Below are 72,089 nucleotides of genomic sequence, written 5' to 3'. Positions count from 1 at the left end.
ACCGATTTTGGCAGATGTTAACTGAAAAATAAATTCTTAGTGGTGAAAATTGTTTTTACAACACCATTAAGCAGTGAGTGATTGAAAACTGGTTTGCTAGCGATCACTTGTTATTATCAAAATTTATTCAAAAAAAAAAAGAAAAAAGAAAAAAAGAAAAGCAATAATTGGTGTTCTTGGCTTTTCTACTAATCATTCTTTTCAGGAACACTCATTGGTTTTAGTGGTTCTTTTCACCTCCTATCGCTCACTTCTACAACTCTGCTCCTCTTCAACGTGATCCTCACTGTTGGCATTACATTGTATTTATCGTTAGTAACAACACTTATTTGACTATGAATGATTATCGAGCTCATCACTCAATCTACAGTGTATATCGAGCATTCAATGGTTACCTTGTAGGTTCATCACTTAAGCAGTTCACACCGAGCATTCCTGAAGCTACTGAGTGAATGTGCAGTCCAGCAGTATCTACCGAGTCTACAGTGTTCACCGAGCTTCATAGTGTCGACTGAGTCATCAATTTGTATGATGGAAGCCAATGTTTATCGAGCGATGGAAGTGTAGTGTTTATCAAGTGAAATCAAGGTAACATAGGATTCAATTTTTATCGAGTAATGGAAGTGTAGTGTTTACCGAGTGAAATCAAGGTAAATGAAGGATTCAATTTTTACCGAGTGACACTATATCTACTGAGTCTCCAATGGTTACCGAGTTCCAAGCTACGTTGTGTGGTTAGTATGAACCGAGCTTCTACTTCTATTGAGTGCATGACAATGTCGAGTAATGCAGTGGATGCCAAGTATTAGAAGGTCACCAAGTCAGCTTGAAGAACCCAAGTTTTCTACTGTTTGGCTGACTCAGTAATATTTTGTTCACTTGTGTTTTAGCCGACCTTGCAATTATAATTATTGGAATGATATATATGTAATGTATTATATCATTTACAATGTATGCATGAGAGTATCAAGATAGACATGTAATGTTTTGAGAAGTGTAAATGCGAATCAGCAGCAGAGAAGAATACTTAGTAAGGTCAACAAGGAACAGTAAAGATTCATCAATCACAAAAGGTGATATGTACTTCAAAGATCTAATCAGAAATCAAGTTGTAAGTCAAATCTACTGTTTCATCCTAACAGTTGAACCAGTTTCTAAATCCTTTAACAAGGTAGACTTAACAATCTTTTGTAAATCTCTTAACTGAGTGCATATTTCATTGTATGTTTATAAATCCTCTAACAAGGTGGACCTAACAGTCCTTTGTGCTCCTAACAGAGAAAATCACCAGAAGTGGTCAATGTAAGCCTTAACAGGCCAACTTTATACTGCAGTATTGAAGTTTTGTGGGTATCATCCCCACCCTAGTTTGACTTTCTATTTGGAAGGTTTCTGGGTTACCAAATCACTGTGTACATGTGTTATGGATGTTTGATCTCTCATATATGCAATAGATTAGATGAATGAATGGTGAATAGTATATATGATTAAAGTGCTAAATTGTTTTAAAGTTTTGAAGTTACTGATTCACCCCTCCCCTCTTAGTAACCTGTCATATCTTGAATATTTCCAACACCTCACATCTTTGATCACCCCTAGTATGTGTTGCATGATCTGTTGAGGTGTTTTAGTGGATTTTAGTACCTACTATATGATCTCTAGTGCTTCATTTGATGATTACTTCCAGTGGTCTTCTTTTTGCTGCTTTCAATCAGATGGTGGTCTTCTGTGGTGTTGCAATACAGTTTTGGGTGCCTTTCTTCATTCATTTTTGGTTGATTCATCACTTTTGGTGGCTACAATTGCTGAGTTACTCCATCTTCCCACCTTGTGCTCTCTACCCATGCATGTTGGTAAAACAATCAATTTTGTTTTTTTCCTTATTTTATCTCTTAACTTTATTTGTATTGCTTATTATATTGATCACTATGCAACACATCTACATACCCTCTTCTTGTTTCCCGTGGACGATCAACCTTTAAGTTGGAGGGAGGAATGTCAACCTATTATCTTCCATCTGTCGCCCTTACTAAACCCATTATATTATCCATTATATCCATCCTATAATAACCTTTTTTCAATCTCTCATCTCTCCTATTTCACCCATTTAAACTCCTCTTGTGCAAATTGAAATAAATTCTCCTATATGAAACCTTTTGAACCATGATGCTATAAAAAATAAAAAGAAACGAAAAAGAAAAGAGAAAAGAAAAATAATTTATGAGATATCTCTATTGAAGAAGAAAAATAACAAAGCTTGTTATGTAAAGCAAAGAAAGGGATTTGTGTTCATCTATGAGTTAACATGGTTCAGAGTGGAGACAAAGTCTAAATCCATAAATCCAAGTGCTTTTAATTCAAACTAAAGACCTCATGATCATAATGATTGAATGAGGACATGCAATAAGCTAAGTTGGGGGGAATGATGAGAGCCAATTATAACCTATTTAATGCTCTATTTTAATCTATCTTATGCACTTTCCTACATACTTCTCTATTCCATTTGTATCCTATTTCATTCCATTTTACCATTATAATGTTGCATATAGTTTAATATAATTAAGTAGTATTTAATATTGTTTTGGGATTAAAATAAGGAAAATTCATTATTGATTATGTTTTACTAATATTTACTACTGCAGCATGTTGATTTGTTGTTGTAGATCTTCTTGTCACTCGCCTGTCACTTATCAGTTAGGACTACAACTTCCTGTCGCCTTCTTCACCTTCTATGCAGGACTCTTATTGGTATTTATTTGGAGTATTTTCTATTCCAACAATATTGAATAGGAATATTTTGAAGAAAATATAATGATATTATTATATTTATTAGAATTTTGCAAGAAATCACAATTCAAACATTTTCTATAGTCAATATTGCATGGCAGTTTTTGAGAAAATGAAGAAGAATCTGAAAAATCCAAGATATGGGTTTTGTCTAGAATAGAGCCAATTCAGTTCTGGCATAGCAAAATCTTCAAAAAGTGAACGATAAAGGAGTTATGAGTGGTTTTCTAAAGGCCAAAATTTTAGATTTACCATTTTGGCCAGATTTTCATATTGTTTATTTGTTATATTATTAGAAAATTAGTTTTGCAAATAATTAGTATACTGTTAAGAAATTAGTTTATTATGTTATAGAAAGAGTGGTCATATATTTTACACTCTTTATTAAAAATAAAACAATAAGTTTTAGCCATAAAGACTGAACTTCCATGATAAAAATGGAATTGTTTGTTTTATATGTAAAAGGCTATATAAGCCATCACATATTCAAGAGAGGAGGAGAAGAATGTATGAATCATAATATCAGAAATATATTATTATGCTGAGCTGATTTAAGAGTTCTTTGAGCATTTTCTTCAATCAGTTTGTTGGGAAGAAGGGCGTCCACTCTCTAGCAGTTGATAAACTGTAAATAATTTATTCTAGTGTGTTTGGCATTTGTTTATTATGTTTTATATTGTTATGTTTGATAGTTTAATAATTTTTATTAGTTAATATTATATTTCTATATTCAACGAGTGTTAATAATCTATTTTTATTTCAATGTTACATATCTAGTTGATATGGCTTTTAGATTTGATTTCTATTATAATTTGTCTTAATTTCTATACTGTAGTCCCTGTCGCATTCCTGTATTGTAGTTTCTGTAGAATTTTAATCACAGAATTAGAAGAGAAATAATTGTGAATTAAGAAATTATGTTATCAGATTAACCATCCATATCTTATGCACATTTATGGTTTTTAGATCAATTTGGTTTGTATTTGAGAGTTTTGTTTTTAGATTATTAGATCTATTGAAACTGTTATTGTCAGAAAATTATAGTTCCTGTAACTAGGAAGTGATAGTTCCTGTCACTAGAATTACTTTAGTTTGTTGTAGATTTATTCTTGTGTGTTCTAGATGCATTCATAATCCCTCATATCATAGGCAACATCCCTTGATGGCATATTGCTCGGAAACCTTTCACAAGCTTACGCTCTCGTATTGACATGAATAGGCCAAGCTGAATTTCATCATAAATTGTTAATTATTTCTTAATAATTTTCCCCAGTGTTGGCCTATCAAGGACCAACTTGAACCCAACCTCCACAGAGGTGAGGTCGAGTGACGACGACCACCAAAATTGCCATTGAGAGAGCAATGATGAGGCTATGATCTGGGAGTATGTGAGCGGTGTGATGAACTGCTATGGTGTCTCTAGCAATTGTGAGGAGTACCATACAAGGGGCATTTCCCTAGTAAGCTAAAAGCTCCTATAGATGAGAAACCTCTAGTGCGACCTTATCTGTCTGTACTTGAATCTACATCATGACATTATTACAAATACATGTTTTAGAGTACATAGCAACATGTATATCAAGAAAGCTATGAGAGAATAAAACAACATTGCGATCTTTCCAAATAGTAGATAAAATCTCCATTCTGAAAGCATGTCATATTTGAGAGTACTTAAAAGGAAGCCTGGGAAAATCTCCCAGCACAACCATATGCAGTATAAAGGCCTCTAGGTGGAAAGGTTTAAAAAATTTATGGATCCAGAGCTAATAATCCTGGGCTCACCTACAAAATCAAAAAATATTTAGGAAACTTTCTAGATGGCCACAGAATGACATCTAGGGTTTGGGACTCCCAAATGTCAGAGTCAAGGGCCCAATAACAACCCCTAGAAAAGGAGACACCAAGAAAAGTGAGCTATATTTGGCTCCATGATGGTTTTCCAAACTATGGAAAATCTAAGACTCGAAGTCTTGTGAGAGGACTACAACGGCCAACGCTAGTTGACAATATCAATGGTGCAGAAGCACTTAGGCAAACATCTAGGCACACCTTGGATACAAACAAAAGAAAAGGATCTATGGTATCCTTGAAAGTGGATTGGAATGTGTTGAAGCCTACAAAGGCTAAATTTAATGAAAAATTTAATGTTAACTTGAAAAGTCCTAAAGATCCTCATAAAGGATTTAGGCATAAAAACAATGTAACGGTGGCCAATAGTTCCAACAAGGGATATAGATTGGTTAGAGGGATCAAATACATACTAGGGGGGTACTACAAAAAATCATAAGTAGTGAAAAGCAATAAAGTATGAATTAAAACATTTTAATAAGGTTTTAAATTCAAATTTAAAGTCTTAATAGCTATATTTTGAATTAGGAGGGAAAACTAATATTTGAGTGTTTTAACCTTTGTTATGGATTACAAACAATAGAATATGGTTAGGGAAGTTTTATTTCATCCTATATAACCTGATAAAGTCATAGGATCATTAGATTGAAGGCATTGTATGGATTCCATCATCATTGCACGGATTTAGCAGTTGGAATGTATTAAAAACTCCATTTTTGAGTTTTTTGCATTAGATCTTTTGTTCGGATTGGGTTTTTATTTTTTTTCTAATTTTTTGAACCTATTGGGATGATATCTAAACCATTTCTAGTGCATTAACACAAATAGGTTTTCATTTTACCAAAAGTGTTGATTTCAGGCAACTTTTACAACAATTTGTACAAGTTTTGGGCACTTTGGAAGCATTTGGTCATTCCATGGATGTAAGAATCTGATTCCCATGGAATGAACCTATATACTAATTTAAATAATCATTCTAAAAATTATTGGGTGGGATTTTTCACGAATGAAGGCCTTCTAATGGGTTTTTGGTGGTTGTAGGTGCATGAAATGCATGCATGGAGTGTAGCAGTTGGAGATCTATCCATTGGAGAGGGGTATTTTATGATATATATCATCTAAAAATACTTTTTACATGGTTAATAAACCTTCATTTGGTTGATATTGGCTTAGGAGGTCAGACATTGAGAAAGCCCTAGATTTGACGGTTTGTAAGAGGCCAACTTGGGGGTTTCTTATTTGCAGAGGTTGGGGAGTCAAATTGATTTAATTTTCCTTTGATTGGAATAATTTTGGAGGATTTTTCAAATCCTAAAGCTTTGAATGTATGGGAAGCATATACTTGCTTTGTAAAATCACCTTATTTTATGCCTAAAAAGGGTGCCAAGTTTGGTGATCTAGTTGTTGGTACAAAACAACCTATATTGAGTTTTCCATATGTTGAAGAAGGCTGAAATGGGTATCTAAAAACCTTATTTTTTTTGAGGAGTTTTTTTGGAAAAGTTTGGAGAAAACTTCAGATCTTTCTCGTTGCAGTCCTAGTTGGGGGCAATTAGACCTACTAAGCAATTTTGAGGGATTTGAGTGCTAGGATTGGGTTGGGGGTCAAAAAGCACTTGGAACCTCTTGAATAAATCTTATATAAGTCAAATAGATCCACCATAGCCATTGGGAGGGTGTAGGAGTTCTAGAGTGGAGAGTTGTTGTTTGTGGGTTTGGGGAACATAGCTTTTTCCTTGCACATTTTCACTTTGTGAACTTGGTTGGGCCACATCACACTTGTACATTGCATAAAGAAACCATTAGAAGGTGGGGAACTAGCCACCAATATCCCAGGTTGGGTTTGTAACTAGTCATAGGGGTGGCAGGATACCACTTCTAGTCTTTCCACCATGGGCAAGATGAATGAATACCAAACTTGTGGGACAAGTGGGGAGGAACCACAGAAACTAGAAGATCATCTATCTATTGATCTAGATGGATAAGCTTAAACTACACTTGCAGGTCCTTCCATAAGTGAAGGTTCATAGTAGTCTTGGAAAACAAATCTTTGGATGGCTTGATTTCTCTTCTAAATAAATGAAAGGTGTTAACTCCTTACATTTTAGCCAGTGGAACACCTTGAAAAACAAACAAGGGAGACCACCACAAATTTTTTTGGTTCATGGAAAACCCATCTCTGAACCCATTGCTTGCCCAATGAAGCCACAAATTGATGGGTTCTTAGTCTTTTCAAATGCTTTTAGCAACAAAGGTGCCCTAAAACTGCATTGGCTCAGTGGTAACTATTGATCTCAGATTGGTTTTGACAAATGAGTGGCTATACACTTAAGTAATTATAATTCATTTACTTAGTTCATGTTGAACAATTAATATATGTCAAGCATAGCATATAAGATAGAGCACACAGAGTAAATATCGAGTGTTGAGCCACTCAATTGTCGAGTCACTCAAATGCCAAGTATATAGTATGTGCTGAGTGATTCAAGTATCGAGCAAGTAGTGCATGCCAAGTCATTCAGATGTCAAATGACAATATTGAAGTTATAGTTAGTGTCAAGCACTAGGGACTTCAAATGCTGAGTAATACATTTTTGACATAGTTGTTTGTATTGGCACAAATTACTATCTAAACCATTTTTGAGCCAACTTAAGGATTATTTTGTGATCTTAGTTGATAAGGATGGATCATTATTGTGAATCCCTATACATTACATGCATCCAATTAGAAAAAGGGAAGGTTTAAGCGGCAATGTGGTTGAGTTACTATCATTGATTCATACCTAACCCTAAGTGACCTAGGTCATCTTAAGGAATACAAACCCTAAACCTTTTAACGAATGCTAAGGAGAATTGAAGAGAGTATGTATGCACAAATAGAGCATTCATGGTGATTAAGGTGTTATGAATTGAGTCACATTGCAGAATTGGTTAAAGGAGAATAGAGGAAAGGAATCATAGGACAACAAAGATACATCTGATCAAAAAGGATCAAGTACACATCGATATAGAGGTGTTCTGACATCAAGCAACCGAGTGTTAACTGAAGGATCATTGTTGAGACATTTTAACAGGTGAATTAGTTCAATATTTTAATAGAGTATTCTTAATAGGCTATTGTATGTCCTTTAATAGGGTGCTTACTTCATTGTAAGTTAAAATCCTTTTACGAGGCACACTTTTAGCAGGGTGTTTAAATCTTTTAATAGGGTAAGATCTAACAATCTTGTAAGCCTTTAACATGGTAGACCTTTCATAAGGTAGATCATGTTTCATGGTCAAACATTGTAACCTTCATTAGATACACTTTATTACCACAATAGTAAAGATTTGTGGGTGTCATCCCCGCCCCAGTTTTACCTTCTCCTTGGACGGTTTCTGGGTAACCAAATATCTTGTGTCATACATGTGTTGGATACTTTACTTTCATGCTATGGATGTATATTCTTAATTTGGTAGTTCAATTTATATGCATAGATTGTGAGATGGATGTGTGGTGAATAGTTTTAGAGGTTGAAAGCTTTAAGTGTTGATTCCCTCCACCCCCACCCCCTCTCAGAGTTTACTTCCCTATTTTATTTCCAACAATTGGTATTAGAGTTGAGTTCTCTGGAAAGTAGAGCTTTAGAACTTTGAGGAAAGATCTTGGAGATGGAAGTCTACATATTGGGAAAGACTATTGAGAACTAGAAGATTGAAATACAACTTGCCCTACATCAGTTGAATGAAGCAAGAAATGATTGACGATATCACTGAAGAGAAGGAAGGAAATTGCTATTGAAGAGAATGACAAACAATACCAAGAGATTGACACTATTGAATTGTTTGCTAATGGAAACACAAATAAATTTAATGCAATAGTTGCATATATGATGGAAAATAATGGAACCCTAAATAAAGAGGTCAAAAATCTCAAAAGAGAATAAGAAGTCCAATCAGTATTACTATGTGAGGTGATTGAGCAGAAAAAAGAAAGCTGAAGAGGACAAAGTCATGGTTGAAGATGACAAAAGGATTTTAACCAATAGATTGGAAGAGAAAACATCAGAGGTAACCAGGATTTCTAACATGAAATTAGAAACTTTGGGTCAAATGATGATTGCAAATCATGAATTGAATATAAAGGACATTGAGATCACAACATTGAAGTTTCATAATGAACAACTGAGAAATGATTTGAAAAGAGAAAATGAGTTTGCTAATAGTTTCAACAAACCTAGTGAAGCCATCAAATATTTTGAACAATTGATGAGATCCCCTTGATCCAAAAGTGACACTTCTGGATTGGGTTACACTAGTAATGAAGAAGGAGAATCATCCAAAAGTGTGAAGAAAGAAGTAAAAAAGGTAAAAACTTCAAACCTACTTGTCATAATTGTGGTAAGATAGGTCATATTGCTGATGTTTGTAGGAGCAAGACTACAAATTAGAATCCTAAGTAGAAGTTCATGGATCATTGCTATAAATGAAACAAACAAGGACATCATGCACATGAATGTAGAACCAAGACCATAAGCACACAAAGATTTGAAGGATACTACTATAACTGTTAGAAGTATGGACATAGAGCATATGAGTGCAGATCCAAGCCTAAATGGTCATCAAACAAGAAAATAAAGGTAAAGCAAAATGACAACTCTTATAATTGGGATTATAATACAAGGTATAGTTTCACTACTGTCAAGAGTATGGACATGTTGCTGAAAATTGCATAAGAACACATTTAAGAAGTGATTACAATAGATGGTCGAGTTAAACCACATGTTTTAGTTGTTTGAAGATTGGTCACATAAGTAGGAATTTTCCAAAAAGATCAAAGGCACTAAGTAGTGAATTCAACAAAGGCAAAGGAAAGGCAAATGTTGAGGATGTCAGAGATGAAATGAACAAGACATGGAAGAGAAAGGAAGATTGCAACACATCAAGTGTAGATGGGATCACTTCACCCAATGGGTTAGGTGATCACACCTCCTCAAATTAAGCAATTAAGAGGTATGTGAGACTGATATTTAAAAAGATATACTATACATCAGTTCCAAGGATTTAGTTATGAAAAGATTGCACATGCATGAATAAATATGTAAAGTGTTGTTAAGAATCAAGAATAAATCTTTAAATTTTTTTAGTTTTCATGTTATTGTCGAGCATGAAAAGTTTCACTATGGCTGTTGAGTGAAATTTTAGTTGATGCTGAGCTATCAAAGTTGTTAATATTGGCCAAGCTCATAGTGGTTGCCAAGCATATGGAAAATTACATGGATGTCAAGTGATCTAGAAATTCTATTGAAGTCAACCTTACAACTGTGTAAGCACTTAGCAAAAAATGCAGTATTTTAAGGGCTATTTGATCTATTTCTGCTCATTTGACATCATTCAAATTTGAAGGAGAGGACAAAGAGCTAAAGGAAAACTTGATAAATTTTCCTAATCATTTGCAAATGGATTTAACAATTGTTCGACACCATCTCAACAGGATTGAAAAGGTATTTGTCGTGTGCTGAGCTACGTAGTTTAAGTTTTTTTTGCAAAACCTAGTTTTATGAAATGATGTCTAGTTCTTCAGTAGACAAGGTTATAGAGGGAAACAAAGTTTTGAATGTGCAATTGATAAGAAATGAGATTAAACAATTGAATTTTAGAGCCATTCCAGACATAGCTTATAAACAAGATCCATCTGGTGCGTTGCAATGATACCACTGTGAGTTTTGATGATTCAAGATGTTAGATATTGTTATACATGTAAGGTTAGAAGCATAGGAGAGATGGAGATTAGGGAGACATATGGGAAATTATGTGAAAATAGAGTGTTGAAGGAGGAATACAAAATTGTTGAGAAGAAAGGGTTAACCCGTGCCTTAGATTTCCCCAATGTCTTCAAGACAAAATGGATAAAGATAGTTTTAAACAGAATACATGGCAATTTTGTATGGTTAGAGAATGGACTGGTGAAAATCAACAAGAAGATTGTGCATAGAGTTATAGGGTATCCAACCCTAGATCGACCCAAGACAATGAGAAGTGAAGAAAAAGAGGTAATTGAAAGGAAAATAGGGGTTGTATGGAATAAACAAGGGATGATAATAGATACAATTACAGATCCCTTAATTCCTTTTGTAGTAAGGATTATAGCACTGTAGCGCCCTGCCAAGGGATCCAAAAGAATTAACCTAAAGTTTTACTAAGTTTTCCAAACATTTTATTTTGAAAGGATAACATACACATCAATCATAAAGTAGAGGAAGCAATAACATACAATCATACATAAGAAAACATAACAGATTACATTCCTTAAGGATCCTAAGATGTTGAATCACATTACAACTAGAAGTCTATTCCACTTAAATAATATACATTTATTTTGAATGTTACTTGGCAATAAAATTTAGAATGCACAATCATCCATTGTACATGCACAATCATCCATTGCACATGTCAAAGGGTATGAAAGGCTAAAAGAATATACATTTATAAAATAGGTTACATCATCCCTTTCGGATCCATGAAACAAAGTACAATACAATAAGTGAAATCATCCATCATAAACACAAAGATAGAATGAAAGGAAATGCAGCTAAGGAACTCCAACCATGGCATCAACAGACAGATCTCAATGGTAAGAGTAAAAAACACTACCCCCCAACCTCGTGGTAACCCAAAAAGGTCCACTTCCACCACACTGAGGAGATAACTCAAGTCCCAAACAAGATATCAATCCCAAAATCAAAAGTAATATCTATGTCTAGGAAACCCTAAAAGTAATATAACTCAAAGGTTCCAAGATATATCGACATCTAGACCCAGAGGCAAACAACAACATGTAGGGAATCTACTATGTAAGTGGGCAAGTGTCATGGCATGAATCAATGCTAGAGTTACCCTAGCAGTCTAACTTGACCCTGACCCCCCAGTGACTCTATGCGGCACTAGTATCCTTTTGTACTGACAAGGCATACTAACGATGCATGGTCACAACCAATCATTCTCTCTACTCCCATCCTAGTTTGTATTAGTACTTGAGGCATGAGCAAGAACATACAAAGACTGTTATTAGATCCATTTTACTCTCATTTAGTGTAGCGTTTTCACTTATTAAATAATTTACAATGGGTTACCCTGGCAGCCACTTTGGGCCCTGACCTCCATTACAAGCCAGTTTCCAACATTACATATAGAAAAGCTACCCTAAGCTCATAAAATCACAAATCAAAGAATCATAGTATTTCACCTCAGTCCTATACAAGTGACTAGAAAGCATAAAAATATAGTTCATAATAACCCATCAGTTTTTTACAAGCAATTGGAAAGCATCCCAAAAATATTGATCAAAGACTCAAAAATGTTAAGTCAAATATGTCATAACATCCATCTTGTTATCCCACAAGGACACTGAAAGCAATAACAAACAATATAACCAAACTCATCATAGAGCATACCAAACACATTGTCATGGTTGAGTTTAAAAGATCAAGATCAATTCATCATAATATCACAAACACAAAACTCCCAAGCCTTTGGTAGACGTCCTAGAACTGGTCAACACTCCAATCAACCCAAACCCAAAACATATATAACATACATATAACAGTGCAGTGTCACAGTTTGGTTTGATTTTGAAAACACATAGTTGAGTTAATAGTAAGGTTTTAGCTTTTGTTTCTAATGTAAGTTTTCAAACTTATGAATTTTACATTTTATCCTTAACTATATAACCCAGTTCTTGAATTTGAACAAAAAGCACAATTATCCCTATTTGATTATAAGTCAATTATTCCAAAATAATTTAAGGGTAATTATTTATTAAATTATTAACATAATAATTATTGATTTTTGAATGATTACAGTTTTATTAAAATCAATATTATTAACGATAATAATAAAATAAATCTAAAACTTCATTAAATAATTTCCATTATTAATTAAACTAAATTTGATTTAATTAATTAATAATTATATAAAAATAACTATATTAACATTCATTAATTATTAATAAAATTAATAATAAATAATAATTAAAATTTAATATGATTAATATTAAATTAATTTTTAAAATAATAATAATATTAAGGCGTACTTTCTGAAGGCTCATCGGCCTTTAAGAATATATGACCGCCTTGGGGCTGTCGTCCAACCTCCCTGCTACCGTAGAGGCCTATGACCACTGTTGTCGTAGTACCTTGCGAGCAGTGATTATGCCGCTGGCAAGGGGTAAAGGGGGGGCGGGGGTGGGGTAAAACCCACCTCCCTTCTTTTTTTCTTCTTATATATATATATATATTTTTTTTTTAAAAAAATTTTTTAAAATTTTTTTTAAAACTTATTTTTTAATATAAATAAAATTAATTCTTCCTTCCAAAATAAGTTTTAGTTATATATATATATATATATATATATATATATATATATATATATATATATATATATATATATATATATATATATATATATATATATATATATATATATATATATATATATAATTAAAGGTTTTGTCAATACTCTGATAGGAAAAATACAACAAACTAATCAAATTTTCAATTTCCAATTTCCATTCTATTCAAACCCTTCCCAATTTAATTTTCAATTTTTAAAACTACTGAAAAAGGGTTCTAATGATATTTTAATCTTTACGTATACAGAAGAAAACCCACATGCATACAAGTAATTCCAAAATACAATATTGAAAGATTTGTCACAATGAAATTTAGATAAACAATTCACAATCATGAAGAAGACAAAAATATTAAATAACTTAATTTAACTAGGTGAACAAAACACAAGAATCTACCTAGTTCTGATGCTAAATTTCACAAACACCCAAAGATTATGAGAGAAATCTCTTCTCTCAAAATCCTTCTCTCTAAAAATTCCTTATCCAAAATTCTCAGTCCCTAGAAAATGGACCCTCAAATGCTGATAAGGAGTTCTCTCCTAAATTTGGGGCATTGATTGTGCGATCACCCGAGGGAGCTCCTTGATCACAACTTTTTAACTCTTTATTATCTTTTTTGAAACTTCATGCATACTTTATGCAATTTTCAATATCTTTAATAATTTAATTTATTTTCTCTTTTTAATTAATTTATTATATTTTGATCTCATGCATAAGCTTTATGCAATTTAATTAAAATAAACTTTATTAAATAATTACTTACTCTCCCTTATTAATTTTTGAAACATTTTCAATATAATATTTATTAACTTAAATAATAATAATATTTAGCTTTTATTTTAAAATGATCTTCTAAATATATTATTATTAAATCAATTAAATATTATTATGCTCTCAAAATATATTATAATTTTCTCTTTAAATTTAATTATTTTTGTTAATTAATATGTCATTAAATTTGGACAATATCTAATGTTCTGCTCTGCAAATATGACGAGTTCGAACATGAATTTTGCAAGAAACCTAGGGCAAAAGTGGATAGCCAATCACAGCGAAATCCATAACAAACTTGGGAAAATGGATGATAGATTTAAGATTCAGACGACCACTAGGTTTTCAGTCTTGGAAGAACAGACTGGAGGCAATCAACGTCATTGCTGGATAGAAGGGATTCAAGTTAACAATACAGATGCCTCTTCTAAATCCTCAAAAAAATTTGAATCCTGTACTCTTCTCCCAGTATTCACTGTCGAACAACTAGATGAACAAATCTATATTTTCAATCTAATTAAATATGCGCAACCCAAGCTTATTAAATATCTATCTCATCCAAGGAGCAAATCCCAGGTGGTCTCAACCCTAGTAGCTAAGACTCCCTTCAAGCATGTTTCCCCTTCTTCCTACACACCCCCTCATCGTAGACAAATCAATATCAAACAGTTATCTAACCCTATACCATCTGTAGGATTTCCCCCAAAAAAACCCCAAGATCCTCCTATTAAGATTTCCATTAAAGCAACAGATGACACCTGGTATGATTGTCTAAAGAAGGGGATTTTTGCTTTCTGGAATGGCCCTCTAGAAGAAATCCCGCTGTTAATAGATTGGCTAAAAGACAACTGCCAAGATTAGGTAAGTATTTTTCACCATTCAGATAATACTTTGTTCTTAAAATGTGAGGAAGAATTTGCTAAGAAAGAACTCATTTCAGTTTCTGAATGCTTTTTTAGAGGATACTGTGTTAAATTTTTAGATTGGTTCCATAATTTTCGTTTAGATATGGTAGATTGCATGATCCTCACATGGTTTTCCCTGATTGCTCTCCCTCTGGAGTTGTGTGATATAGACATTCTTTATTCTTTAGGTTTCGCAATTGGTGAAGTCATAGTTATTGATGCTTCCTTTTTCTATTGTAATAACGTTAAAATCCTCATTAAGGTTAATATTAAACATCCTTCAAAACTGCAAAAGAAAGTTGAAACAGGTAAAGGTACTTATGACATTAAATTCCAATTGTATAAAGGGGAAATCATTGACATTTTGAGATCTGATGAGTTACATAAAATCAGACCCAAGATCCTTCCCCTCACCTTAGATTTTAGAAGTGTATTCCCCAAAGTGAGCTCCGTAATAAACAACAAGAACTAGGAACAAGAGAAGGAGAACTCCTATTTAGAGAATTAGATTGATCAGTTTACCCAAAATAGGCCAAGGTCTTCTTTAAAAAGCATCATAACAGGCAAAGTAGTAGACTCCTCAGAAGCCCTAAATTCAAATTTCACGACAAACACTAAAGAGGGGAAGGATGGGAGAACCACTAAGAGATTAAAAAAACATAAGAAGAAAACAACAAATGTAATCAGAAATGATAATACAAAAAGAGGATATGAATCTGCCAAATTTCAGCGACCAAACTACAAGGAGAATAATGTTGAAATCAGAGAAGAACCTGTTTTGGTGCATACCAAAGACAAAGAGCAAGGAAAGTGCCCAGTTTCAGCTCAAACAGATTTGGAATATCAACATAAAAGTACCAGTAAGGAAGATTGGGGCGGCCCGGATCATCTCAATAAAGAAATGGATAAAATTGAAAACCACTTTGAGAAGGGAGTACAGCAAGACATTGACATATACGATTATGAAGGTCTAGTACTAACTACACCTACAACAAGAAACAAAAAAGAAGAAGAAGGTTTTTTTAAAAAAATGCTTTTCTACAAAATAGGAGAGCTATACAGAAGCAAAGAGGCCTTTGGAATTATTTCGGACAGTGATAGCAATTACAATTTCAATCTAAACATAATAGAGAAAGAAAACTCTCTTCTTTTCTCTACAGCAAAGATGGGAAAGAACAACACCTCCATTATAGTAGAGAATTAGGACCAGAAGTGGTTGTTTTCACAAAGAGAGGATGAACCAAAAACAATGATACTAAACATCAAAAGAAATATAGGAGCATCCATAATTTGGTAAACCCTGAATAACTTCCCATCTTCCCCCTTCTCTTTAGAGAAGGACCAACCGAACACATGGGACAAAGAGAGGGCAAGAATAGAATCAAATAGTTCTGAGAATTATGATCCTCACAAGGAAGAAGTTTCTACTCCATATAAAACAGGCTACTCAGAGGATAAGGAAGCAAGTCTCCTAAAGGAAAGAGAAAATTAGTTGTTGGTTACCTCAGGAAGAAAAAACAACAATAAAAAGATACAAAAGGTAACTAATATCTCTCTATCAACTCGGCCCCTGGCTTCAGTCAACATGATGAATCCTTCCGGAACACTTAATAAATTCTAGTAGACACCCTGTGATAGCATCAGCTCACCATTTACTCCTAACAGCTTGGAGCAACACACACAAAAGGGAGAATTCCAAATAGAAGATCTACCATTACTGGAGTTCGAAGAATTCTTGAATGAGGAATGTACATCGAATTCCTCATACAACGAAGATATGTCAAAGGAAGATTCAATAATGATCAATCAGCTTACTGATGAGCTGGTCCAAATCTTCAGTCCAGAAAATCTTGATAAATCTTCAGTAACACAGAAGGAGGAACTCATTCGGAGAGTCCTCAAACTGAGAGGTGAAAACTATTCTGGTGAAAATCTCAGAAGAGATATATTGAACGCACAAAGGAGAGAATTGACCTCAACATTTTCCAAACAATCTGAAATAGATAATCAAAATGCTGAAGAAAAAAACTCAAAGCAACAGGAACAATTGCAAGTAAGTAAGATTGATACAGTACAAGCAACAGAGATGCACAGTGGATAACTTGGGATTCACATGACACAAATTGGGCACAAGTCTCCTTGTTGTGGTAAAACAAAAGGAAAAAGAGGGAGAAAGTCCTCCACAATGGGAAGGGGAAGTGCCTTCTCGCTCAGGTATGAAAATCACTACATGGAATTCTAGGGGCCTCAATGCCCCTAACAAAAAGAGGTTACTTAAGCATAACCTCAAGTCCTTTAATTCTGACATTATTCTCATTCAGGAATCTAAATTAAATTCAATAGAAATAGATAGATTTAGCAAAATTTTTGGGGTATGGAACTCTGCATTTATAGAATCGGTAGGGGCCTTAGGAGGATTGAGCTTCCTCTGGGATCCTAGGAAGGTCAATATTAATATTCATATCCGCAATAGAAATTGGATTAGTGGAAAAGTACAAAGTTTAAAATCTAATCTAAATTTTACAATTATTAATGTGTATGGTCCCATCAATAATTCAAATAAACTACTAGTTTGGAATGAGATTGGACAATTCTTGGATAGCCTAGATAACGAAGTTTGCATATTAGGGGGTGACTTTAATACGATACTAGACCTTAAGGAAAAGACAAGAGGCTCACAAGTGCTTTCACCAGCATCTAGAGACTTTAAAGAATGGTGCATTATGCACAATCTAATCGACGTTCCTACCAGTAATGGAACATATACATGGAACAACAGGAGAAAGGACTTTGCCTATATCGTAGAGAAGCTTGATAGGTTTCTAATCAAAGGTGAATTAGACATTACTAATTTGAATTATCAGTCTTCAATTCTCCCCATTGCTGGATCAAATCACTTCCTGGTTAGATTTGAATTTTCTAAGATTCTCAAGCCTTCTAGAAACCCCTTCAAATGCGAAAAGATGTGGTTTCAAGACCCAAACTTCCTCCATAACGTCAAATTATGGTGGGACCAAGACAGCTGCATAGGATAAAAAATGTTTGTCTTTACCCAGAAATTAAAGATGCTAAAAGAGCGCATCCTTAAATGGAGTAGAGAACAATTTAATAACATATTTAAAGAAAAGCTGGATATGGAAAATCAAATTAATACTTTAAACTCAGAGGTCATTAGAAAGGGTATGGATAATAGTAGCTATCTCCTCGAAAAGGAATTGCTAGCAAAGCAAGAGTTAATCTTATCCAAAGAAGAAACATTCTGGAGACAGAAATCAAGAGAAAAATGGCTGGCTGAGGGTGATCGCAATACAATTTTTTTTCATCATTCTACCCTTTATAACAGAGCTAAGAGAAAAATCACACGGATTAAAGATCAGCTAGGAAACGATTTTAAAAACCCTGAAGAAATTACAGACACCTTTGTTGATTTCTTTCAGGATCTTCTGAACAACCAGCAATGCTCAAATTATTCTGCGCAATCTAGCCTGTTAAAAGTTATTCCTAAAATTGTTACCCAAGAAGACAATAAAATCCTTAATAGACCTATTACTTTAGAAGAAGTCAAGAGCATGGTTTTTGACATGAACTCGGATAAATCATCGGGCCCAGATGGGTTCCAGGCCTTCTTCTTCCAAAAGTGTTGGGATATTATAGGTCAGGATCTTTGGAAAGCAATTGAAGCCTCTAGAAATAGTGGCTCTATCCTTGCTAAAATCAATCATTCCTTCATCACGCTGATTCCAAAGAAATGTGACCCTGAATCGCTAGGTGATTTCAGACCAATCACCTTGTGCAATACTGTCTATAAAATCTTCTCCAAAATTCTAGCAAATAGGCTTAAAGAGATTCTCCCCAAGATTATCTCTGAGGAACAAACTGGCTTCATGCCAGGCAGATCTATCCTTGATGGCATCATCACCATTCAAGAGACGATCCACTCTGCAGGCCTCAACAAGGAAGCATGTATGCTCATGAAATTGGATATCCAAAAAGCCTATGATATGGTGGATTGGAGATTCCTATGCAAGATGCTAGAAGCTTTTGGATTCTCTCGTCAATGGGTTAACTTAATCTTCAAACTAATATCGACACCTAAGATCTCAATCCTTGTCAATGGTAAACCTGAAGGCTATTTTGATATTTCAAGAGGCATTTTTCAAATGGATCCTCTTTCCCCCTCTCTTTACATCATTATGGCAGAAGCTTTTGGGAGAGCGGTGACAAATGCTTATCATAAACAAAAAATATCGGGTATCACTGTCACGAAAAACGTACCTAATATTACTCATCAAAAATTTGTTGATGACACCATCCTTCCTGGCAAAAGTAAGATCTTTGAAGCTTGCTCCCTTAAAGGTATCCTGGATTTATACATGGAAGCATCAGGACAAAAGGTTAATGCTCTAAAATCAAAAATTTTCTTCTTAAATACCCTTCCAGACATGGAATCTTAGATCTGTAGGATTATGGGCTTCAAAAAAGGAACCTTCCCATGCAAATATTTGGGTATAACTCTAGAAAAAGGTTCAAAATCAAGAAAGGTTTTAGATAACACTCTCATTAAATTAGATTCAAAGTTATGCTCCTAGAAAGATAGATGGCTCTCCAAGGCTGGAAAATGCACTAAAATCTGTGCAGTTCTTTCAGCCATCCCAACCTACCCTCTATCCTGTGTCCCCTTATCAAATCAAAATCTTAAAAAACTTAACTCCAAAATGAGGAACTTTCTTTGGAATGACCAGACTAGCAAAGGTAAATTAGCTCTTATCAAGTGGGAAAATATTTGTAAACCTAAGACCTTTGGGGGTCTAGGGCTCAAAAACCTACAATGGCAAAATGAAGCCCTAGGGGTGAAACTCATTTGGAGACTATACCATGAATATAACCGTAAATGGGCTAAGATCCTTTAGAATAAATATCTCATCGCTGAGGACCCGCTCTCAATTTTTAGAATTAGCTCACCTCCTAAAGGGTCTGAATGCTGGAACTTTATGATGAAGTGTAGCCATTTGATTAGTGAATACCTAACCTGGGATGTTGGCTCTGGGGCAGAAGCTTTATTCTGGGAAGACTCCTGGGAAGGTAAACCTCCACTCTCCTCTTGCAAAGTTCCCATGACTCTTAAGAATAGGCTTATCGAGCTTTGGGGTAATAAAGTGAGTAACTATTGTGGTCTGGAGAACTCAGAAGGCTATCCAAATTGGAAATGGAAATCGATAAGAGGCCTAGACTTTGATGAAGATTCAATCTACCAATTTGAGAAGCCTTTGGAAGGTAGGAAACCTATTCAGCCTAACAAAAGAGATTCCCTTATATGGGCAGCATCGAACAATGGGAAATACAATGTCAAAGAAGGATATAAGATCATCTTAGAAGCATGTAAACCAGTATCCGTGGACATCCCACTTAAACTCTGTTGGGACCCCTCGTGCCTTCCGAAAGCTGGATTCTTTCTTTGGCTTGCACTTCAGAATAGGATCCTCACTATGGACCGATTAAATATTGTAGGTATTCTAGGCCCTTCAAGATGTGCTCTCTGTCACTAGAATTCAGAGAATGTGGATCATCTCCTTTTTCATTGCTCCTACTCAGAAAAATGTTGGGAATGATTTAGACTAAAGCTAGGATGGTCAACCCCCTTTCCTATATCTTTTACTGATTTAATTAGGGGATGGCCATCTTTTACTGGTATAGGTATCTATAGTAAACTTTGGAACATTTCTCCATCCATCATGATTTGAGAAATCTGGAAGGAAAGGAATCGTCGCATCTTCCATAATTTGGATCTCAAACCTGAGATTCTCTTTTCCAAAATAGAAGCTAGCATAGTAGAAACTGTTAACACCTATTTAAGAAAAGTGAACCTTGAAGAAGGATCATTCTCCAATTGGGATGGTCTTATGAAGAAAACCTAGCCTAATCTGATTAATCCCCCTCTGTATTATGCTAAGGCTAATAAAGAGGCCAGAAAGAATTGTAAATGGGAGCCCCCTCCCCCTGGATGGGCTAAACTAAATTTTGATGGGGCATCTCGAGGAAATCCGGGTATAGCCGAGATTGGATGTATCATTCATAATGAGGATGGGTTATGGATAGCCAAAAAAGCTCAGTCGATCAAGCCTACAACCAATAATATGGCTGAACTAGAGGCCCTCCTTCAAGGAATCCAGTTATGTCTTCAGCTCAATCTACATAAAGTTGTTATTGAAGGCGATTCTCAGATTATTGTGAATGCTATAAGGAAACGGTCTACTCCCAATTGGACGCTTAATTCTCAACTAGGAGTGACTCTGTCCCTAATAGACCAGTTTGTTGATTTTAGGATCAGACATATCTATAGGGAAGGTAATCAACTTGCAGATCAGCTTGCTAACTTAGGAGCAAATGGTATTAATTCCTTACTTTTTAACGATGGCTTTTATCAGGTACCTTAGTATTTTTTCTTTCCTTTCTATTTTAGGAAGACTCTTCTTAGAGTCTGTTTTTCCCCTCCGATCCTCTTTAACTATCCTTTAATCCTTCCTCTAGAATTTGTCCCGACAGAGTAAGTACTATTTTAACTAGATTAATCTATTCCATTCATCTCTATTTTATTTTATGGATATCCCATGATATAGTATCAATAATCATTAGTCGAGATGGTAGGCTATGGTACCATTCACATCATCTTGGTGCCAGTTCTGTATGTGTGATCGTCAGGAGAATCAGGTAATTATTTTCCTAATCATAGCTGATCACGAGCCTTGACTCAGCATTTATTATCATTATTTAGCTTCCTCTGCACATTTGCCCCTGTAGTTTTTTCTGTCGTCTTCCAACTTTTCCCCTTCACATATTTTGAGTGATAGCAGACAAACTTGGCTTTTCTTGGCCATCGTTGATCATGGAATCCAATATTGCTCTCTTTCATTCGTCTGAGAAGCACACCATGGCCTTTTATGGAGCAGTGAAACTCGAAAGATGGAATCGAATACTTCACCCAATGGATGACATGACTCAGTTTTCCCTCATCAAAGCCCTGGGTGAAGGATTTTTTGATTACAAATATACTTGGAGAACGAATAGCAACATCATTGGGTCGTTCATTGGCTGCTTGGTAAGAGCCAAAGTTCAAGTGAAAAACATAGTTATGCTCTGTCGTGACTTGTTTGTTCCCTCCTGGCAAAAGGGGCTTGAACAAGCAGTCTATAGCATAGACAACAAGTTTTAGATTCCTTTCCCCGAGAGATATATCAATCTTCCTCCTAGACATCCAGATCTCAATACAACTCCCCGTCACCAATCTTTGCTCATATGAGAAAACTTTACATTTTATCGTGAGTGGACAAAGATGGAGGCCAGTCTACATTTTCCTCTCCGTTGGAGGGACATCATTCCTGAAGATAATGTGGAATGGTTAACTAACTCTCTCCATCTCTTCAAAGCCTACATCCAACCTGGGGTGACATTCGAGAATCTGAATGATTTAGACTTCAACACACCAAATGCAGAAAGAATGAGCATAAGAAAAGTCGAGTTTGAGATGCCGTCGAATTACCAGATGGAAAAGTTTAGCGACATCGGGGATGTTATCACGGTCCAGTGGAAGGAAGGCAGAGGTCCGGTGGAAACTTGATTCTCTCTTAGGTTTAGCATCATATTAGTAAGGTTTTATACAGAATAAGCAATTTTGTTAGTATGCTTTTGACTCTTTAAGCTAAATATCCTAGTATGATACATATGTACAAATGTTTTAACAAGACTTCGCTTTCTAAGCTTTGTGTATAAGAACCACTCAGTTTTTATATATTAAATTTGGCTACTATTTAGGATAATACTATTTTGGGCTATAGAGTAATTTGAATTTGTTTAAGAATGGTGCAGATAGGCTCACTTCTCTTAACTTTAGGTCTTTTCCCGTTTATGAGTTGCTTATCCTGTTGTTTTGAAATTTCGTTGTTAAGACTTAGGAGCATGTCCTCTGTATGTGATTTCCCCCTTTGATTAAAGTAGCTAGTTTCATTTCTCATATCTGTTTCCCCTACTGGTATCTGTATATATTGTTTAGTTTTATTTCTTATGAATAATATTGGTCCCTGAGAGGGATGTAGGTTTCATTTTTAGATGATTAATTATGTAGCCTTCAACTTATTAGCTTATTATCTTTCTCTTCCGTGATGTTATGGTATTAGCTGCTAATGCTTCCTTAGCTCATTAGATGTTATAAAATAGGCCCTTTTCTTGTATTACACGATTTGTATAGATTCCTCCTTTAGATAAAGTTTGTAGTTTTAAGGAGAGGACATTACAACCAATCTCTTTTTGTCGATTTGAATTCCATGTTTAGTATGCATGCTCAGCCTAGTCTTTTGGTATTCTCCCATTTTCTCAAGCAGCTGACAGAATTTGGGTTAGGAGCAATGTCATTCTAGAATTTCCTTCTCTTCTCATTTCTGGAATAATCTCCTGCAGTGTGGCGGTGTCTCTCTTGGTTGCAGGGGTGTGAACGTTCATTTTAGTCTTGTTCTATGCTGCTTTGCTTTCCATTATCTTCCTCCTCGGTGTCTCTTTTCATTTGTCTTGTTGGTTTTTCCTTCTCGGTCATCTTTGTCTGCCGTCCTCTGGTTTCCCCTCTCTCCCTTTGGGTTTCCCTTCATCTGCTTGCCTTAGTTTAGGTCTTCTTCTTTCTCTGTTTTGTGCTTGGTGTCGTTGCTCTTTCTTCTTTAAGTTGTCCTTTGTGTTGGTCGAGCTGCTGTATCTGGACATTCTGAGTTTAGTTAGCCTTAGATTTTAGGTGGCCTAGCCTTTTTTTTCTCTTTTCCTCTGTTTCCCTTGTCTGAGTACCTTCATGCTCTCTTGGTCTCTAGTGGTTTTGTTTGGTTGTAGTTCGCTTCCGCTGTCTCTTCTTTGTTCTTTTTGGGTCTCTTTTCTTTTATTCTGGTTTGATCAGGGCTTTTATGACCAATTTTGAGTATCCTTGGTCTGGTTCTTGTGTTTTTATCCTCTAGTTGTTCTCTTTCTTTGTTTCTGTTTGTCCTTTGTTTGGTTTTGGTCCTTTCCCTAGTTCTTTCTGGCTTATGTTTGTTTTTGCTCTCCTTTTCTCTTTTTCGACTCCTTTTGTATGTTTAGGTTGCTGATCAGAGCCTATTTTTATTCTGATAAGATTGCATAGTATTGTTTTGGGCTTCTTTTTCTAATTATTTAATATAGTATTGGATAGTAATGCTCGAAGATGTTATAAGTATTTCTACTAACCATTTCAATGGCAAGGTAATCGAAAAGGGATGCAAGCTTCTGATCACTTCTTCTAGATTTAAGATGACCAGAATTTCACTAATAAGAGTTGTTGGTTTAACAAAGCACTATAATAGATTTTCAATGTAATTGATTATCATAGGAACAGTTTTATCAGGATATTTTGACTGGGGTATGCCCCTTTGCATTTGTAATAATATAGGACGAAGGTCCTGGGTGAGATTGGAGGTTTTCTTTCCCCGTTCTTTCCTACCAGTGCCCGTTTGAATGGAGGAATGCTATTGTAACTATTTTAATCTTATATATATATATATATATATATATATATATATATATATATATATATATATATATATAATAATGGCCTTGGACGTTTTACCGATCCAAAAATAAATAAAAAATTGTTTAATTAATTTATAATAAATTAAATATAATTAAATATTAAAATAATATTAATAATTTTCCATTAAATTAAATCATTAATTAATCTTTTAATTTGTCTTAATTAACAGAAAAATCACCAAAGACCTAAAAGACGAAATATGAAAACCCATCATAAAATACCACATACAAGATCAAACTCAAGGGTTATAATCACAAATTTATGTCATATGACAAATTCAGAAGGGTAATCATCTCAGATACTTGTCCTAATTTTCTAAGACAATTGGTTTAAAGATTTAGGATTTGGACTCAAGAATTTATCTCCCCTCTCTTACCATTGAGATATTGCGATAGGGTACGCTCATCCTAGCAATTCAAGAAAGTTGTACATGGTACCTGCAATCTGCATAAAATCCATGCATGTACAAACACATATATTTTAAGCTAAATAGGCATTGGTAGGAAGTGGTACATCATGTAGATCTTGACTAGCAGGTGACTACGACTCCCTTCCTTAACCACATCAGAAACGTCATACATAAAGAAAGCATACACACCCACCATACATATGCAGTATGGGGTAAGTATCCATAAGAAAACACATATAATAATCCATCTAACTAATCATCATCAAATAACTAAAATCACTGTAACAATGAACATCAAGGTATAATCATGCATACATGAAGTAAATAGTATCAAGTAGTCTCATTATAAAATCAACCAAGTGAGAAACAACATCTGATAATCTGAAAGATAATGCTACTAATCATCAAGTATAAATTGGCCTAAAAGAGTTTCGCAATAATAACATAATAAAAAATAGGGGCAGGCACTACAAGCACACAAGTTCTATCAATCCAGTAGACTCAACAATGTACCATGTATTGCAGTTGATGTGGGATACAAGATATTGAAAAAAGATCATACTTATGATCTTGGTGAGTTGCAGATGCAACAATTGTTTGAGAATTTGGGAAGCCATAAGGAAGACCAAAAGTGCATAATGTAAATTTGGACCTATTCTTGTATGTATATTCTTTTATGTACATAATACATTTCCTACTTTTGGTAAAGTTGCATGAAAGGTAAACAGATCTATTGCAGCGCAAATTGGTGAATACATTGAGCAACTAGGTGATAATTTTGAGTCAATTATGACAAGCTACTTCAAAGACTTCAAGTAGTCAATGAAGAAAAGACCGAGGATACCAATTTCACTAGTGGAGAAGCATTTTGATGATGTTTGCTTCCTAGTTGACACTAACTTTACATATGTCCACGTAGTAGTTCCTAGAGTTAGATGGTTAAGACCATTGGGATATGAAATCAATGTTGATGAAGCCTCTACAACAATCACAACATTACTTATAGAAGAAGTGGACAAGGAGGCAACAACTTTTGGGAACTATGATGTGGCTAAGTCAAAAATCACCATGGACTTGAAGATTGCTTCAATCATTAGGAAAAAGAATAAGATGGTAAAGAAACTAAAAGAGAAATTTGGTGAAGGGGCAGAGGAAGAAGAAGATGATGATGATGAAGAAGAAGAGAATGGACCTGTCTAAGCACCACTTGCCATTACCCAAGGTCAAGGAGAAGATCAACAAGAAGAGGAAGTAGAAATTGTAGAAGGTATTGATGAAGAAGAAGCCAGTAAAGCACCTACAATTACTAAAAAGAAGAAATGAAAAGCTAAAGCTCAAATAGTGAGAAAACCAAAGAAGGTTACAAAACCTACTCAGCCTATAGTACCTACAACAAGGGCTAGCACAAGAGCCACTATAGAAAATGCTAAGTATTCAAGCTAAAGGAAAAGAGAGCTAATCAAGCTAGCAAGGGTGAAGAGTCTCAAAAGAGACTGAGGAGAAAATATGTTGCCCCAATAGAATCTGATGAAGTGAAGACTGAATTTGATGACAACAACCAGTTTCAAGTGGTAAGTCATAGTTCTTCTTTAGATTTAGACAATCTATGTGAGAATATTATAAATAATGTCGATTTATCTAGATTCTCTCAAACTCTTAAGTCATAGTTCTTCTTTAGATTTAGACAATCTATGTGAGAATATTATAAATAATGTTGATTTATCTAGATTCTCTCACATTGAGTTTGGAAATCTTGAGAAGATTGAAAAGAATCAAGTTGAAGAGGTAGTATATGCCATGATGGCAATATTTAAAAAGGCTCCTCTTGAACTTGCCAACTCCATACCCAAAAGTTTCTATGATAGAGTTGAGCAAAAGTGGCACTATTGTTTAGATATTGAAAGACAAATAAGAGAGACAAAACTTGCATAGGTAATGCAAGAACTGAGTAAGCCACAATTGCAAAAGCCATTAAGAGATATACTAGAAGATTTATTCCAAAGTATAGGGCATTTAGTATATTGCAGAATGACATTGAAGATGTTGAGTTGGAGTCCAAACAAATATGGAAGTTGACATATGGACTACCAACATCTAAGGAAGTTGTGCAAACACCTATTTAAGTAGGTGAGGAAAAATAAGAAGAAAAAAAAGAAAACACTGAACAAGATATAGTTGAGGGAGGCATAGCCATGAACATAGACACCTAGGCACTAGCTGTAGATGAACAACATTCAAAAAAGAGTGTACCAGATACATAATTGCTAAGTGTCAGTCCTTAATAGGAGACAAATGGAATTTTTGACACTATTAAGATTAAGGATGTTTCTAAGCCTATCACTCAGAACATCAATCCCCTTTCAGAGAAAGACTTGAAGAATATTTTGATAAGATCCACTACATAGGCCATATTTTGTGAGAATCCTACCCTAGTAAGTGTAGATGAGATTGAGAAGGTAGATAAGGCATTTGCTGGGGAGGAAACAAAAACACCAGAAAAATTTGCAACCCTTCCTCAATCCACCATTACCTATTGTGGTGTATCACAAAAAGGAGCAAGCAATCTCCACTAATAGTACAATAGTATAAAGTGCTCCAGTTATAAGAGATGAACTTGCAATTACAAATGACAAAGTTGACACATCTAGTGAGTAGAAGGATGAGATTTCAACAATAGAGCAAGATGGAGCTCAAGCTCAAACAGGTCAAGATGTCACTCCTGCACCTACAACACAAAATCAAGGTGTTATTGGTAATATAGAGAAAGAGAAGGACAAGACTGAAGAGTCAAGTTTGACAACAAAGCCAGAAGAGCAATTAGCAATACAAGCACTGACATCCTTACTAGAATATGCTAGTCCTCTGAGTCAAGCTCTTTAGAGGTTGAGGATAGAAGCTACACCATTATAATCCTCAAGGCCAAGTCCAAACACATCTAAAGTAGATGACATAACATCATATGGTGATGTGAGCTTAGATGAAGTGATTGAATTGCCCATGTTTGATTATGCAACTATCACTATTGAGCAGATGGGCATACTACAGGATGCTCTTGCAAGAAGAAGAATCAAGAAATGCTCAGACAAGAGCATAGGCAGAAGCAAGCTTTGATTGATATTAAAGAGATATTTCTTGATGCATTCAGTCTATCAACTCCAGAGGAAAATGAGACAATAATTGAATAATTAACCAATATAGTAAAGACAGTTAGTGACATAGGTCTAGATACAAATGTCAAATTATTTGAATGGTCTGAAAGAAAGTTTTAGAATAAAGTCAATGAAAAGATATCAAGTGTTATTACACTATCATAGGTTGATTTAGCAATCAAAATAGAGTGTGAAGAAAGTACTAGAGAATATTTTCTCTTTGTATACCAAATTGAATAATACTACACTCTTCATAAGGGAAGTTAGGAGTCATTCCTAAACTTGGAGAGCGTTAAGTAAACATTTGGCATAACTCTACCAAAGTCTCTAGCCCAAAGTGTGAAACACTTCAACAACCTCCTACAATCCCAAAGTTAGTTAGCAATATTACATGCTGATGAAGCCAACATCAGGGCTAAAATGATATGCATCCATTCTATATTGACTCCACACATGGAGATACTACACAAGGAACTAGCCCATGCTAAAACTCGCATGAAGAAAGATCCTCATCTTTCTACACTTAAAGGCTTAGTACACCTTGCTGTCGAGCTAGCCATCTAGATCAAGTCATTGGAGGTAGCTTGTGATAATTAAGATGTAGCTCTAAAGATTATACTAGAGGTCCATAAATCATTTTTGGCCAAACACACTATTAGTGTACAATCCTTTGACGCAAGTATCAAAAAGGGGGAGTAAGAGAACAATATATGAGAAAGAGTATGAGGGAGATAGAGACAGAGATAGATAGACATAAATAGAATATCAACTCAGCTTATACAAATCTACTCAATAGGAGAAAATTTTTGGTTCAAGTATAGAGTATAGAACAAAACAATAAACTTAGGGGGAGTTATGGAAATTTGAGGTATGATTGATAAGTCATGTGTTGCAAAATTTTGATATTTTGATATTTTATATAGAAGCTGAATAGATATTAGATATCTAAGTTATGCTCATAAGGATAAGATCATTAATGCATAACCAAGTGTTTTTGACACTCATGTCAAAGAGGGAGATTGTTGATCTTAGATTGCTTTTGACAAATGAGTGTCTATACACTGAAGTCATTATAAGTCATTTACTTAGTTCATACCAATTAAGTAATATATGTCAAGCATAACATATAAGATAAAGCACGCCGAGTAACAGTGAGTGCCAAGCCACTCAAGTGTCAAGTCACTCAGATGCCAAGTAGATAGTATGTGCCAAGTGATTCAAGGCTGAGCAAGCAGTGCATGTCGAGTGACAACATTGAAGTTATAGTTAGTGTCAAGCACCAGGGACTTTAGATGTAGAGTAATACAATTTTGATAGAGTTGTTTGTATTGGCACAAACTACTATATAAACCATTTTTTAGTCAACTTAAGGATTGTTTTGCAATCTTAGTTGATAAGGACGAATCTTTATTATGAATCCCTATACATTACATGCATCCAATTAGAAAAAGGGAAGGTTTAAGTGGCAATATGGGTGAATCACTACCGTTGATTCATACCTAACCCTAAGTCACCTAGGTCTTCTTAAGGAAGACAAACACTAAACCTTTTAACAAATGTTAAGGAGAATTCAAGAGAGTTTGCATGTGCAAACAGAGCATTCATGGTTATTAAGGTGTTATGAATTGAGTCACATTGCAGAATTGATTAAAGGAGAACAAAGGAAATGAATCAGAGGACAACAAAGATACATCTGATCAGAAAGGATCAAGTACACATTAGTATAAAGGTGATCTGACATCAAGCAACATAGTGCTAATGGAAGGATCATTGTTGAGACATTTTAACAAGTGAATCGGTTAAATATTTTAACAGAGTAGTCTTAACAGGTTGTTGTAAATCCTTTAATAGGGTGCTTACTTCATTGTAAGTTAAAGTCCTTTTACTAGTCACACTTTTAGTAGGGTGTTTAAATCCTTTAATAGGGTAAGATCTAACAATCTTGTAAGCCTTTAACAAGGCAAACCTTTCACAGGGTAGATCATGTTTCATAGCCAAACATTGTAACCTTCATTGGATACACTTTATTACTACAGTAGTGAAGATTTGTGGGTGTCATCCCCACACCTGTTTTACCTTCTCCTTAGAGGGTTTATGGGTAACCAAATATCTTGTGTCATACATGTGTTCAATAATTTACTTTCATGCTATGGATGCATATGCTTAATTTGGTATTTCAATTTATATGCATAGATTGTGAGATGGATGTGTAGTGAATAGTTTTAGAGGTTGAAAGTTTTAAGTGTTGATTCACCCCCCACCCCCTTCTCAAAGTTTACTTCCCTATTATATTTCCAACAATAACGAGAAGGATTTGAAAGCTAATCCCCTTCTAGGTAGGCTGGTTAACCAGAAAGCTTAAAGAAATGCAATGTTGCAACAAGATTTTCTAGGCCTCATCGCCAATGAGAGCCTCAATGACCCACTTAGCACAAAGGGAATCCCTTATTTGTGAGTAGAAAGCAGTCCAAGGAGATAGGCTTTGATGTAAGCTCCCCTAGCAGCATAGTTGTCTATAACTTGTTTTTGGTGCCAAAGATTAGCAAACTGAACCTAAAGATCTACATCAAATGAATTCATGGTGAGGGCTTCCAAGGCTGTACTCATATCTTTAGTAGTGGCTTCATAAGATCTTTTGTGGTATATGGCCAACTATCTATCGTAAATGCGAAGAAATCTCACAATACGAAGAATGGCATCATTCCACCATTGATTCCACCCAACAAGGGTGTAGGGTCGAGGCTCAAGATTCTAGACTTGAAAAATTTACTTTCATGCTATGGATGCATATGCTTAATTTGGTATTTCAATTTATATGCATAGATTGTGAGATGGATGTGTAGTGAATAGTTTTAGAGGTTGAAAGTTTTAAGTGTTGATTCACCCCCCACCCCCTTCTCAAAGTTTACTTCCCTATTATATTTCCAACAATAACGAGAAGGATTTGAAAGCTAATCCCCTTCTAGGTAGGCTGGTTAACCAGAAAGCTTAAAGAAATGCAATGTTGCAACAAGATTTTCTAGGCCTCATCGCCAATGAGAGCGTCAATGACCCACTTAGCACAAAGGGAATCCCTTATTTGTGAGTAGAAAGCAGTCCAAGATCACAAAGTCTTTGGGCAAACAAAAAAAGTCCTAGGCAACTCTATGAAAGTCGTGATGCACAATATCAAAGGCTAAGAGGAAATCCTTTAGGAGGCATTCAAGCTTGAGATATGATGCTTTGGAATGGGCCCAAAATGAGGAGTAGTATACATGCGTAGCAACTAACACTTTAGAACAAATCTGAAACTTTCTTGCAAGGGAGAGAGGTTTGGTTATCCAATAGTCCAATTTCTTCTTAATCTGTGCTAGGAAAACATTCCACAATTCCATTAGGGAAGCTTGAAAAGCAAATGGAATGCCCAGAAACTTAAAGATTTTACCATGCTGAACCCATTTCCACCTATAGTGTTGCAGCCATTGAGAGCTTGGAAAAAAGGATTGTCTGTAACAAAGAGCCTTGTGCCATTGAATAGAAGACCTAAAGGCAAGGGAAAAAGTAGCCAAGCATTGTAAGGCATTGGAAATATTGTCTTCATCCTCCAAAAGGGTGATAAAGGAATAATTAGCAAAATGACCATTCACAAGCTGCTTAGTGGAATCTGGAAGGGCTATGCCATGCACCAAACCTCGAGAGATAGTGTTCGCAAGAAGATATCCAAACCCTTTAGCCATCAACATATAAAGAGAAGGCACTAAAGGACAACCTTAATAGATAGATCTATAGAGCCCAAAAGCTTTAGATTGGAGGTCATTTATGGTAATACAAGAAGAGGCATCACCAAAGAGCATCTGAAATGATTATAGAAAGATTGGGCCAAACCCTAGTGCTTGAAGCATGGCCAAAATGAAAGGCCATTCAATCCGGTCATAAGCTTTGGAAAAATCAATCTTAAGAAACAAGGCCTACTATTTGGACTGCCCTGCCCACTCCATGCCTTCCCAAATAACAATAGTATTGTCTAGAATAAATATGGATTTAATGAAACCAATTTATTCAGGACGAACAATCTGTGGGAGCAGATGCCAAATTTTAAGGGAGAGAGCTTTGGCAATAATCTTGTAAGAAACATTCAACAAAGTGATGGGTCTCTAATTGCAAATGTCCTCAGGATCACCAGCTTTAGGTATGAACTTGATATTACCCTTATTAATAATGTTGACTAGGGAATGAGAATTGTATACTTCTTGATACACCTAATGAAAATCAGGGCCAATATCATCCCATAAAATTTTGTAAAATTCACATAGGAAACCCTCACAACTAGGGGCCTTATCATCAGCCATGGAAATGACAACTTATTTGAGGTCAACAAGCGTGAGATTCTACTCACAAAAGACATATTGCTCTGGAGCAAGCCTATTGGGAGTAGCAGCAAGGCAGGCTTATAAATCATGGTTACACGCTGCAGAGGACCCTTAAGTAGTGAAGACCTTCTCATAATAATGCACAAATGCCTGAAGGGTGCTAGGCAAGTCATAAAGAACCTCCTAGTCTTCCCTTATGCATTTTATGCCTACCACAGAATGGCGAGCCCGCATAATATTAAAAAATTCCTTGGAACCCTAATTGCTAACCTCTAGTCAATGGAGATAGGCTTTGATGTAAGCTCCCCTAGCAGCATAGTTGTCTATAACTTGTTTTTGGTGCCAAAGATTAGCAAACTGAACCTAAAGATCTACATCAAATGAATTCATGGTGAGGGCTTCCAAGGCTGTACTCATATCTTTAGTAGTGGCTTCATAAGATCTTTTGTGGTATATGGCCAACTATCTATCATAAATGCGAAGAAATCTCACAATACGAAGAATGGCATCATTCCACCATTGATTCCACCCAACAAGGGTGTAGGGTCGAGGCTCAAGATTCTAGACTTGAAAAATGTGGGCAACAGTGGGTGGATGGGACAACAAGGACGTATTGAGATAAAACTGGGTTTTACAAGGATGAGGCTGAGCTATGTGCCAAGTGATAGAAAAGAGGATGAGGTAATGATCTGACAAGGTGACATTTGACAAAAGAGTGACAGGTAGAGCAAGCTCCCATGAAAAGGAAAAAAAGGACTAAGCTGAAAGCATAGCCTTGTCCAGTCGTTTTAATACTCTGTCTGATCTAGCTTGAAAGTTGGACCAAGTATGTCAAACTCCACTAGACTAAAAACAATTAGCATTGGGATAAAAAAGGCCCAGCTTGTTTAGCATGTAAAACCAAGCTTCTCTTTCTCCAACTACCCATCGAAAAGGAAGAAGCCCTTCCTTATCAGTAGCTAGCTCAACCATATTAAAATCCCCACAAAAACCTAGGATGCAAGTGGCAAGTGATCTGCCAACGAATGCCACATGTGTGAACGTTCAACAACATCATTGGGGCCATAAATGTTAACAATACCAAAATAATGATTCTAAAAAGACAACAAAATCCAAACAATCCTCTGCATGGGGTCATAACCGTGTGAAATAATAGATGAAAGTAAACGAGGAGAGAGAAGAGTAACAACGCCACCTCGTTCAACCTCATGTTGGGAAGCAAATAAGGCACTATCCAACCAAATAACACGACAGGCTGAGGTGAGAAGAAATCCAACAACTTTAACTTCTTGAAGACAAAGAACATCAAGATGACCAAGTTGACGCTTGGTATCACAAACCAAATATTTTCTAGGGAGGTTTGATAGCCCTCATACATTCCATGAGAGACAATTCATGTTAACCTAGCTTGCATGTCTTCCTTGTCCCCAAGAGAGGAGACACTATTGTGTATAAATGTGGAAGCATCAAATGAAGGGTCTTCAAGAGAGATGACCCGCCATATCATCTCCCCATTATCATGCACCTCATCATGACCTTCTAGGTTGCGAGAACGACGAAGGGTCTATGACAAAATTATTGACGCTGCTTGCAATGCTCAAACCCATGAAGGGCGAGGGTCTGGGGTATGAATGCCCATTGTCCCCTGAGCACTAGTGTTTGAAACAGATGGAGGTGGGAGTAACAGGACTGAAGGCTTTGATAATACTAGGCTTGAGCTGGGACGACCATTATTCAAGGGCAAAGAGCCTGCCTTAGTTGCAGTGGAGCCCTTGCCTTTTTTCACAACAATAGTCCATTCGTCTTTTTTGGTAGCCAGAGTCGGTTTGGTTTCTAGGGCTATTGGGTGATTGCGTTCCAGCAATGGAAATCCCTAATCTTGTATTTCATGGACTGACACTGATAGCAGGTATTCAGAAGGTTTAGCTAAAGCACCTTCTGAGTGAAGGTGGTACCACCTATTTGTATTTCCATTGATTCTTTAAGGTCCCTAGAGAGGTCGACCTCAACACAAACCCTACATTGGGGTCGAGCATTGAAATTTTTTTCGACTCAAGGCAAACAACCTTTGCTAATAGTTTGCGTAACGACTTGCAGAAAGGACCAACATGAGATAGAAAGCCTAAGGAACTCCACCCATACATGGGCAGCTTAAACTTGCGATCATTAGAAACAACAAAATCGTGCGATCAACACTACAAAAACCAGAAGAGAGGATGTGACAGTCCAAGGGCCTTGAATAAAAATATGTTTAACTTGGCTAGGATTATCAAAACAGAAAAGGAAAAAGCCTTTGGTATGGCTTTGAACGCCTTCAAGGTGGACACCTTGAGGTGTCTAGACCCTGGAAACCCATTCCCACAACATGCTTTTAGAATGAGTACAACCCACAAAACACCCAATCAGGGTTTGCTATTCTAGTCAAGTGCACTATCAAATTCTTTAACATTCGAAATAATATCAAGAGAGGAATTACCTCGTGGAACACCTTGGGTACGAACTTGCGCGAACATTTGTTCAACGGAGCCATTCTCCCCAACAACAACAGGTCTAGCACCAGCAACAACTGCTGGGCCAAAGAAGGTCGAGGCCATTATAACGAAAGCAAGTTCTGCAGTAAATGCAGTATGATAGGTGGCAAAACAACGAGCATTCAAATGGAAGTCATAAAAATCCTAATAGAGCGCATCATTCCTTTGTCCGTTTCAAAAATATTAGAAATATATTGAATAACTAATGACAAATGACAAAATTTATTATTTTTTATTAAAGTTTGAGAAAAATTATTCCACATATCATCTATGATGATGTCGAGTATCACTCAATATGTACATGTATGACTTCATCGTACTCATTTTGAAATCATCCTTGAAACTCACAAAATACATGCTTTATTTGAGAAGAATAAGATCAACCACATTGCTAATTTAATTGTCTAAGATCCATATAGAAAGTTAGAATTAAAAGAAATATGTAGTAAGAATATAGATAAAACTTTTTAACACCATACAAAACCGTAGAATACTCGCACTATACTATGACCAGTACCCAAAATATGCAAAAGCTACATGCATGATAGTGCTGTGACATTGAACCATCTCTGGTGTAGGCCATCCAGGGATGCCCAGCCAGAAATTCTCGGGTGTATGCTTTTGTTTTTCTACGTAAAGGGGTTTACAATTATTCCCGAAGACAGGAGACTGACATCTGTAGGAAGGGAAAGGTGAAAACAAGTAGCAAGTGCTGAATCTTGTTTGTTTGGGTGCATGTTCATAGAAGCGAACACAGTAAAGATCTCAATCCAAGTAATAGGGATCAGATCTGGGATATGGGGGCGCTAATAACAGCAGTAATAGCAATAGCAGCGGTAATAGTGGGATGGGTGGCCATAGAGATTGCCTGCAAACCATGTTTGGAGAAAGGAAGGGAGGCCATTGACGCCTCTCTCGATCCCACTTACGATCCAGATGAGCGTCTTCTTCCTCCAACTTCTACTGCTAATTCCTAAGCAACAAGGTGTGCTTTTTGCCCATTGTACGAAAGTTTAAATCCTTACTCTCCTTTTATCTCTCTTCATTTCCCACTACTTTTGTTTTGTTTTGCAGGGCACAATAATACCATAATGTGTTTGCGTTTTACAAAGTTTTCTGTTTAGCCAATCGTATGATACCATGTTAATTTTTTTTTTGAGGGGGTTTTGTTGATCAAGTGCATGAGATGATTCAAGTTCGTTTTTGAAAGAAATGATAATTTTATATTGTGTTGGTACGAAGATAAGATCAGATCATACTTTCACATCGTATGGTCTTCACTGTTACGAGCTATGTATATCCTCATTTTATATGATCCAAAATTATGCTTTTGAATAAACGTTTCTTTAAATTATGTGGATTTGGGAAAAGCTGTTTTGTCGCATTTTAGCCAAATGTTAAAAAAATTACGTTACGGATTTTCCCCATTCAGAAGTGATTGCCACACAAGTAGATCACATAAATCGGCATTGCCCATTACACTTTGTGGCCCATCGTCAGAAATCAGGATTAATGTGACTGAATTAATTGTGATTGTGAATCTTAAAAAATTCTATTTGAAGCATTGATTTACTACTCATCTTTTGTGGCAATCTTTCTGGATGCACTTTTCTTTAGATTCAACAGTATCTTTCTTAGCTTGATTCCTTATCAATGTTTCAGATCACATCTTTATTGAGACCGTGTAAACTTTTTTAAGTCATCTTCTCAGATCGCATTCTATAATCCATGCTTCACGATCCATCATTAGATTATAGGAAATTAAAGAAGAAACATACAGTCGGTATTGATAAGAAGGATATAATCGTCAGATTATACACATGAAAATTATTTAAACTAATATTATGGACTGCAAATATTTAGTATCTCTAATTATCTAGCTTGATTCCTTTTTGGACTGTTAAAAATTAAATTGTTAGTGATTCCTTTCGGGAATAAGCCCTCTTTCCTCAGGAACGGCTTGTGAGATGGAAATATGCTTCTAATCCATCATTCTCATGCCATGCTGTTGTGGGATTATTTGTCATGTCTTTTGAGAAGAGTAGCACATGTGTCATTTGGGCAAAGCCATATGATGTTATGCTCTCTTATCATTTGATGTGCACCACGGACAGTGCCCACGAACACACATATATGTGAGTCTCAAGCAGAGTTTACATAATCAAAATTTAAGTGATCAAAGACTAATTAGCAGCAGTAAAGATATTTTACTCATTTTCCAGCCAGAAGACCTTTCTTTTTACTTAATAAATGCTGCTGGTTTGCTTTTGACTAACCTTCTCAGCTTTATTCCCTCAGTGAGTTGCTGACTGAGAAATTTCCTGGGTGGAGTTGGGTAGATTGGGCAGCTTCCTTGCCCTTCCAAAGGCTAGAACTTTCTTTAGATTTCTTATTGTATTTTGTTGATTCTAAAACCCTAGAAACATGAAATGTTTAAGATTTTCCTTTTCAAGTTTTTTGGCTAAATTTTAAACTGTGTACATTAAGGATCAGCTCATGTTTTTTATGACCAATTTTTTTAATGGCCTTTCTCATTTGCATATTTATAGCTGTTGGATAGCAAGGATACCTACAGAGGAAACACACACCTCTACACCAAACCATGTTCGTACTGGAAAGAAAGAATTTCCCAACACACCAAAATAGTTACTAGAGAATTGCATAAAAAGCTTGTTCAGTGATTGGAGAAGCTTGTCTTGATAGATGTGATATGTCAGGTATTCGGTGAAATGATGTATTGCTCCGAACCTTCGCAAATGTAGTGTTCTACTCGTCAATGATAAATTACTAAGTGAAGACAACAGTTCCATTTAGAAGAATTTATAGCAGGTCATCAGTGGATTAAATCATATTATACCAAACCAGGGTATTTTGTGCAACCCCTTTTTCCCCTGAAATAAAACCCTAAGAATAGGAAATAACTTATCATTTAAAACCGAAAGAATGCAATGCTTTAAATACCAATATGCCAGCAACCGAAGGCAATGATTTTGTAGAGGGGGACCAGTGTAATTTTATTTGTCTGGCAGAGCATTAATGAGATCAAATACCATTGATGTAAATCCACACCAGAGCATTTCTAGTGAGGCACTGAATAGTGGTTTAATATATTGCGGTCTCTCTCAAGAGACTGTTATTGCTTGCCAGGTACAGAACATGCCGCAATTAGCATTGATCTTGAATCATTTCCATCCCAAATGACTAAACCAGGGGCCTCACATTTTACTCATGTGTCCAATCATATAATTGATGAGAATTCAGAGCAAGAAAAGAAATACGAATTCAGATTTAAACGAATAACAGTTGTACATAAAATAAACACACACCACCATATTTACATGGTTAACCTTTATATATAAAAGTTATTAAGTTAAAAAAAAATGAAGAGAGCAAAAATAATTTGGAGAGATAAAAGAACAGAAACAGTCAAAGACCGTTGGAATTCACATTCAACAATCTCCCACTTGAATTGAAGTCCAACATCTTCTGCAAGTAATCATATGCAGAGATATCCCACTCTTTCTGTCTTACTGTCACATTTTGACGAGGCCAAAAGAAACTTTGTAGAACTCAAGCTTCTCCTTTGTGACTACCTTTGTAAATGCCTTAGTAGGATTCACACTAGTACGCACCTTTTCCAACTTGAGCTTGCCCTCTTCCAGCACACTCTAGATGAAATGATATCTCAGATCTATGTGCATTGTTCTATTGTGAAAACTGCACTTTTAGCCAGATCTATAGCTCTATTGCCGTCATTAAATATGGTGAAAACTTGTCATTTGCTCTCCAATTCATCAAATAAAGATTGCAACTTGCAACATTTCCTTAGAATCTTCATTGAGAGCAATGTATTTCACTTCAGTAGTAGAGAGTGCTACCACTTGTTGCAATCTAGAAATCCAACTGATTGCTGCCCCTGTGAATGTGAAAACATAACTAATGGTAGATTGTCTTTTGTTCAAGTCAACAGCCATATCAGAATCAACAAAGCCTTGCAGCTGAGCCTCTTCTCCTTTAAATATCAAAACATGACGTGAAGTGCCTGCCCTTCAAATATCTCAAAATCCACTTCACTGCTTGCCAATGATTCTTACAAGGATTGCTCATACCACTTCCACTGCAAGAGGCTTGTCGAGTCTCGTACAAATCATTTCGTATACAAGACTCTCGATGGCAGAGGAGTAAGGTACTCCTTTTACATATTCTTTCTCTTCTTGTGTGATATGACACATGTCAGACGATAACTTGAAATGATCAACTAAAGGAGTGCAAACTGGCTTGGTGTCCTTCACGTGACATATGTCCAAAACATTGTCAATATACTTTTCTTTCGACAATCTCAATTCACATTTTTGCTTCTAGATTTCGATCTCTTTTTTGATTTAGATTTTCTTTTATTGTTATTTCTTCCTCTTTCTTTGGATCTCCCCCTATTGCCGAATAACAAAGCCTCTCTGGAAGAGGTACCTTGATGTTTTCTTCGCATAGTTTCATCGAGAAGAGTCACAACAACATCAGAAAACTTCAGCATGCCTGCCTTTTTATGAGATCCTTCTCTTTTCTTATGCTGTGTTAGTAATTGTTGTAACTTGTAACAATCCCTTGCCAGCTATTAGAAAGAGAACACGAAAGCAAGATGTCCCTGATACCTTCTTCAAAATTTATATTTTTGCTGTATTAAAGCTTAAATTCATTCAGGTGGCTGTAAAAATGGCTACTTTCCTTCATTGTCAAATTGAACAGTTTCTTCATTAAGGAAACTCTATTAGATACGGAAGCCCGCTCATCCCCCTAGTGCCGACTAACAAAGCCTCTCTGGAAGAGGTACCTTGATGTTTTCTTCGCATATTTTACTCCGCATATTTTAATTGAGAAGAGTCACAACAACATCAGAAAACACCAGCATGTCTTCCTTTTTATGAGATCCTTTTCTTTTCGTATGCTGAGTTAGTAATTGTTGTAACTATCCCTTGCCAGCTATTAGAAAGAGAACATGAAAGCAAGATGGCCCTGATATTGTCTTCAAAATTGATATTTTGGCTGTATCAAGGTATTAAATTCATTCAGGTGGCTGGAAAAATGGCTAGTTACCTTCATTGTCAAATTGAACAATTTCTTCATTAAGGAAACTCTATTAGATACGGAAGCCCTCTCATACATGTTGCACAATCCATGCCAAATATATTTTGCCGTTTTGTCCATTGCAACATTAAACAAAACATTGCTGGAAAGAGAGGATAATAGTTGCTGAAGCCCTCTTGTCCAAAAAGATTCCAATCCCCATCCGACAGTTTCCAGGATTCTTCGAGTTAGGAGAGCCCGTAGTTGTAACTTCATTTCCAAAATTCTTTCCAGAGAGTTTTTTAATTTTTCACTTATCTGGTGGCGCTTCCTTCTCTGCTCAAATTCCCCACAGCTTTTCCTTGGCTCTAATGCCATTGTTGACAGACCAAGAAAAGAAATACATACTCAGACGTAATCAAACAGTTGTACAGAAAATTGACAGACAACACTTTATTTATGTGATTACCATTAATCACTACATCCGCAAGAAAAAGCTGTGCAATCTCTGTCTTAATTATCTTAGCAGCAATGGTTCACAAGTGACATTCTCATTACAGCGTATATAGAAGATATTGAAGTCTCCAAAACAGAAGAAGAGATGGGAAAAAGAATTCAAAGAGAGAAAAGAAACAGTCTAAGATCATTGGGCTTCACATTGAACCAAAAAAGTAGTACTGTTGATGTGTCAAACCAATTTGAAATGGCAGTAGAATCACATAATTTTCCCCTACGGATGACATAAAGCCTAAGCAGTGAAGGTAGTAATTCAAACTGGTTTCTTCAGTGAGCCTCGTGATTGTGTAGCCTAATTGCAGATTTTAAGTTTGCCTGGCATATATCATGCCTCTATCAATGACAATCTCTCTAAATCATACCTCCCTGGCACAATGATTGGTAACCTTGCCCGTGACAGTGTGAGTATGTTGTACTCCTGGAGATTCTAAGCTGTACAAAACCTCATTTATGCAAAGAGCTGAGAAGTTCAGCCACACGATTTCCCTAAAATACTGTCAGCAAAGGAAAAATGTAATCTGGAAGGAGTGTTTTTCCCGTGTTCCTCTATCACTTTCCTTGCTGGATCAATGGGCAATGCTCTTCATAAATTTGAGGGCTTGCCCTTGCTGGGTGGGGAATTTGTCTTTCAGTGTCGAAGCAAACTATGTGTATTGACACCTACTAACAACAGGTGTCAAATAACACTAATTTGGCAGCAGATAGTGGATCTTTTCATCTTTCTGGAATGCCCATTCATTGTTGGTATATGAAGTCCAACAGACTTCTCAAATTTCTTCCTCCATTTGCAGCCTCTTGGCATTCTGCTTATGCTGTGGCTATTAAATACATATTACTTATGGATAAGGGATAGTATCTGGATGTGTAGCGCTATATGTATGAAACAGAGAATAATAAAATTCATTCCCTTGGTTCAAAGTGGATGTAGCCAATTTGGTGAGCCACCATACAATCTGTGTCTTCTTCTTTGTTCCGTTTTACTTCTGATTTTTTTATTTAATCTTATCCACTCTTCTCGAATTCACTTCAATTGGTATCAGAGCTCAGTGATGAAGCTGATTGGAAGTCAGTGAAGAATTTCCAGAATTATGGAAGAAGCAGATAAATGGAAGATTGAGAAATTTGTGTGGCAGAATTTCGGGCTATGAAAAGTACAGATGGAGTTGCTGCTTATACTGTAGGATCTTTCACTTGCTTAGAAGACAAATCGAAAAAACCAAATTCGATCATGGATGAAGTTTGGGAGGAACTAGATAGAAGGCAATAGTTACTATATTTCTTTCACTGTCAAGTAAAGTTCTTTTCAACGTTTCAGTGGAGAAGACATCAAGGGGTTATGCGATAAATATATATGCATGTATGAGATGGCATCAACTTCTAATAAGATATTTATTATGAAGTGGTTATATAATTTTAAAATGAAAGGAGGAATTGTGTCCAATCATCTTAATGAGTTTAATACTTCGCTTACCCAATTGGATTTAGTGGGTATCAATTTGTGTTAGAGTAAATAATTAATTATTAATTATTTATTCTATTTACTTAAGCTTACTTAGGTAAATGCATTTATTTAATATTTAGTATTTAATGCATGTAGTGGTTAGTTGATGACAACATGGGAGTTTGTTCCTTTCTAGCATGTTCCACCTTTTGTGGATATGTGCTGAGTTGTCATCCTTATCTTCTACCACCTTCCAGCTTGTTCTACAAGCTTCCATGAGCTCTTTATAAGCGGGGGCTCTCTCTTTGTATTTTCATCACATAACACATCATTTGTGCATATTGTAAATACATTTTCATTGTGTTTGCATACTTGTGGTCTCTCATGTCCGTTTAGGGTGTTTTCCTTGCTCCATGCTCTTCCTCTTCTTGGCTTCTCTTTGACAGGTTCTCGCATGCAGGTGATCTTGGGCATCTTCGGAGTTGGCTTTCCTCAACTCCAACATGGTATCAGAGCCTTCCTGCTGCTGCTTTGTTGAAGAAATTTTGAAGCCGTGATTTGAAGTCACAAACCCTAGTTTGTTTGTGCATTTTTTCTTCAAATCAGGGGATCAACATTTTTTTGGAGCACTTTGGGCCCAAACGGACATCACCATTGGATCCGGAAGGCCGTTTGCAGTCAGGATTTATATAAAACTTTTTGTTTTTGGAGAGAGCTCCGGGAGGCAAAATTTTTTTTTCCCATCAGGAGCATCCGTACGGACTGTACGGACGATTTTTATTCAAAAAAAAAAATTTTCGGGCCACACCACCGCAGCAGCGCTTGTGCGCCACCGTGGGGCCGCTCGCGGTCCGCTCATCCAGCGGCGCCTCCTGTTCTCTCCTCCTCGACGGCCGCCGTCGGCGGGCCACCCACCGGCCGCTGCGGCTGGGCGGCGCCTCCCTCTGCGCCGTCTGCTCCGCCTTCGGACGACTCCTCCACCACTCGCGTCCGCTCGACAGGTGTCCGCCCGATCAGCGCACAGTCAGCAGTCAGAGCCACACACCGCGTGACACGTGGCAGGTCAGCCACGTGGCCCCTGCCACGTCATCCGTACCTGCCACGTGGCTCTCTTTTTTACTACGACGGTCTAAAAACCGTCAAATTTAGTTGCGCGATTTGCTGACGTCAGTGCTTTTTTTTGCTACGACGGCCTAAAAACTGTCAAATTTAGTTGCGCGATTTGCTGACGCCAGCGCTTGGTCATCAAACCTTGCATGCACCTCTCCCAGTTCTATTTTGGACCTACTTGTGGTTTTTTGGCCATAACTTTTGCATACAGAGGTATTTTTCTGATCCGAAAGAAGCGCCAGAAAGTTGGTTCTGAGACGGAGACTTTGGTGCAAGTATTTTTAGGTTTTGATGTTCAAAGTTATTTTTTTGACTCCGGCAAGCATATCTTTTGCGTCCCATGCCCATTTTTTGAAAACTTTATATTTCTGGAAAGCTGGTTCTGTGTAGTTTTCAGAAATGCAGTCCTTTTTCTTAGTTTTTGGCCTCTGCTCTTTCTATCATAGTTTTGACATTTTTGCTATATGGTGGATATTTTGAGTGTTTTAGGCCCGAGGATCATTTTCCTGGCATGGACTCTCTTGTTTTTAGCTGTACTTTCTTTTGTTGCAGCTTGTTTTCAGTTTTGATCATTGTAGCTATCATTTTGAAGCATTTTTTTGTATCGCACTAAGATAAAGTGCCACTTTTGCATTCCGAAGATTATGAACGTTGTTTTGAGTCAGTTGTACATGCACTATTTTCATAAAGCACCATGGGGGGGATTGTTGTTTGTTGTTTTAGGCATTCTCCCTTTGTCAAGTGAGTGTCCCTTCCATGACATTAGCCCCATGTAGAGTCAGTTAGACCGTGTCTTTATAGGTGTCTGTACCTCTTTTCCTCTCTCCTCGTTCTTGGTTCATTTGCAGGAGACTTTGGCCCAGCTTCTCAGTTGCATGTCATCACACCTCGTCTGCATTAAGGGGGGGTTATGCTGTTGTTCTAATGCATCCGTGGTTCGATGGTTCGATAGTGTGAACTATGTATTCAGTGGTTGATCCTACATACAAGGCGATTGCAGTGGCTGGTTACCTATGCATTTCGGTGAGATGGATCATCTACCATATAGACATGCTCGGTTCGTGCCTTCTTCTTCCATGGAGGTTCTTCAAATCAGCAATTTGACAGATTTGCGGCTTCTTCATGCTTCAGTGATGCTTCTTCATGATCACTTCTTGTTCCTGTTTTAAGGGACAATTTTTCTAGTTGGAGACTTCTTCAGTTCTTCACTAGGTTACCTCTTTTTGGGGGAGGGTTTTTCCCATGAGGTTTTCTCTCTTTCCCCGTTTACAGAGGTTGCATTTTCTTGCATTGTACTTGGGTACCTAAAATGGCCTTGTTACTGGGACCCATTCTGCATTCATCTTAGTTTTGTGAGCTTAAGGCATTTCCCTAAGTTGCACTTAAGGGGGGGTGTTAGAGTAAATAATTAATTATTAATTATTTATTCTATTTACTTAAGCTTACTTAGGTAAATGCATTTATTTAATATTTAGTATTTAATGCATGTAGTGGTTAGTTGATGACAACATGGGAGTTTGTTCCTTTCTAGCATGTTCCACCTTTTGTGGATATGTGCTGAGTTGTCATCCTTATCTTCTACCACCTTCCAGCTTGTTCTACAAGCTTCCATGAGCTCTTTATAAGCGGGCTCTCTCTCTTTGTATTTTCATCACATAACACATCATTTGTGCATATTGTAAATACATTTTCATTGTGTTTGCATACTTGTGGTCTCTCATGTTCGTTTAGGGTTTTTCCCTTGCTCCATGCTCTTCCTCTCCTTGGCTTCTCTTTGACAGGTTCTCGCATGCAGGTGATTTTGGGCGTCTTCGGAGTTGGCTTTCCTCAACTCCAACAATTTGGATGATGAAATAAAAGCTATTCTATCGTTGTGTTCATTATTGAACAATTGGGAAGGAGTTGTGATGTTGGTAAACACTTCGGTGGCTGCCAAAAGTAAATTAAAATTTGAAGATGTTGCAGCTACTCTTCTCAGTGAAGATATGAGAAGAAAAACCCAAGAAACCTCTTCCGGTGATGCCTTGACTGTTGTTAGTAGGGGAAGGCCTCAAGATAGAGGTAAAAGTAATAATACGAGGTCTAAATCTGCAAAAGGATCAAAGTCAAGAGGCAGAATGATGGCTGCTGGTTTTTTGGCAAAGCGTGTCATACAAAAAAAATTGCTGGTCTTATAAAAACGTACAAGAGCAAATCTAAAACAACGAAGCCAATACGGTTAATGGTAAAGATTAAAGTGTCCTAGTTTCTGTCGATAACCGACACCACTTCAAATTCATGGGTGTTGGATTATGGTGCCTCCTTTTATACTACTCCATGCTGGGAAGCTTTCACAAACTACCAACAAGGACAATTTGGAGGGTATATCTTGGATATAATAAGGTGTAATGTTCTTGGTCGGAATGGATAAAAAATGTAACACTTGAACTACAAAAATTTTGTCAAACAATTGTCCAGTAACCAAGTACTTAAAGTAATATTACCTCTGCCAAGCTATTGAACTGATTCCTCACATAAATAATATGAAATAACAAGTTTAAACTATGAAGTCAAGTTCAGAATGATATTTGAAGGAAAACACTATATTGCGGTAATAGTCTATGACCAGACTAATAAACCGGCACCATTTATACACATGTGAATGGTAAGTTTCTGAATGCAGACATTAAAGATATTACAGTATTTGAGCTATGAATTGATAGCAAATATACAAACCCGTTAACAGTGTGGGGGCTGTTGAGGATGACTGGAAGTGTTGAAATGCCCTCCCTACACTCACGTTCAAATGTCTGCAATGGTTACTGCATTATCGACTGTGATATGCCCACCCGGATTATAGTGATGTTCCGTTTTCCCTATCACTTTCACAGTAGCTTAAGTGCCCAATGTATGTGCTTGAAGAATGGCGACGTTAACTTCCTGAGCTGTGTCCTTGCATCCGCACTCTGCCAGAATAATATATGAATGTGTAAGAGAACTATGTATGTGTGCATGCATATAAGTTCATATAATAAACACATGCATATATACGAATAATCACACTTGCATATGACTGAAGCTACCATGTCTCAACAAAAGTGGCACAATAGAGAGGTTAAATAGAACAATTTTAGAGAGAGTTCTGTGCATGCTCTCTAATGTAGATTTGAGTAAAGAGTGTTGGAAGAGGCTTGTAATACAACGGTTTATTTAATCAACCAAGCACCATTATCTCGATTGGACTTTGACATCCTAGAGGAAAGATGGTTGGAAAAAGAAATTTCTTATAGTCATTTATGGGTGCTTGGTTGTGAGGCGCTTTCTCATATCCTTGTTGAAAAACGAATAAAATTGGATCTTGAATCTACATGCTACATATTTGTTAGCTATGGTGAAGAACAATATGCTTTCATACTATGGTATGAAATTGCAAAAAATATTATGTAGTCGAGTTGTGGTCTTCAATGGAAAAACATTTCCAACCCTACAAACACGAGAAAGACTAGTGATAGTGTATACCATTGTCAATTTTTAAAAATAACAATTCACGAGCAATTTGCACAAGACAAAATTGAACATACAAGAAGTATGTATAATTCATTTTTAGTACCTTCTGTGAGATGTTTCAAAAACTCCCCTATTTTTCCACAGTCTATGACATAGATAGATACTTTGTTGTCCCCACCTTTCCTTGGCAAAAGTAATGAATATTGTATCTTTGTCTCAGAATCAAGTAATCATTAAGTTCCTTTTGTGCAAGAACAACATGTTGAACATGCAGTTGTATTTAGGGATAATGACATTGATCCAAGATAACACTCTGTTCACTCCATTCCAAGAACAAACTTGATATATGTAGCTAGTGATATTTCACATGGTTCTTGGCATGCGTTACTTACAAATCCTACACATGAAGCTTCAAATGAATTGACACAGAATCAAAGATATGCCATGTAGTTGATGTTGCTTGCACAATCATGAAATGTTGTTGTGTTGAATGACACAAGGGGTTCACAAAGTTTCCTCACCACAATTGTTGGTTATTAAAAATATGCCAGAGCCATTTCTTTCGAAGAATAGTGGGAAAGATAAGTGTGGATTTCTAGCTATCCAAACCTCTACACAAGCCTACAAAGACTTAGTAGGACATAAAACACATATACTTTGTGTTGATTTGCATATGTAAACACAATTCCAAGGAAGGGTTTGGCAATTGCAGACATGCATTTTGACAAAATTCACAATCCCAAACACATGAACTCATACACATGCTTATTGGTCCCAAAACAATTAGTACAACTTGATCCAAATGAACAACGATGAGATGCAAAATTTTTTGAAAAGGACATAATTAATGAACATAGTGCATTACTTACGCTAAATCCAGTCAACAATCAAGGGCATTTGAAGGTAAAAGAGTAGAGGGACAAAAGGAGTATATAGAGAAATACTCTTGGAAACATTTACAATGTTGAAGGTTCAAATTTGAAATCTGAGAGCAGTGATAACACAAGTCAATTTAGAGTTGAGGAGCTCTATCGGTTAGAGAAAACCTCCAGTAAAGTTTGCGGATTATGAATTATTCGTTTTTGATCATCTTGAATTTATATTGACAGATCAAATAGAGACATTCACTTTCAAACAAACATGTAATGATGTTAATCATTAGAATTTGATGACAATGATTTAAGAAGAAATGGACTTGCTAATGATAAACAAAACTTTGGATTTGGTTCCTCTTCCACTAAGTTACAGAGGTTTGAAGAATTGATAGATGTATTGATTAAAAGAAGATAGTGACATGAAGATATTTAGAGCCAAGGCAATTGTTAAATGATATGATCAACAAAAAGGCAATAAACATTAATGAGATTTTCTCACCAGTTATCAAAATGACAACATTTTGTGCAGTATTTAGATTGGTTGTAGGTTATAATCTTGAACTTGAGCAACTTGATGTCCAAACAACTTTTCTTCATGTTGACATAAGTAAAGAGTTATATATGGTGCAACCTGAAGGTTTTTAAAAGAGGGACATGCACATTTATACTATAGATTGAAACGAAGCTTGTATGGGTTGAAGTAAGCCTTGAGGAAATGTTACCTCAACTTTGACAACTTCATGTTGAGCATCATTTCACTCGATGTGAATTTGATTCATGTGCTTTTATAGAAAGCTACACAATGGTCAATTTGTTCTTCTATTACTTCATGCTAACAAGTAACCAAAACTAGTATGAGGATTATTTGTGAATTGAAACAATATTATGAGCAAAGGTTTGCAATGAAGGACTTGGGGACAACAAGACATATACATGTTATGAACATAATTTGAGATAGACAAAAGAAGGAAATCAAGTTGTCACAAGAAAAATATATTAACAAGAATTTGGATAGGTTTGGTATGACAAATGCCAATGTTGTTAGCACTCCATTAGTTGATCTTTTTTTTTAATCTTCTTCTATGTATCTTAAGGCACATGAGGAAATGAAGGGCCTTCCTTATTTTTCCATTTTTGGTAGCGTCATGTATGCAATGTTGTGTACTCACTCAAACATTGCCCATGCAATGGGAGTGGTAAATAGGTTTATAGTAATCCAAGCAAGTCACATTGGTGTGTGGTTAAGTGGATTTTGTGACATCTCAATGGCAATTCTGATTTTGTCCTGTGTTCCAGTGGGAAGGATGCTTCATTGTGAGGGTTTGTTGACCCCGATATGGATGGTGGTTTAGACAAGCAAAGTTTAACAAGAAGTTATGTCTTTATATTTGCTGAACACACCTTTGCCTAGTCATTTGAAATTGACCATGGAGATTTGTCCAAAGACACAAGAAGAAGATAAAATTCAAAGGTACCTTATGCTTCAACTGTAGGTAGCTTAATGTATGTCATGGTATTCACTAGACTAGATATTGCACATGTTGTAGGAGTTGATAGTAGAGATACAAGTCATCCCAAAATTACACATTAGAATGTAGTAAAATGGATTCTTAGATATTTGAGAGGTACATCATGCAAATATATCCATTTTTGGGGGCTCTAATATTGACTTACAAGACTATGTTGACTCAAATTTGGTAGGGGATTTAGATACCAGGCATAGTACTACATAATATATATTTACTATTAGCGAGACACCAATGAGTTGGATTTCTCAATTGTAGAAGGTGCATTTTTTATCCACTATAGAGGCAACTTATGTTGCTGCTATAGAGGCAGCTTATATTGCTCTATAGAGGCAACTAAGGAGATGATATGGCTGAATTTTTTCATGTAAGAGTTGGGGCACTTAGAGTAAAAATTATTTGTTTTCAAATAGCCAGAGTGTCATTCATCTTGCAAAGAATTATGCCTTACATTCGAAGGCCAAACACATATAGTTGAGGTATCATTTCATTTGGTCAATTTTAGATGATGGAAAACTGAAGTTGGAAAACATACAGAGATGAAAATCCAACATTTATTTTTACAAAGGCAGTGACAAGGAAGAAATTTAGCTCTTCAATTTTAATTGGTCTTCAAGATTGAAAAAATGAAAAGAGTAGCAAACTCTAGTGGGACGTTCAGGGGTAGCGATGTTATATGATTAGTCTCTAAGTGGGAGGTGGTCTAATGTGGAGCTTGATCGGTCTCCAAATGTGAGATTGTTGGTTTGTGGTGATTGACCATGCAGGTATTAAGTGTTTTTGGGTGGACTCTTCAAAGATTTTTGTAAGTTTACTTGACAAGTATTTCTTAGGGTTTACTTGTTAATTGACATTAGTAAACCACCTAATAGGCTATGTCTAAGCGACAATGTAATGTAAAGTGAATCATACTGTAGTTTTCTCTTTGTTGGATAATAAGATTGGATTCTCTATTTGGTGTATGTAGCGCAAGACTGGGTGAATCATGTTAAATCTGTGTCTTATGTTCTACTTATATGTGTTGTTTTCCTTTGCATTATTGGTTATATTTGCATATAAGTGTTAGATTTATGTCTTGTAATCCTACCAAATATGATTGCAGGGATTGTTTGATGAAATAGATTGTAAACAACGTGGTTCTAGTTTTTGTGTGTGATAGCAATATGTTATTCACTTCACAAATAATGCCACTTTTCATAATTGTACCAAATATATTGAGGTGTGGTCTTATTTGACTTGTAGTGTGCTTGAGGAGGATAAATTACAAGGGGAGAAAATTGATACAAGAGTAAATCCAATTGATGTGTTGACAAAGATTATCTCGTGGGAGAAGTTTGAGTTTATTCAAGTTTCTCTGAGCATTATCAAGATGTGATAATAGGATTGAAGTGGGGGAATTATTGATATGTTGGAACAACCATTGGACTTTAAGAGGGAGATTTCGTTGGCATATAAAGTCCACTGGACTTCTCTCTTTTTTCCCTCCATTTGCAGCCTCTTGGAATTCTACTTATGCTATGGCTATTAAATACATATTATCTATGGATAAGGGATAATATTCTGGATGTTTGCATGTATGAAACATAGATTAGTAAAATCCATTCCCCTACTTCAAAGAGAATGTAGCCAATTTGGAGAACTACTATATATTTGTGTCTTGTTCATTGTTTCATTTTATTTCTGATTTTGTTATTTAATTTTATCTTCTCTTCTCAAATTCACATCCATAATATACATCTTTGAGATATATTACTTACACATTCATTCGTATTTGCCTAAAGGTTTTATGTACATTATTTTCGGATAAGTAGAATTATGATTTGAGTTGACATCTTTTAACATAATTTTAGTAAATGAAATTATGATTATTTTTTGTGTTGCAGAGTTGAAGAAAATGCAGAGAAGCTGAATCATTGTGTTGTCAGAGCAAAAAGCATAAGCATAGGAGATTTGAAGGTTGCGGGATTTGATTTTTTTCATATGATATGTAGATTCGTGTTGTAGCTCATTTATTGGATCAATAGAAAATAAAAAGTGCAACTTGTCAACCATAAAAGATTACAAAAACAAATAAATAGGTGTGTGAATGCGATGAATGCTTTCACAAGATTAAATGAGTGGTTTGATGTGGAATGATGTTACAAATTATGATGAGAGTGCATAATGAGTTGGTATTTGAAAGGTGTAATAGTGGATGGTAATGTGAATGAATTGAAATTTGAACTTGATCATGTTTAGAGCTCAGAGACCTACTTATTAATAAAAAATAATGAAAATTTTGAATAATGGTTGCTATAGTTACAAACAACCTTGTATGGAAACAAATTGGTAATCTTGACAATGACAATAACATGAAAGGGGAAAAGCTACAAAATTAGAAATCCGCATATGATCTTATAGATGAAGCAAACATCATTAGATTACACTCAACAAATGGGATTTGTAATTATTTGCAAGATCAATGTTGCTCTTACTGTTGTAGGCCTACTTAGTGATTGTACTTTGTGCTCATGCTCTTATGCTTGTAGAATAGGCTTGAGATGCTTAACCTTAGGATCTATCCAGTGTTTCTCTGCTATATGGTGTGCTCGTGTGCTTACATAAGGGAAACCAAGTATCACAAGAATAAGGAAAGTAGAGCATGTTCCTAATAATACATCTTCAAACATGATAAAAGATGTCCTGGAGCATTTGAAGAATGTATAACTAGGAAGCTAATCAACTCTTATTCCTAATATGTTCTAATGCTTCACTATATCTTTGATACCATATCACATCAAATGAAGCAAATCAAGTACTATGATTATAACGAATTTGATGCAAATCAAGTATCTCAAGTATAATTGAAAAGGAGAGTATTTTTATAATAATACTTTAAACTTGATAAAAGATGTTGTCATTGAGCAATTAAGGAAGTAAATACATAGCTTAATCAATTGGCATTTAGTATTCAAATGTCTTATATTAGATATTTGGTACTGCACATCAAACAAATTCATTATGGAGCAAATAAAGTCAAGTGACTCCAACACCTAATATGCAATGCTAAGATTTGTGGATAAAGCAACTAGAGAATGTTCACTAATGAAAAATTGTGGCACAATTATTAACAAACATAACAATTGAATGAAGTGTTCCAATACCTTGAGCTTCATAAATAACATCTGTCAATTTTGCAATTATATGTATTGTAGAAGAGAAAATAGAAGTTAGAAGTTAAGAGATTTCCTTGTTTATTTTGACTCAATGTTGTACTATAAATATAAGAAGTAAAAAGATAACATTTTAAAATTTGTGTTCAAATCCTATTCATCAATGTTTTATGAATTGTGCATAAAAAAAAAAAACCAGCGACCAAAAATTGCTGAAAAAATAATTTCATATTTCTAATGTCTTATATGGATGTTCACAATGATTAATTGTAATTTTCTTTTTCTCGTTTTTTCTTGTAGTTGAACTAGTTCTAAATTTTAGGGTTTGTATTCCTTAGTTCAGAGGAATATTTTGATGTTATCAACTAGTTCAAAATATTTCATGAAGTTGTTGACACCTTTTGAAGGATAGAGTAAGTGTCAATTTGTATATTAATTAGGTCAATTGGCATAGTCACTATTTTTAGATACTTGGTTGGAGGCATAAGATGTTTGGTGAAATAAATTAAATATTTAATTATGGTGTAAGCCATATAAGATGGTTTGAGATATTATTTTAAACAAAGTTCACATGTTGTAGCCTGCCAGTCAACACCCTATCAAGGATGGTTATCAGCGTGGGCCCAAATTCAGCTAGGGTAAAGGGGCAATTTTATGATATCTAATCATAATATTCTCATTTTGGAACCAACCTTCCATTTCGATAAAACTTGACTTGTATATTCTCGATTTAGGAAATAAGCAACTAAAAGATAAATAGGGGATTTTAGGTAGTATTTGTTAGAAAATAAAGTCCACCAATATAATTGAGAAGGGGGTGGGGGTTGGGTGAATTATTTATGTTCTTTAAATATACTTTATCAACTTTAACAATTTTGAAACATGTAATCAAGAGATATAATAACCACAAGATAATAACCATGTAAAGTGATACAAGATATGTTAACTAGCGAAACCCCTTGATCAGAGGAAAAAAATCTAGTGGGAATGATGCCCACAAGATAATGTACTAATATAGAAAGTTCCTTGTGAAAGGGCTTGACCATGTTAGGAGTCAAATGAATACAATCAATACATATGCATCCCTGTTAGGAGACTTTGAATACCTTTTAGGAGATTCCAACCTTGTTAGGAGTTGATAAGAAGACAACTAAACCCACTATCCAAATTGCTTCAGAACTGTTTCACTAGACAATTTAGGGTAACCTATCCAAGAAAATAAACTTACTAAAAAACAAGTTATCTTGCCAATATAGTTCCTTTGAAGTTCACAACCTATCATCAACATCAAACTCTGCTCTGATCTTCATAATTTCACATCCAAAGCTCACATTACATAACATCAATAACACATGACCGTATATGGTCTCATTGATCACACACACTTACAACCAAGGAAACATATTTCCTTTATACCAAGTCCTAATAACTAATTGATCCGACCTTGAGGCTTCCCCAATGTACAATTAATAATATAGTACCATCATAAGATATTACAATTAGGTTCCACACGTTACAAAGCAAATTACATCATTAATACAACAGGAATAAACCACAAGCTATCCTTCACAAGTCTTCACAAACTAAAAACCAAATTTCACCATCTCAAACATAGCATCATGAACATGTCTCTGACCAAAATCCAAGCCCGTTGAACAAGCTTCAACCTTGCTAAAAAGATCCAACACAAACAATAGCATACAATTTCCTACAAGCTATTCTACAATCAGGCCTCAACAAAACCTTTGTAACTCACTGCAACCTTCATAATTCTTTCCACACGCTTAGATGAGGTATCTATATACATCCAAGAATACACAGTTAACCTTGCTGAAAGCAATTCAACAACCTTGAACCATGTTGAACAAACTATCTCTACTACTCTTCCAGAGCTGTCCATAAAGTTGATATGTTGATATCAATGGCAAACCAAGTCATGAATGCAACATATAAGCACTTTGTCACCTCCAAAATACTTCTTAAAATATCCCTAAGCCATTCATCAATCTCCCATAAGAATTCATGCCAATAATCTCCCCCTTTGGCATTGATGGCAAGATACGATGGAAAAACATCAAAGTACCGTGAATACCAAAATATATTTCGTCCTCATCTGCCTTTACTCCCCCATTCATGCTGCTCCCCATGAATGTAAATCTCTCATAAGAATATATCTACAATAGATATATACAGGTTATAAATAGTTTTTCATGTTCTAATCTCTCCTATTAATCTACAATGTTTTTCATGTGGAACTCTCCCTCATTGACATCAATGACAAAGGTGTCATTATGCCAACAATGTAAGATCAATCATCTTCAATAAAATCTGAAAAGACCACCAAGTATCAAAAGACATTATTGAGACAATTCTCAAAGAGTTCTTAGCAACTTTGCCCCAAAAGTGACTGCTCCCCCAGTATCGCCATCATATAGTCTAGGTGTAAGAATAAGCTCTGAATATACTAGGTTAATGCAATTTTGTGTCAATTATTCTAAAATAGGTTGGGGCATTACCCCAAGCATGTCTCTTAAGCACCAAGGTATCCTTAGCCAAAGGTTTTGTGAAAATGTTTGCTATTTGCTTTTTTGTGCTAACATCCTCCAATCCAATTAATTTTTTTGCTAAGTTCTCTTAAGAAATTAAACTTTATTGCAATGTTCTTACTCTTTGAATGCAACACTAGATTCTTTGACATATTAATTGTGATTGTGTTATCACAGTGAATAGTAATAGGTTCAATGAACTCAATAACAATGTCTTGTAACATCCACTTCATCCAAATAATCCGATTATAGTTGTTTGCTATTGCTATGTACTTTTCTTGTTTCTTACTTAGCCATGATATCAATTTGCCCCCCCAAAAGAATGCTCCACCACTTGTGCTCTTTCTGTCATCCACATTTCTTTCCCAATCTATATCAATGTATGCACATAATGTAAAGTTATGCGATCTGTCATAACATAAGCTATAATTAGGTGTACCTTTTGTTAGAGTATGTTATTTATTACTCTAGTTGCTTTAGCTCTCTTAGGTGCATATAATTAATAATTAATATTAATTATAATGCACAAACTTGGTTTTCTTTCCTTTAGGGTTTCGTTCACCTTAAACGGTTGAACTTTTGTATTTTGTTCTCATAACTTAGAATACATTTTGGCTCTCACATTCTTGAGAAATTCTAAGCTCTATTTTTCCATTTTCTGGTTTCTCTTCATTGCAGGATATTTGCATGCAGGTGCTTTGGTACCATGTAGAAGTTGAGGAAACCAACTTCATAGATCTCCACCTCTTTGACATCTTCACTGTATTTTGGACAGGGTCATGCATTACGCGCTTCCATTGCATCCCCTTCCTAAGTCCCTTGGATACTGGATTCAGGTGCTTCTCACCATATGGAATCTTCTCAAGGGGTCTTCTCCTCTATTGAGGCTTCTCCGATTCCTCATATTCTCATGGGGAATAACACTACTATAACAGTCTGTGGGAAAGGTTCAGTTCACATTCAGGATGGCACATTCAATGATGTATTGTATGTTCCATCTCTCTCTGCCAACCTTCTCTCGATGGATCAGATTACACATAGTGGATCAGGGAAGACAGTTGAGTTCACTGCAAATTCAGTCTACATTCAGGATAGTGCAACAGGAGGCCTTATTGCTACGGGGATAGTTGATCATACCATATGTCTCTACACCTTCTCGCACTTTGGTCCACCATCTCCATCATTGGAGCATTCTTCTTCTCTTTCGCAAGAGCATCTTGTGGTGTAGTCAGGCCACATGAACCTTTGTCTTGTTCCCGAGATCACCACACCACATCCCGTTGAAGTCTTTTCTTCTTTAGCTCTGCTAGACCCTCCAGCTTCACTCATCGAGCCTTCAAGAACACTTGTTGTAGATTCTACAGAGGACGTTCGTTTCCTCTTTCATGACAATGTCAGTGCACCTGCATTGGGGCTTCCTTTTCAGGATCCTCATGTCTACTCCTTTGAGCATCTATTAGACCTTCCTGTCATTCAATGGTTTCCTTGTTCTGTGCCCTTGTTTCTTCCGCATTAGAGTTCCATTGGTTCGTTCATTTCTATAGGGGCTTCCTCATTCTGGGGGGGCTTTGATGTCTCATCTCTCTCTCATGGGGGGGTTGTTTATGGTTTTGAGAGAGTCTCTTGACCCATTTTCTTTTTGTTATTTTTTCATCTCTTTTTGGAGAGGGGTTTTTCCCACTGGGTTTTCTCCTTTATCTCCGGTTTATAGAGATTTCCTTTTTTGGGTACCTGATCAGGCCTTGTTGCCAGGGCCCATTTTCCTGCTTTCATAGCTTTGCTACGTTAGCTTCCTCTTAAGCTTCGCTTAAGGAGGGGTGTTAGAGTAAGTTATTTATTACTCTAGTTGCTTTAGCTCTCTTAGGTGCATATAATTAATATTTTATATTAATTATAATGTGCAAACCTAGTTTTCTTTCCTTTAGGTTTTCGTTCACCTTAAAAGGTTGATCTTTTGTATTTTTTTCTCATAACTTAGAATACATTTTGGCTCTCACATTCTTGAGAACTTCTAAGCTCTAATTTTTCCGTTTTTTGGTTTCTCTTCATTGCAGGATATTTGCATGCAGGTGTTCTTGAGGATCTGTGAAGTTGGTTTTCTCAACTTCTACACCCTTCAAGTATTTGAATATTCTCTTTATTGCTGCAACATACATGTCTTTATGATATGCTTGGAATCGTCCTACAATCTCAACTGCATAAGATATATCAGGTCTTGTATGAATCGTTGCAATCCTCCTATCATAGATCTATATCTTGTTTGTTCTGCAATAGAAGATTCATCTTTGCTAGACAATTTGCATCTATTAACCATAGGTGTTCCAACTAGTTTACAATTCTCTAATCCAAACTTCTTCAATGAATCCTTAAGATATATAGTTTGTGATATGAAAACACCATACTCATTTTGATTTATTCGTAATCCTAATTTTTTTATTATCTCTCCAATCAAACTCATCTCAAATTTGTTCTTCGTCTATTCTGATTTTTTTTAGTAGCTTCACTATTTCCTCTAAAAATAATGTCATAAAAAAAGACAACAATAATCAATAATCCATCTTCATTCTTTCTCAAGTACATGTTACTATCCACATCACCTTTCTTGAATCCCAAATTCTATAAATGTTTGTCCAATCTTGCATACCAAGCTCTAGGTGCTTTCTTCAAGCCATATGATGCTTTCTTCAATTTGTGAACCATATCTCTATTTTATGTCAAGGGAAATCCATCGAGATATTCAATGTAGACTTCTTTATGAAGATCTTTATTAAGAAAAGTTGACCCAACATCCATCTTATAAACCGTAAAGTTCTTGTTAGCTACACATGCTAAGAACATTCTTACTCTTTCAATTCTAGGAACAAGGGCAAAAGTTTCCTCAAAGTCAATTCCTTCTTGTTGTGAATAACCCTTGCATACTAACCTTGCTTTATTTCTTACCACTTCCCATTTCTCATTATCTTGTTTTTGAATACCCACTTAGTTCTAATAACATTCTTATGTTTAGGTCTAGAAACTAATTCCCAAGTCTTATTTTGATGCAGGAGCATCCTGGGATACATTGCTATCCTGCATGTTTTCCATTTTCCTAGTTTTTGCCAAGTTGCAATGTCTTGCATTGTCAAGTTCTTAGTGGGTGCCGAGTGTTTAGTGGATGCCGAGCTTCCTGGTTGATGTCGAGTTCACAGTTGTTGCCAAGTGTTCTTTGGTTGCTAATTCATCCTTTGGATGCTGAGTTTGTTTGGTTGCCAAGTTCGTGTGGGTGCCGAGTATGTGTGGATGCCAAGTCTGATTAGATGTGGAGTGTTAGTATTTCATGGAACCTTTGTTTGTCGAGTTGTCTGTGTGTGGTTTCCTATTGAGGCCGACCTTTGCATTGAATTTAGTGTTAGATATCTGTTGCGAGCCAACTTGTGGCTTAGCCTAGCATTTAATATGAGAGTTTATTTTGTTATATTTGCAATAGGCCGACTTGTGGCCGTGCATATATTTAAGAGACCTTGGTTAGAATCTTAGGAGTGGACATAGAGTGAGTAAGCAGAATGTGAAGTTGGATCGTTGAAGATTGTAATTAAATTGATACATGGTCGTAACCCAGAAGACCTTACAACTGGGCATGTAATAGATCTTTGAATGCATATATGAAAGAAGGCGTTTTCTCCCTCTATCTCCTAAGTTGTTTGTGTTGATATTTCTACTATGTTGACTCTGAGTAGGCGATTTGAATAGTTGGTTGTCTCTTTGGCCCTAATTTTTCTTATCTCCCTGCGTCAAGTGGTACTAGAGTAGAGGTTCGTCCTTGTGGAGATTGGATTGTGTAGAACCCTAAGTGAATTTAGTTGTGGGGTAGCAGATCTGAGGATTTGGCTTATGGCTTGCAAAGGGTTACAATCTTCTACGAACCTGATTTGCAAAGATAGTTCGAGGTAGAGGAAATGTTGATAATGCAATATTGGATACATTGAGACAAATTGCAGCCAGATTAGATGCTATAGAGACCACCCAAAGGAGAGGAGCACATCTTGATGATGTGAGTGATGATGAAGCAGTAGCATCAAACCCTAATCCAGAACCTAAAGAAGATCAAGATGAAGCAAGATTGTTGAGGGTATTGTCTAGAGAAAATTCAAAACTTGCTATAGAAGTTGTTCCTTATGATGTGAAATTGGACACCAATGCTATGTTGGATTGGATCTTTGAAATGGAAAAGTTCTTTGAGTATGAAAACACTCTTGACAATAGGATGGTGAAGATTACAATTACTAGGTTAATATGACATGCCTCACTATGGTGGGAGCATTTACAAACTAATAGAAAAAGAAAAAGATCAGAACTTGGGTAAAAATGGTGAACAAGGTAAAGAACAAATTCCTTCTTGTTGATTACCAAGTTAGCTTGTTGAGAAAGATGCAAAATTTAAGACAAAGAGACATGACTGTGAAGGAGTATACTAAGGAATTCTATAGATTGGACATTAGATCTAGACATGTGGATGATGATGTTGAGAAAATTGCAAGGTACATAAATGGATTGAGATTTGGAATTCAAGATGAAATAGGTTTTGTGAAATTGGAAAGTGTGGAAAAAAATACCAATATGCCTTGAAAGCTGAGAAGATCTTGACAAAGAAGCATGAACAAAGACAAAGAGGTAGAGGTGGTAGATTTTAGAGAGGTAGAGGTAGATCTTATGGAGAAGGTGGTAGATCTGACAGTTCTGTACAAGATAAAGGGAGATCTGAATGGAAGAATAATGATAAAGGGAAGACCAAGTGGAAAGGTGCTGATTCCTACCGAGGAGGTACTGGATCTTACCAAGGAAGAGACAATTCTTATTCTGGAGGTGGTTTTCATGGTAATTGTTTTAGATGTAAGATGGCTCGAAAAACAACACTTTGGGTGAATGGAAAGAAACAAATATTGCTGTCTTTTATTAGAAGTCCAGATGAGGTTAATTGTACTAATGTGAGAATTTGCATGGTTAATGGAAAACAATTTGAAAAGGAGATGAAGAAGAATCGAGTCTATTTTGATATAATTTCAAGGAGACCGAGTTGTGCCAATAACAACCGAGTGCTAGTCAATGGTGATTGAGTGACAACTGGTAGTATTGACCGAGTGCTAGAAGAAATTGGAAGTTTACTGAATGAGTATAAAGATATTGTTGCAGAGGATATACCTGATGGTTTACCACTAGTAAGGAGTATAAGTCATTGTATGGATTTGTTTCTTGGAGCTAGTTTGCTGAACAAAGCATTGTATATATTGATACAAAGAATGAAGAACTTAATAGACAAGTGCATTAGTTGTTGGAGAAAGGTTTGATCAGAGAGAGTTTGAGTCCATGTGCTGTACCTGTTGTATTAGCCCTTAAAAAGAATGGAGAATGGAGAATGTGTACTGATTCCAGAGCTATTAACAAGATTGCATTGAAATATAGGTTTCCTATATCGAGGATGGATGGCATAACGAATTGTTTGAGTGGAGCAAAGTATTTAACAAAGATTGATTTAAAGAGTGGTTATCATCAGATCAAAATCAGAGAAGTTGATGAGTGGAAGACTACTTTTAAGACAAAAGATGGATTGTACGAATAGTTGGTTATGCCTTTTGGTTTGACTAATGCACCTAGTAATTTCATGAGGTTAATGAATGAAGTTATGAAAAGATTCTTAGGTAAATTTGTGATTGTTTATTTGGATGACATCTTGATATTCAGTAAGACTAAGGAAGAACATCTTGAGCATGTTAGACAAGTACTGCAGAGATTGAAAGAGGAGAAGTTGATGATTAATCTAAAAAAATGTTCTTTTATGCAAGAAGAGATTGTGTATATGGAATTTGTGATGTAGGAGCATTTTGGGTGTAAGAGCAATCTTGCATCACCCAAAAATATTTTCTTGTTGGTCTTTTCTATTTTAATAAGGACTAGTAGATAGGGTGGTTACTATTTATGGGAACTTGCTATTTTTAGTAAGTTTGTCATATGAGCTCAAAATGTTCTCATTTTCTACATGAAGGTTTATTTTAGATTATAAGCCTACCATAAAAATCTCATTGCTCCAGCTTAAGTGTCAGAGAAGTTATTGAGGATTTTCGGTGGAAACATTTGTATAAAAATCTTCGGGCTCACCATTGGAGGCCTCATAGTGCCCGGATGAGGTCTGAAAACTCAATAGAAGGGCACCAACACTATTTTAAGCTTGTAGATCAAGAGTTGGTGTTTCCAAAAAGTGGTTATAATAGCCAATCAGAGCAATGGTTCAATAGTTATGCTTTTTGAAGTTGGGCTACCTGAAATATCTAAATTAATTGTCAAAAATGTATTTAGCCGACTCTATATGTATTGTTAGGGTCAGTTAGCCCTAGGTATTAAGTTTCAATGTTTAGAACCTTCTCAAGCAACAAAAAATTGCCTATTTAAGAAATACCCGAACATTGTCTAGAGCAGCTCTGGTGGGTAGTTCGCAGTTTAGTCTTGCAGATTTCTGTAATGAAGGCGCCCATGTGGGTTAGCATTTTGTACTTGTGAATTCTATAATTCCACATTTGTGGTGCAAATAAGAAGTTCATATTTTATTCTTGCATTTGCTGTTATTTCTTTGTTTCTGTTATGAGTTTATACTTTTAAGGGGAGCACCTTTCATCAAGTGGTATCTGAGTTAGAGTTCTTGAGTGTGTGGAAAGATCATTGAATGTGAGGCAGTTCGTATCAGGACTATGATTTGGGCTGAGTGTGTAGATAAATTGTTGATTGTGAGGCAGTTTGCACTAGTATTTCAACGAAAGCGCAAAAATGCCTCCATGAAGAGAGCGTGGCAGAAGAGCTGTAGGTATTACACTTAAGGGTTTCCTAGCCTTCTAATGAAAAATGCAAGCATTGGAAGAACAAATGCATAGAGGAATAAATCTTCCCATAAGACATAAGACATGAAAGCGAGGATGAGGACGAAGTAGAAGAAAATGCCGCAGTAGAGGCAGTTCTAAACCCAAAAGAAGAGAGGCTTTTTAGGGTCATCTCCAACATTGGAAAAAGAACTAAGTTTAAGGTTCCCACATTTTCAGGAAATCTTAACCCAGAGGAGCTGATCGATTGGATCAATGAACTGGAGGAGTACTTTGAGTATGAAGATATTGAAGATCCTGATAGGGTCAAGTTTGTGAAGGCAAAACTGAAGGGACATGTAAAGATCTGGTGGTACGAGGTTCAGTTGGAGTGAAATAGAAAATGAAAGGATAAAATTGCTAGATGGGAACAGATGGTAGCTAAACTGAAGTGACAATTCATTCTTGTGGATTATGAGCTTGATCTATTGAAGAAAATGCAAGGGTTGAAGCAAGTGAGAAAATCTATTCAAGAGTATACTGAAGAGTTCTACCAAGTTCTCATTAGAACCAGCCATGCAGAAGCTAATAAGGAGAGAGTGGCTCGTTATCTTTATGGGTTAAGGCCAAGCATTCAGGATGAGACGAGTTTGGTTTGAATGAAAAGTATTAAGGAGGCATACTAGTTTTCCCTAAAAGTTGAGGAGAAATTGATCAAGAAGTTTGACAAGAAGAATAGTGGAAGAGGTTGCGATGGAAGATCTAGCAGACGATCTTATGGAGGCTGTAATGATAATAAGAAGAACAAGGATAAGGCTAGAAGTAGCAATCTAAACCCAAGGGGAAACAATTCTAATAATTTCCATGATCAGAATAATTGAGATCAGAGAGGAAGAGGCAGAGGACAAGGATTTGGATGAAGAGGCTTCCCTGGGAAATGTTTTCACTTCAGAGAACGGCATAGAGCATTTGAATGTTCCTAGTGCCAAGGAAGGATAGATTAAAGAAAAAAGGCCAGATCAGAGTTGCACATGTTGATGAAGATGCTAGATCATCACATTTTGAAGATGCTAAAAGAGGAGAAGTCCTAGTTAACAGAAGAGTTCTGTTGAGTGGTGAGAATGAACTTGATGAAAGAAGGCACTTGTTTCACACAAGGTGCAAATGTGAAGATAAGTATTCTGATGTGATCATTGATGGTGGAAGTACTGATAATTTGGTGTTAGAAAAAATGGTCACCAAGTTGAAGCTAAAGAGATAGAAACACTTACGTCCATACCGTATTGTTTGTGTGCAAGATGACCACAAGGTCATGGTCAATGAGTAGTGCTCCGTGAAGTTCAAGATTGGAAGCTACTAGGATGAGGTACTATGTGATATCATATGTATGGACATATGTCATATGTTGCTGGGTAGGCCATGGTAGTTTGATAGGCATGCTGTACACGATGGGCGAGCAAATATCTACACACTGACTAAGGATGGAGTGAAACATAAGTTGAGACTGTTGAAGGATAAAGAAAAAAAGTTATGTAGTGCTGCCAAAATATGTTTTGTTGATGGAAAAGAGTTTCTCAAAGGTATGAAGCATGAGCATATGTGTTTTGCTATAATTCCAAAAGATAGTAAAGAAGAAGTAGAGGAGGTACCTGCAGAAGTTACATATACGTTGAGAGAGTTTTCTGATATTGTATTAGATAATATACCTGATGGATTGCCCCCAAGAATAGTCACCAGATGGATTTAGTCCCAGGAGCCAGTTTTCCAAACAAGGCAACACACAAAATGACATCAGCAAAAAGTCAAGAGTTGAACAGACAAGTTCATTAGTTGTTGCAGAAGGGGTTGATTCAAGAGAGTCTGAGTCCATGTGTTGTACTAGCCATATTAGCACCAAAGAAGAATGACGAATAGAGGATGTGTATAGATTCTCGCGATATCAACAAGATCACAATCAAGTATAGATTTCCTTTGCTAAGGATGGATGATATTATGGACTGTTTGAGTGGAGCTGAGTATTTCACAAAGATAGGTTTGAAAAGTGGATACTATTAGATTCGCATCAAAGAAGGTGATGAGTGGACGACTACTTTCAAGACAAAAGAAGGACTGCACAAATGGTTAGTCATGCCTTTTGGGCTAACCAATGCACTGAGCATTTTCATGAGGCTCATGAATGAGGTAATGAAGGAGTTTCTGGGTAAGTTTGTTATTGTTTACCTAGATGATATTTTGAGCTTTAGTAAGACATTGGAGGAGCATTTGATCCATATTTGCAAGGTGTTTGGTAAGTTGAGAGAAGAAAAATCGTTGATAAACATGAAGAAGTGTAGTTTTGTAAAAGAGTTAGTGTACCTGAGATTTGTAGTCTTAGTAGAAGGTATGGACCCAGAGAAAGTGAAGGCTATCCTTGAATGGCCTATTCCAAGGAGTGCAATAGAGGTAAGATCGTTTCATGGACTGGCTAGTTTTTATAGAAGGTTCATAAGAGGTTTTAGTAGTATTTGTGGACCCTTGACTGAAACAATGAGAGGGGATGGAAAATAATTCAAGTGGACTGTAGGGGTAGATAAGAGTTTTAATCTGTTGAAACAGAAAGTTATTGAGCAGCCTGTTTTAGCACTTCTTGATTTTAACAAGGTGTTTCAAGTAGACTGTGATGTTAGTGGTACAACAATAGGAGCTATTTTGAGCCAAGTAGGTAGATCTATTGCTTATTTTAGTGAGAAATTGAATGATGCCAAAAGAAAATATTTTGTTTATGATCAAGAATTTTATGCTATAGTTCAAGCATTGAAGAAGTGGAGACACTATCTTCTTCCTAAGGAGTTTGTTTTTTATACTGATCATCAAGCTATGTAATATTTAAATAGTCAAGGAAATATGAACCAAAGGCATTTGAAGTGGGTTGAGTTTTTGTAGAGTTATACATTTGTTTTGAAACACAAGAGTGAGAAGTCTAATAAAGTTGCAGATGCTCTTAGTAGAAGACAACATTTGCTGATAGAAATGCAGATAGAGGTGGTTGGGTTCAAAGAACTTAGTACTTTGTATCTAGATTAGCCTAATTTTGGTGAAGTGTGGAAGGCTTGTAGAGAACCTGCTACACTTGACAGGACAAAATGGTTGGATTTCATGATCCAGGGTAGTATGTTGTTCAAAGGAAGCCAATTGTGCATTCCTAGAAGTTCAATGAGAGAGAATCCCATCAAGGAGAAGCATAGTGGAGGATAGACTGCACATTTTGGCAGAGATAAGACCATTGCTTTGGTTGCTAAGAATTATTACTTGCTACAGTTGTAGCAAGATGTGAAGAAGTTTGTACAAAGTTGCAGAGTATGTCAGATGATGAAAGGAGTGAAGTGGAATATAGGGTTGTATCAGCAATTACCTGTACCAGAGAAACCATGGGAGGATGTCAGCATGGATTTTGTTCTTGGATTATCGAGGACTCAACATGGGCATGATTCTATTTTTGTAGTGGTTGAGAGGTTTTTAAAGATGACACATTTTATTCGTTGCAAGAAGACTAGTGATATTGTTCATGTAGCAGAGTTATTTTTCAGAGAAGTGGTGAGACTACATGGTCTTCCAAAGAGTATAGTTTCAAATTGAGATTCCAAATTTGTTGGGTATTCTTGGCGTACATTGTGGAAGAAGTTGAAGATAGATTTGAAGTTTAGTTCATCACATTATCCACAAACTGATGAATAGACAAAAGTTGTGAATCTTAGTTTGGGAAACTTGTTGAGATGTTTGGTTGGAGACAAGCTAAAAGGATGGGATTTGATTTTACCATAGGTAAAATTTGCATATAATAATTCTTTCAACAGGAGTACTAGTAAATCACTATTATAGATTGTATATGGGAGTAGTCCTAGAAATGCTTCTAAATTGAGGCAGTTGGATAAATGAGAGATAAGTAGTGCTGAAGCAGAAGAAATTGCTAAACATTTGAAGAACATCTATGAGGAGGTGAGGAAACACATCATAAAGATGAATACACAATATAAAACTAAGGCAGATGTGAAAAAGAGGTATAAAGAATTTTAGATTAGAGATGAAGTCATGGTTCATTTGAGAAAAGAACATTTTCCAGTGGGGACATAAAATAAGTTGAAGATGAAGAAGTCTGGACCATGCAAGATAGTGAGAAGGCATGATTTTAGAAGTGCTTATGAAGTGGAGTTGCCTGCTGAATTGAATATTTCACTAGTATTTAACATTTTAGATTTGATAGAGTATTATGAAGGAGGTGATGGAGGTGAAGTTGTAGAAGCACAGTGGAGTATTCCAATAGCTAGTTCAATTACAAAGGAGAATGAGGAGATACTGGATAGTTATATTGGCAAAAGTACAAGGAACAAAACTTATGAGGAATACTTGGTCAAATGGAAAGGGAGGCCAATAAAAGATTCATCATGGCTAGCAAGGGAGGAGGTTCACCATCTTGGTTTTCCTCTAAACACCTAAGATGTGACAAAGTCACTTCTCAAATAACCACGGGTATCTGATGTAGGAGCATCCTAGGTGTAAGAGCAATCTTGCATCACTCAAAAATATTTTCTTTTCAGTCTTTTCTATTTTAATTAGGAGTAGTAGACAGGGTGGTTACTATTTATGGGAACTTGTTATTTTTAGTAACTGTCATACGAGCTCAAAATGTTCTCATTTTCTACATGAAGGTTCATTTAAGAGTTATAAGCCTACTATAAAAATCTCATTGCTCTAGCTTAAGTATCAAAAAAGTTATTGAGGATTTTCAGTGGAAACATTTGCAGAAAAATCTTTAGGCTGACCATTGGAGGCTTTAGAGTGCCCGGATGAGGTTCGAAAACATAATAGAAGGGTGGTAGCACTATTTAGAGCCTATAGATCAGGAGCTTGCATTTTCGAAAAGTGATTATAATAGCCAATCAGAGCAACGGTTTGAGAGTTATGACCTTCTGAAGTTGGGCTACCTGAAATATCTAAAATAACTGTCAAAGATGTATTTGGCCGACTCTATATGTATTGTTAGGGTTTGTTGGCCCTAGGTATTAAGTTTCATTGTCTAGAACCTTCCCGAGTGGCATAAAATTGCCTATTTAAGAAAGACTCAAACATTGTCTAGAGTAGCTCTATGTCGTAGTTCACAACTTTACCTTGCAGATTATTGTAATGAAGGCACCCATGTGGGTTAGCATTTTGTACTTGTAAATTCTACAGTTCTGTATTTGCAGTGTATATAAGAAGTTCATATTTTGTTCTCGCATTTGTTGTTGTTTCTTTGTTTCTATTATGAGTTTATGGTTTTAAGGGGAGCACCCTTCATCAATTTGTGATTTCAACTGATGATTTGAATATGGATCTTGAGAAGGTAAAAGTAATTTTGGAATGGCTTGCACCTGAGAATTTGGCTGAGGTAGGATAATTTCATGGTTTGGCTAGTTTTTACAAAAAGTTTATAAGAAATTTTAGTTTTTTTTGTAATGCTATGATTGAGACAATGAGAGGAGATGATTTCAAGTAGACACATGGAGCTGATAAGAGTTTCGAGACTTTGAAACAAAAGGTTGTTGAGTTGCCTGTATTGGCTTTGCTTGATTTCAATAAGGCATTTCAAGTTGAATGTGATGCAAGTGGTAGTGCAATAGGAGCTGTATTGAGTCAAGAAGGTAACCATATTGCTTTCTTTAGTAAAAAGTTGAATGATGCTAAAAGGAAGTATTCTAGGTAAGGTCAAGAGTTTTATGCTATTGTTCAGGTTTTGAAGAAGTGGAGACATTATTTGATTCCTAAGGAGTTTGTGTTGTATACTGATCATAAAGCTTTATAGTACGTGGGAAGTCAACATAAATTGAATCAGAGACATTTGAAGTGGGTTGAGTATTTGCAGAGTTTTACATTTGTGATTAAGCATAAGAGTGGATCTACTGATAGAGTTGCTAATGCATTAAGCAAAATACATTCTTTGTTGACTAAAATGAAGGTTGAAGTTCTTGGTTTTGATGACATGAAAGAGTTGTATGCTACTGACCTTGATTTTTCTGAGGCATGGAGAGAGTGCAGAGCACCAAATCTAATAGATCGCATAAGTATGATGAATATTTCATTCAAGAATGTATGTTGTTCAAAGGTATTCAATTGTGTATCCCTAGAATTTCCATGCGAATTAATTTGATTAAGGAAAAACATAGTGGTGGATTGGCTAGAAATTTTGGAATTGATAAGACATTGATTTTGTTGAAGGATAAGTCAAAAAAGGCCACAAATGTATAATGATGTTTAGAAATTTATAAGGAGTTGTGGAGTTTGTCAAGTTGCAAAAGGAGTGAGTGAGAATATTGGTTTGTATACACCTATTATTGTTCTTGAGAAACCTTGGAGTGACATTAGCATGGATTGTGTTCTTGGATTGCCTAAAACAGTGAAGGGGTGTGATTCTATATTTGTTGTTGTGGATAGATTTTCTAAGATGGCTCATTTTATACCTTGTAAGAAGACATCATATGTTGAGCATGTTGTTGAATTTTTCTTCAAAGAGATACCGAGGTTGTATGGATTACCAAGAAGTATTATTTCTGTCAAAGACAATAAGTTTTATTGGTTATTTTTGGAAGACTTTGTGAAAGAAGATGGGTACTGAGTTGAAGTTTAGTTCTACATTCCATCCATAGACAGATGGATAGGCAGAGGTTGTACAGGAAAGACACCTTTTGATATTATTATAGGAATGCAGCCTAGAGGAGTATCAGATTTGAGGGATGTTGCTGGTGAAGAGAAGAGAAGTGTTGCCGGAGAAGAATTTGCTGATTTTATGGAGTCTTTGCATAAGGAAGTAAAATTAAGGATGGAACAAAGTAATCAAAAGTATAAGGAGAATGCTGACAAGTTTAGGAGACATCATGTTTTTGACATTGGTGATGAGGTGATGGTTCATTTGAAGAAAGGAAGATTTCCTATTGGAACATATAGTAAGTTGAAGATGAAGAAGTTTGGACTTTGTAGGATTTTGAAGAAATTTGACAATGGTAATGCATATGAAATGGAGTTACTTGATGGCATGGATATATCTTCTATATTCAATGTTGCTGATTTATAGAAATATCATGAGTCATAAGATGAAGTGGATGTATCAAATGATTATCCTAAGAAGAAGGTTGAAGAAGTTGAATAGATATTGGAGTAGAGAGTTGGTAAGAGCATAAGAGGAAAAGACAGTATGAGTATTTGGTAAAATGGAAAAACATACCTAGTGAAGATGCTACATGGATTTCTCAATTTGAGTTGGATTCAGTGCGGGTTGTGACACTTCCATAATTTAGGAGAATTATTTCTTTCTACCTTGGTTGTCTGATGCAGGAGCATCCTAGGTTGCACTACTATCGTACATGTTTTCAGTTTTCCTAGTTTCTGCCGAGTTGCAATGTCTTGCATTGCTGACTTCTTAGTGGGTGCCAAGCATTTAGTGGATGCTGAGCTTCCTAGTTGATGTCAAGTTCACAGTTGTTGCCAAGTGTTCTTTGATTTCCAAGTCATCCTTTGAATGCCAAGTTTGTTTGGTTGCCTTGTTCTTGTGGGTGCGGAGGAAGTGTGGATGCCGAGTGTTAGTATTTCGTGGAGCCTTTGTTTGCCAAGTTGTTTGTGTGTGGTTTTTTATTGAGGCTGACCTTTTCATTGAATTTGGTGTTAGATATCTATTGTGAGCTGACTTGTGGCTTAGCCTAGCATTTAATATGAAAATTTATTTTGTTATATTTGGAATAGGCTGACTTGTGGCCGTGCATGTATTTAAGAGATCTTGGTTAGAACTTAGGAGGGGACAGAGAGTAAGTAGGAGCAGAATGCAAAGTTGGATTGTCAAAGATTGTAATTAAATTGATCCATGGTTGTAACCCAGAAGGCCTTACAATTGGGCATGTAATAGATCTTTGAATGCATATATGAAAGAAGACATTTTCTTCCTCTATCTCCTGAGTTGTTTATGTTGATATTTCTACTGTGTTGACTCCGAGTAGGCATTTGAATAGTTGGGTATGCCTTTGGCCCTAGTTCTTTTTATCTCCCTACATCATATTCTTTTCAATTTGCTCAAGTTCCTCTTGCATAACTTTTATCCAAAATGCATCTTTATAAGCTTCATCTATAGTCTTAGGTTTGAATTGAGATATTAAACATAGTTCTTCACCCACCTTGTTTCTTGTCATCACTCCTTTGTTTGCACTTCCAATGATTTTATCCATATAGTAATTCTTTGTAACATATTTGTTAGGTGTTCCTTGCTCTATTCTAATTTATGCTCTTTGTTCTTCTCTATGTTATTCTGTTTGTATTCTAGTCCATAAATTAGTATCAATCTCATTAAATAATTCATGCTTAACATTCTAATTGTTAGGCCTTTAATTAGTATTATCATCAGAATCAGAATCAAAATCAATTATTCTTTCCTAATTTATGAACTTTTCATCAACTTTCTCATTAGCACTCTCCAAAATAGTCTTCAATCTCCGATTAAAACTTCTATATGTCTTACTCTCCAATGAATATCCATGAAACATACCTTCATCACTTCTAGAGAAAAATTTCCCAATCATTATCTCTTTTGATATAACACTTACTTCCAAAGATTTTGAAGTATTTCATGGTATGTGTGTGTCCAAACCAAAGTTCATAATGTGTCTTAGCCTTGCCTTTCTTAACTTTTTTCATTGTGTATACTGCTTCTCTCCAAAAGATATGTGAAACATCATTCTCAAACATCATTACTCTAGTTGCTTTAACTAATCTATTCCTCCTTTCTACTATTCCATTATGTTGTGTTATCTTAGGGGCTGAAAGTTGTCACTTTATTCCATTATCCTCACAAAAGATGCTAAACTCAATTGAAATAAATTTTCTTCCTCTATCCAATCTCAAACATTTAATCTTGAATCTTGATTCATTTTCTACTCTATTATTAAATATGTTTAACTTCTCAAAATCATCAAAATTTTCTTTAAGAAATGCTACCCACATCATCTTTGTAATCTCGTCAATAAAAACCATAAAGTACCTTTCTCCATAAAATGCTCTTTTTCTTGTAAGACCACTCAAATATGTGTGCACAATCTCCAAAATTGCTATAGTGATAAACATCTTTCTTGGAAATGAAATCTATTTCTTCTTTGCCATCACCGATTCAATGAGAATTATGTTAGAAGGTTTCACAATTTTAGGCAAATCTCTAACTTGATGTGTAGTGCTACTCTTTACAATGTTATCAAAGTCAATGTGCCAAAATATCTTATACCCTACCAATTGTCATCTACGATTGCAACTAAACATGTCATTTTAGTAGGATTCAACTGAGATACATTACCTTTTGTCCTTGTACCAAAAATCAATTAGCTTACCATTTTTATCCCTGATTACGCAAGTCGTTTATGTGAATTTCAATTAATATCCATTGTCCACAAGTTTTCCAACACTCAAAAGAATATGTTTCAAACCATAACAATGTAAATATCTTCACTAGTAGTCTTACCATCAAGTTTAATAGATCATTTTCCTGTAATTTGACATGGTGCATTATTTCCAACTCTATTTATTCCTCCATCATAACATTTAAACTCAACAAACTTGTTCATATCTCTTTTCATATGGCAAGAACAACTACTCTCTATAATCCAATCAGACTTTTTGTTTTCAACATGTGATACTAAAGTTTTCTCTTCCAATATTTATTCTTTTATTTCTTTCTCAAGACTTTCTCCTTTAATAGGAACAAATTCAAGTTGATCATCCTTATCAACACTCTCTAAGAAATTTATCATCTGAAAAATTGAATTCATCATCTTCATCAATGTAGAAGAGATCTTGTGCAAAATTTGACTATAAGGCTTCCTAGGTTTTGTCTTCTTTACTCTCTTAGGTCATTGTGATGAAAAATGACCAAGTTATTTGCAAGTATAACAAATAATTTTATTTATTTCCTTTAGGTTCTCTCTTCATAAGAAATAGAAGTCCTTCATCAATCTTCTTATCTTCTTCTTGTTTTACTTTCGATTTTTAAGCATAATCTCCACTTGTGCTCACACTCCTTGTATGTTTAGCTATGTATTTATGTACACTAAAGGTCGTCTCTGTCCTTTTTACTCCTTCATTCTTCTTCAAATATTATTCAAATATTTTCAAATTTTCAAGTAATGTCTGTCCAGTGAAATTTGCCGTCACATATATAATTTCTTCGATGATCTCAACTTTATGTGCATATCAAATATTTCAATATCTTCCATATTACTTTGTCTTCTATCATTGCTCCTTTACAACTCTTGATTCTTGCAACATCTTAGATATTCTACCAAAATATGCTCTAATAGATTCATCTTCCATCATCCTAGCATTATTGAACATATTCTTCCAATTCTATAATCTAGACTTCTTTGCAAATGTATATCCTTCAAATAATTTTTTTTAACTTAATCCAAATTTCATGTGCAATTTATAAACCTTTTACCTCAACATACTCTTGTTCATTAATTGTTGAAAATAATGCTTCTCTAGCATACATATTGTACATGAATAAATATTTTTCTTCTTCTCAACAAGATGCCAAATTCTTTTCTTCGATCACATCCTTCTTCTCTCTTGTAATCAACCAATAATCTAATCCCATGCATAGCAAGTCTTCATTCTTTCTTTCTAGTTGTCATATCTCACTTAAATTTCTTGATATTGTGTCATATGATGTACCTAATGGATTATTGTTAGTGAGGAAGATTAGTCACCAGATGGATTTGATTCTAGGAGCCAATTTTCCAAACAAAGTAATACATAGAATGGCACCAATAGAAAGTGAAGAGTTGAACAGACAAGT

At 35.8% G+C, this 72,089-nt stretch overlaps 1 protein-coding gene across 4 annotated transcripts; it reads left to right on the top strand.

The window, feature by feature from the left end:
• Positions 1-35,197: 35,197 nt before the first annotated feature.
• LOC149570902 (outer envelope membrane protein 7-like) lies at positions 35,198-50,961 on the top strand. 4 transcript variants are annotated; one of them, XM_089812460.1, is made up of 2 exons: positions 35,198-35,718; positions 50,614-50,961. In XM_089812460.1, exon 1 carries the CDS (start codon positions 35,513-35,515, stop codon positions 35,690-35,692), a length of 180 nt encoding a protein of 59 aa, XP_089668586.1. In that variant the 5' UTR covers positions 35,198-35,512; the 3' UTR covers positions 35,693-35,718; positions 50,614-50,961. The 4 variants fall into 4 exon arrangements, with proteins under 4 accessions (XP_089668586.1, XP_089668588.1, XP_089668585.1 ...); XM_089812462.1 differs by lacking the exon at positions 50,614-50,961 and adding an exon at positions 49,973-50,427 and having other exon boundaries at positions 35,199-35,700; XM_089812459.1 differs by lacking the exon at positions 50,614-50,961 and adding an exon at positions 35,790-36,054 and having other exon boundaries at positions 35,199-35,700.
• Positions 50,962-72,089: the final 21,128 nt, after the last annotated feature.

This window comes from Cupressus sempervirens, chromosome 2 (genome assembly GCF_028749045.1).
Source record: "Cupressus sempervirens isolate cs-2001-9-10 chromosome 2, ASM2874904v1, whole genome shotgun sequence".
Lineage (NCBI taxonomy): Eukaryota > Viridiplantae > Streptophyta > Pinopsida > Cupressales > Cupressaceae > Cupressus > Cupressus sempervirens.
Note: the sequence above shows the minus strand (reverse complement) of the source record. Positions and strands in the feature narration are given on the sequence as shown.

Bases quoted from the DNA above. Each gene is read 5' to 3' on its own strand.
- LOC149570902 (XM_089812460.1), top strand. From the start codon at position 35,513: ATGGGGGCGCTAATAACAGCAGTAATAGCAATAGCAGCGGTAATAGTG.